General features: G+C 37.9%; 2 protein-coding genes across 3 annotated transcripts; one reads left to right on the forward strand and one right to left on the reverse strand.

Annotated features, from left to right (window-relative positions):
* Positions 1-4,534: 4,534 nt before the first annotated feature.
* On the reverse strand, positions 4,535-47,497 carry Jade3 (jade family PHD finger 3). Of its 2 annotated transcripts, XM_051141094.1 has the most exons (11): positions 47,415-47,497; positions 46,499-46,578; positions 36,834-36,991; positions 30,571-30,648; positions 27,890-28,080; positions 24,468-24,679; positions 18,285-18,452; positions 14,946-15,062; positions 11,652-12,122; positions 10,449-10,569; positions 4,535-7,751 (listed from the first exon to the last, which is right to left on the reverse strand). In XM_051141094.1, exons 1-11 carry the CDS (start codon positions 47,461-47,463, stop codon positions 6,841-6,843), a joined length of 2,556 nt encoding a protein of 851 aa, XP_050997051.1. In that variant the 5' UTR covers positions 47,464-47,497; the 3' UTR covers positions 4,535-6,840. The 2 variants fall into 2 exon arrangements, with proteins under 2 accessions (XP_050997051.1, XP_050997052.1); XM_051141095.1 differs by lacking the exon at positions 30,571-30,648.
* LOC127184743 (NADH dehydrogenase [ubiquinone] 1 alpha subcomplex subunit 7-like) lies at positions 37,854-38,221 on the forward strand. The gene has a single exon (XM_051141097.1). It carries the CDS (start codon positions 37,854-37,856, stop codon positions 38,193-38,195), a length of 342 nt encoding a protein of 113 aa, XP_050997054.1. The 3' UTR covers positions 38,196-38,221.
* Positions 47,498-72,089: the final 24,592 nt, after the last annotated feature.

Raw genomic sequence — 72,089 nt, forward strand, 5'->3', positions numbered from 1 at the left:
GTCTACAAAGTAAGTCTAGAACTGCTAAGGCTACACAGAGAAACCCTGTTTTGAAAAACCAAAATTAATTAATGGGGAAAAAAAGAAAAGCTAGGGTTTCACTATACATCTCAGGCTGCCTTTCAACTTGGTAATACTGCTTTGGCTTCCTGAGTGCTTTTACATTTGTGTGCCACTAGGCCCAACCTCTATCTCTTGGAGTTTTGTTTTGTTTTTCTGAGACAGGGTTTTGTCTGTGTAGCTCTGGCTGTCCTGGAACTTGCTCTGTAGACTAGGCTGGCCTCAAACTCAGAGATCTGCTTGCCTCTGCCTCCCAAGTGCTGGGATTAAAGGCTTGCCCCACTACTGTCTGGCTTATTCTCTTTTTTTAAAAACCTACTTGTGTTTTATATTTTAAGGTTTCTTATAGGCATCATAGAGTCATGTGTTTTAATTTCTGACCAGGTGTCTGGGTTCTCTAAGAACTCCTGCTCAGGTCACATGCTTTCTTAGAGGAGGTTTTGCTAACTAGAGGATCATTTCCTCACTATGAGTTAGTCCTCTCTTCTGTCTCATCTGGATAAACATTCAAGGATTTATTTTTACTTTCCTTTTTTTCTTCCAAGACAGGGTTTCTCTGTGTAGCATTGGCTGTTCTGGAGACTTGCTTTGTAGACCAGGCTGGCCTTGAACTCACAGCAGTCCATCTGCCTCTGCCTCCCAAGTTCTGGGATTGCAGGTGTACACCACCACACCTGGCTATTTTTACTTTCTAAGGACACTGTTTCAGACAGCAGGGGCATACAAACTTATGCCAACCTATGATTACTCAAGAATACTTGAGAAGTACTGAGGTCTACACTGGAAAAAGTTGGGAAGGCAGAAAAGAGAACTATATTTCTATAAAAGAAGATTTTACTGATAGAAAAAAAAAGTCACATGTTTTGCATTTCAATAAAGTGTTTCAGTTAAGAGGAAAAGTAAGAGCTGATGTGTGGCCCAATGATAGAAAACACTTTCCTAGTATGCACAGGGCCCTAAATCCAGTCTCTAGTGCTGTAAAACCAAAGTGACCAACTTCAGGGTATTCCAGTCCTGATAGGTCTGTTGGGGCGTGAAGAGCACCTCTCTGAAAGGCTGAGAGCACTTTCTCTATGCCCAGTGTATTGATTTCCTACTTCTGTTCTAATAATCTGTCACAAATTCCATGACTATTTTTTAAAAGATTTATTTATTTAATGTATATGATAATGCACACCAGAAGAGGGCGTCAGATCACATTACAGATGGCTGTGAGCCACCATGTGGTTGCTGGGAATTGAACTCCGGACCTCTGGAAGAGCAGACAGTGTTCTTAATCTTTGAGCCATCTCTCCAGCCCTCCATGGCTATTTTTATTCTTTAGAAGTCTAAAATCACGGTGTAGGGGAAGGCTGAGTTCCTCCTAGAAACTTGTAATGAGAATGTGTTATCTGGCCCTTTGTACTTTCTGGAGATCATTGGATCATGGCTGTCCCATTGTCACATACCCTGCTATGAAGTTTCATCTTCCTGCTTTCCTGCTTTGTGTAAAGTACTCCATTGTAGTATTGGATGAGCCTGCCCAAGAATACAAGATAATCTCTCTAGTTCAAGGATCTTAACTTCAATTACATTGGGAAGGCCTCTTTAACCATGCAAGTAACACAGTGGGTTCTAGAAATTAGGATGTAAGCATATCTGGAGAGCCATGGCTTAGTCATCTATAGCCGGTTAGAAGATTGACTAGGTAGGCAGAATATAAGACCTTCAAGTTCTAGATCTACTGTGGTGTTTACCCTGACCAGATTTGTGTGAACCATTCTGTTCTTTGGATATAAGCTTGTTTGCTTTTGTGTAAGTTGTCTAATTTTTAACATATTTGTGAGTGTTTTATCCACATTCATGTATCTGTACTATGTGCATGCTTGGTACCCATGGAAGCCAGAAGTGTGTTGGAGGCCCCCTGCAACTTGAGCCTTGCATGGTTGTGAGCCACTGTGTGTGCACTGGGAACTGAACCTGGGTTCTCTGCAAGAGCAACAAGTGCTCTTAAGCACTGAACCATCTCTTCAGCCCCTAAGATGATTACTTTAGATTTATAGGTTCTATCAAAGATGGCAAGGATCAAGTGGCATCAGATCCACGGCTAATCCTCAACAAAGGTTGCTTCCTTCAGGTAGAAAATGAGTAGGGATGCCCTGGACACAGGAACTGAGCATGATTGTATTGGCTTCCATCTTGATGTATACATTCGTAGCTGTAGGGCCCTGAACAAGTTTTAACCATTTGGCCTGTTTTCACATGTGTCAAATGGAGCCATCTTGCTGTAGTTGTGGATAGGCCTGGACATAGCAACGTTTTATTATTTGAAGGCTTAACTGGTCCCAAGTGTGTTTCCTGGTTTGTCCTTGGTTGTTCTGTAAGGAACCTGAGTAACTGTCTTCAAAGTAACCTTTATTTATTCTTTGCCCATAGTTCTTAGTCCATTTGAGTTTTTTTGAGGGAATCACTGGGACAAATTGGCTGAGATGAAGGCAGGCCTGTTCCTCATTGCTCCACCATTACTACTGAGTTAGCAAGTGTAACTGAAAAGGCCTAGTGACCACTGCATTGGCACAGCCAACAGCAGTCTTTCAAACAACTCATTGGTTTTACCCCTCCAGACACTGCTTTAACTAGAATTTGTTTTCTAAAGTTGAAGAGCAAAAACTCAGATTAAAAGAAAAAAATTCAAGGATCACAGTACATAGGCCAGGCTTATCAAAACAGGAAGAAGCACTCAATGCCCAATGTCACCCCCATTTAGCACCCAGAATAGGGACTGTCCAGCCCCAACTTATTTATTTTTAGGGCTGAAGGCATTACTTCAGTGTGATTTTAATTTTCTAAATGTCAAGTTTTTAAGAATTTAAGGTAAGAAATAACTAGAGTAACCCATTATTTCCACATGTGCTTCTGGAAAGCAGCTCCATTACAGCTCAACACTTCCCAAAACAATTCAGCAAAAGGCTGTTGGTTCTGCAGATGTTCTCTCAGCTCCAGCTTCTGGCTGTGATGAGCACTGCTTGAGGCTGGCTGCTCAGGGTTCCTCTTTCCTCTTAAGCTACTTGCCACTTAACTTATCCTAACTGAAATGAAAGGGGATTGGAGCAGTAGTGAAAAAGCCTGGAGGTCAGGCTTCGGAAAACGTTTACACCTCCATCAACCTCAACATGATGATGAATTTATTCAGAAGAGTAAGGTGGAGGAACTCACCAGTGACTGTCCTTGCCAGTCTCCTTGCGAAGACAGTCTTTAGAACAAATCTCTTCCACTCTGTGACATAAACTCAACCAAACTCCCAGAAGCCTCCTTTAACAGTGCCAAACCAAATGTTACAAAGTTGGCTACATAGATGGATAGCCCCAGGGTGGGATTTATTAACTAAACATTCTTTTAAAACAATTATCACATAATTTCTGATTTCCACAGAAGAGTCAAACCAAGAATATCAAATGTTATATAATAAATTGTCTTTGAAATAATACATCAAAGCTAACAGGCACCAAATATACTTTTGCTAGTGTATACTTTTCTTTGGTTCTTAGAGGCAGAGGCTTTGGAGCTCAGTGGGAGAGTGCTTATCTAGTATGCTCAAAGCCCTGGTTTCCATCATCAGCACTGCAAAACTGGGGGAAAAAAAACCAACAAGCAAGCATACTGTGGATTTTGATCTTGGGGGGGGGAGGGGTGGTGGTGGTGGAGCCTGGGATTGCATCAGCTGGCTTGCTCTCTACATTCAAACACTCCTTTGACACAAATGTTCATCTCCCACTGAAAATGTACACATAATTATAAACCCAGCAGACTTTGTTGGCTGTAATAGGATATATTTGTAGTTTAAAGTCTTCATAATGAATTACCAGAACAGTTATCTATTAACAAGCAAGTGAGGTAGGTAGAGGCAGAAACAATCACTTTTTTAAATCTATTTTTCACTACTGATTTACTCAACGACCTTTGACAACTTGAAAATGTTTACCACAAAGTCATGCCATGAGACCATATAACCCTGATTACAAGACAGACTCTCAGAGAGCTGGGTAGAATGAGTATTATAAACAATACTGTTGTGTAACCTGTCCTTTTAGACGGGATTCATGTCCCTGGCTATTTTAAATGATGACTCTACAGTCTTTATATTACTGGCCTAATGAAATCATGGTTTCTGGCAAAGTACAAAAGGGTTTTCTTTGACTCGTGGTATTGACCTGAATTGTGAATATGTGCTTTTTCTTTTTTTATTTCCATTTGCATATTTTTTTATTAATTTATTCTTGTTACATCTCAATGTTTATCCCATCCCTTGTATCCTCCCATTCCTCCCCCCCCATGACTGTTCCTGAGGGGGATTACTTCCCCCTATATATTCTCATAGGGTATCAAGTCTCTTCTTGGTAGCCTGCTGTCCTTCCTCTGAGTGCCACCAGGTCTCCCCCTCCAGGGGACATGGTCAAATGTGAGGCACCATAGTACGTGAGAAAGTCATAATATGTGCTTTTTCGTTGAGACAGGATCCTGTTATGTAGCCTGGGCTATCCTAGAAGTTATCTTCCTGCCTCAGCCTCCAATGCTGGGATTCTAAGAGTGTGTCACCATACCCAGATGATTTGTGGTTCTAAACATTCAATTTTTTTGTCTCCAGCCTCCCTTTAGTTTGCTTTCATGGGTATGATTTTTAAACATTCAGTAAATTCATTAATTAAAAAATCAGTATGCCAAACAGAAAATAACCACACTGACAGTAGTTAACAGTTTTTATAATTTAATGAAAAAGTATTGATAAAAAGGTGACATTTGAAAAAAGATTGAATTCATCTTCAAAACTTGAATTATATAAGATGGAAAACATTAACAAAGTTAAGAGGTAATACTTCAAAGAACAAGATGTAGCAGATGCATTTTGTGGCATTTGGAATGTATACAACTGAAGGCTCATTTTTTTGCTCGGGAAAATTCTGTAAAAAAAAGAAGAAATTACCATTTTATCTCCCTGACTCAAATGATATTTCAGGCAATACTCTCTCAGTGGCATTACATATAGAATTTGGCTAAAGCACTGTTTCTGTGTTTGCCCCTCCACACACTCAGAATTCAAAGGCATGAAAGGCCACAGGCAACCCATTGGCCTTTAAGGTAAGGAAATTACAACTCAGCTCCATTATACTCTCATTATCACAAAAGTGTCAAATTGATGTGAGCCCCATGAGTATTCAAATAAGCACTGAAGCTGAGGATACGAAGAGAGGAAGTTCTCTTCCTAATTTTTCAACTAAGACACAGGACACCTACTACATGTCATGGTATGTTCACACATGTTCATAGGCACAAAATAAACATTTTGAAGATGCAGCCAGAGAGGCAAAATACAGAGGTTTTCAAAGAAGGAGAAAACAAGATCCCAAAGAAGCCTTTAACAAGACTCTAAGAATGAAAGTGGGGGACAAGCAAACTGCTTAGTTTCCTAGCTCCATAGCATTGGCACCTACTGCAGCTGGCTTCTTTTACCAGCACGAAACTTCAGAAATCGAAAATGGACTCTTATTTGAAAATTCTCTCTATATGTTCCCAAACTAGAAGAAAGAGAATATTATTTTAAGGCTAAGAAGAAAAGGGAGCTGAGAATTACAGTCTGCCTCACATTTTTACAAACTGCTACTTTCCCCTTTTTCTTAAATGGGAAGCCGACTTGTTTCTTCCTCTGCTTCAAAATTCTCTTCCTCTAGAAATGAATCAAGGCCGATTATTTGGTAATGTGGTATAAGCAAGTTCTGAAAAATGGCTCCAACTTTTATGCTTGGGAAATTGCCTTGGATTCAAAATTCATACAAAGCTAAATTATATCCATGTGTTAAACACATGCTTTCAAATTTCTGACAATAAAAATCTGTTTCAAAATTAAAGCAGGTAAGAATACTTAAGCCTCTGTGCATTACACTATATTTTAATTATACCTCAATAAAAATTTTATAAACATTAAAGCAGGTGTACAAAAACTGTCAGCCAAACTTTAGTCAAACTTATTTGAAAACAACACAAAAAACCCTGACCTGGTACAAATATCCCAGAAAAGGTCACACTTTGGGAAAGGCTCTGGATGTCTTCACAAATGCCTTGAGAAGCAGAGCATTTTCCTTGGAAGTAGTACTTTTGTACTTTGTAAACACTATCCACAAGTTAGCTTGTTAGCTGGATAAGAGAGTTGTGAGTGTGTCCCCCAACAAGCAGGTCTAGGAACAGGCACTGGACACTTAGGAGAACTGACTTTGTTAGGTATGATACTGTGAAAGAAACTCAACCCTGCATGAAGCAAGGAAGACAACAGTAAGTGACAGTATCTAGGAATGCTACTCTCCTGCTCTCTCCCTTGAAGAGGTTTTACAGATGCCAGTGGAATTAGAAACTTTCTACAGACATGAGCTTTAAGGAGACACATGTTATAGTTTCAAAAGGTAAGTAGTTTTAGTGTCTGTCATGTTCTCTTGCAAATACATCAACAATGCAAGGATTCTTAATACATGATTAATCAGTGTGTTAATGTAACCGGAAAGCTGCCCTGAAGTATTCACTGAGCAAATACTCTGGGCAAAACTGTTCCCAGCAGCCTCTGACAAAGCAACCTCAGACAATCTGCAACTCTTGCAATGTGCTTATAAAAACTAGACCTGAAACCTTTTCAAAAATTCAAACCATCATTTCCCTGCAATTCTTCCTAACATACACTAGAATCCTTTTGGTGTTTAGATTTCCCCAGTATAGAGGGAAAAAGGCAAAGGCTGGGTTACCCTTAGGCGTTTCTGATCACCTTTGCATTGAGCTGTGGGAATGAGGATGTGTCCTGCTTTTCCCATGGGACTCCCGAGCAGAGTCATGGGGAGGATTCTCTCTATCAGAACTCTCTCTCTTTACCCTTACTGTTTCTTTATTCCCCTCCCCTTCTGCTTCTGAATCACTGGGTTCCAAATCAGGGCAATACCCATCGGTTTCCTGATATGAGGTTCTTCCTGTGGACCGCCTGAGAAACTGTCTACCCCACAACTGCTCCTTAGCGCTCACACTCTTAGCTGGCTTAACACAATACGGGAGGTCCTCAGTGGGCTTCACCCATGTATTGGTGGCCTCCTTAAAGGACCTGCTGAAATGTTCTATACCAGATTTTCTAACATTGCCCTGACTGGGCAAGTGAGAGCTGAGCATGGACTCCTGGCCACACAACACCTCATCTGAATTCTCTCTCTGGGTGACGTTCCCAGACCAGTTGCCCTCCAGGCCATTGGAACTGGCAAGCCTAGAGTTAGGCTGACTCTTCCCATTACCAACAGAGGCCTGTCCATGTAGGGCAGCCTGAAGGGCCAGAGGTTTCCCTAATGATTGCCCGTGATAGAACTCTGCAGACAGAGCTCTCCGAGCAGGACTAGAACTCCTGGCTTCACTTCGAGAATGGCTTCGGCTAGCCGGCAGACAATTACTCTTGCTTTCTAGTGGATATCTTGGATATCTTTTCATATCCATATCCAGTGGCTCCTCAGGCATCTGTGGGCTCCTTTTGCTGTGACCAGGCGAGCTGCTGCCAGAAGAGGAGGGTTGGTGCTCAGTTTCAGTGGAGCTGTCTCTACCATCTTCTGAGGCTGATTTAGGCATTTTTATCTTTAAGGTAACTTGTGGTGGTTGGTAAAACAATGAGTTTTCTAGGGCATCAGTCAAAGAAGCTCCTGAGATCAAAAAGAAAGATTTGTTTAACAACTGATTTAATTAGTAGCATATATATGTATCACAAAGTGAGTTCACAAACCTATTGTTCCAAATGTCTAATGAACACCTGTCTTTGATGAGCACGGATACCATGGTGAGCAGCTACAGTGAGCTGCAGTAGAGGATGAACCCAGAGTACCACAGAAGATACTATTCATGCCTCCCAAGAGTTTCATCTTTGCTTTCCTAACCTACAAAACAATAGCAACAACTAGTGTGCTCTGTCTTATATCCCTATTGCCACATCTTTCATTTCTTTGTGTACGTGTGGGTGCAATTGTACATGTGTACATGTGTGTGGAGGCCACAGGCTGAGGCTGGTTGTTTTCTTTACTCATTCTCTACTTACTATTTGAGACAAGGCTTTTTTACTGAATCCTGAGCTTAACAATTGGCTACACTTAGCAAACTTCTGGGGTCCTCCTGTCTCCACCTAACCAGTTCTGGAATCACAACACAAGGGTGTGCACCACACAGGCTTTTTATTTGAGTGTTAGAGATTGAACTTCACTAACAGAGCCCTTCCCCTAGACTTTTTCTTGCATTTCATTCCTATAAACAATGTCACTTGCAGTGGTTTGGAATGCTTTCTTTGTGTGTTTATGATTGGGCAAGGTGTGCCCCAAACACAGACATTTCTGGTCTTATTCTCCTAGCCTTTCTGGGCATCCCCAAACAAGTCAAATAGAAAACCTCAGAAATACAGTGCAGGTTTTGGTGGGGCAAAGGTAAATAAATATTGAACCTGGCACTGGAAGCGGTGAGTGGTTACTGAATATTTATGCCCTTAATCTATATGATAGCATGATTAGAAATGACCATTGTGGGGATGTGGGATAATTTAAAAAATATTAATGGACCAATGTATGGGCACAATGTGTGTGGAGGCAGATGACAATTTTATGGAATCAGTTCTTTCCTTCCATCTTTACATGAGTTCTAAGGATCAAACTCAGGTCACCAGGCTTTCAAAGCAAGTGTTTATACCTGCTAAGCCATCTTGCTGGCCCTGGGCAAGGTTTGATAGTGGTAGAGGCCAGCAGGAAAGAATCATAACATATAGGATTATTCAGGGAAGTAGTAATTATCTGGATCTTGGCCTTTGCCCATTATCATCTTACAATACATAACCTTATAAAAATGAGATATAAAGAGGATGGCTTGCAGGTGTCCTAAAGGGTGGCATGCATTCCCTGAGGGTCCGTTTTGAATAACTACAGCTACCATCTCTGCTAGGGCTTGCCATCTGTTGTTGCTATAAGCCCAATCTTGTCAGCTCACAGGGGACACCTCCCTATTATCCTTTGTTTCTTATTGTTTTGGAGGTCATGTTACACACTAACCTCATGGCTGAGTAGCTACAGTCGCAAATACCCCAAAAGCTTTTGATGTCTACCTGACATCTTGTTTCTATACATGTAACTTAGTTTATGATTGGCTTTTAGCAGGAGCAGATTCTATACATTTTGCCCAGTAACCCTTAGTGCTCAGATTCTTCCACCTTTTTGTCTATAAAGAGAAACACAGGGAGGCGTCATTGTATATGACTGTCAAGATTCTAGTCAAGCTTCCACTTTGGGTACTGCAATTATCATCACCCATCTCTGTCACCAAGGGGATAGTGTAGGGATTCTCTCTTTTTCCTGCCTCCTCTGCCAGAAATGTTAAAATATATATTTATTATAATTTATTCACATTACCCCTCTTGTTGACTGCTCTATCCTCTAGTTTAGTTCTTAGTCCCTAGTACAGTGGTTTTCAACCTTCCTGATGCTAAGATCCTTTAATACAGGTTCCCCATGTTATCATAACCCTCCCACCAAAAAGAAGTATTTTCGTTACTTCATAACTATAATTTTGCTACCATTATGAACCATAATGCAAATAGCTGTGTTTTCCAATGTTCTTAGGTGATCCCTGTGAAAGGGTTGGTTGACCCCCAAGGGGCTGCAACCCACAGGCTGAGAACCACTGCTCAAGAAGGTTCTCAATAAATATTAGTGAATTAATGAAAAGATTAGAAATATATTTTTTAACTTCTGGTTGAGAATGACTTTTAAGAGAATCTGTTATGAGTAACTCTGGAATTAAATGGTTTCTGGGAGCTGGGAGCTGGTGCTAGCTTCTTGTTTTTTTTTGTTGTTGTTTGTTTGTTTGTTTGTTTTAGTTTTTCGAGACAGGGTTTCTCTGTGTAGCCTTGGCTGTCCTGGACTCACTTTATAGACCAGGCTGGCCTCGAACTCACACAATCCACTGCCTTTGCCTCCCCAGTGCTGGGATTAAAGGCGTGCGCCACCACCACCCGGCTAGCTTCTTGATTTTAAGTGAATTTGATAATTACAAAATACTTTCATGGCTGTAATTAATGGCATCAAATTTTGTCTGGGGTCTAGATTACGTACCTCAGACTTACAACTCCTCTAACCCTACCCTGGAATTTCTTTTCTATCCTTATTTATTGGGAACGAAGCATGTTTCTTCTCAGGAATTTCTTACCATGCAAGTTGACAGTAAAATATGCCGCATTATCAGGATTAGATGGAAGAAAATGAAACAATTTTTAAGTGGTATAACAGATATACAATTAAATTGTAAAAGCAGTATACATGTAACCAAATCTTCTATATTTGCTCAGACAACTTTAACAAACAGGTTACCTTCTTCTGCCATTTCCTCATTGATAAGCCGGACTTGCAAAGCAAAGATCTGTTCCTGTACTTTGGTGTGTGACAGTTTCAGCTTCTCTCGCCTGCTTATCATATAGCAAAGATTTCGGACCTGCAAGAAAATCCCCAGCAAATAAAAATTTTTGTCACATTAAGCAAATTCACAGTTCAAATTGTTCAGCTACATTGAAGACGACTGGGTTCTGGTGGCTGTGAGGAATGAAGACAAGACCCAAGGCCACAGACCATGACCAAACCAAAGGAATTACTACAGCAGGACAATCATGAGGACATGGTTCCTATGTAAATCTGTTATAAGAGCAAGTGTTCCAAGGTTCTTTCTGAAACTCACTCTCTAGTCTACACTGTAACAGAATCAATATTTATGTACACATTTCTAGGTGAGAAGATAATGGTATCATACTGTAGCTTTCCCTTTCTATCCCAGAGTAGAAACGACAGCACTTGGCATCTGTACCATCAGGTCTGGCTCATTTCTAGAATTATACAATTATGAAATTCCCTAAGGTAAACACAGCACAGCACCTAACTTTTCAATTCTTGTAGCACTTAATTTACCTGATGAATATATCACGAGTTAAATTACCCAGTGAGGTGGCTATCACCCAGAGATGATTTTAACCCCTGGGGGCAATCTGGTAGAGTTGAAAACAATTTTGGTTGTCTGAGCCAAGTTTATAAGCAGTGATACTGGCATCTAATGGGTTGAGATTAGAGATCACTGATGCTGCTAAATAGCCTATCCTGCCACTTATAATAAAAGGTAATAAAAGTCCATAACAAATAACTAGGGAGCGCAAAATGTCAAGATGTCAATAGTGCTGAGTTTGAGAAACCCTGAGACAGTGCAGTTCTGGACAAAATTTATTCTTTAGGCTCCAGTCTCAAGAATATGTTAATAAAATATAGCTGTGCCATTTTAGACTCAACAGCGAATTAAAAAGTGAATCAACTGAGAATAATAGACTCAAAGTTGAAGTTCATAGAGCATAATGCCTGAAGCCTCTCCAATCAGTTGTCAAATTTTAAACAGAACCCAACATCTGGGTCACAGTGAACTCAGACGATAAGGAAGGACACAGAAGCTCACACTATAAACAGAGTGGTCATTTTAAAACTGGAAGTGATATCTGCTATCTTTATGCAGACATTAGTTAGAATTGGTCATCTTACCCTCTCTAGGTCCTGCCGCAGGTGCATAAACATTCTCATGCGAGTGTGAATGTTTTCTTCTTTTGGTTGTACCAAGCCATTTTCTTCTTCCTCTTTTGGAGGAATTAATGGCTTATTGAAGTTGCTTTTGCGCTTGAGTTTCCAGTAGTTATAGATGAAGTCAACAGTTAACACAGATAACTCCAGCTCTTTGGCAACATCTTCTACCTGGACCAAAGTGTAAAATTCTTCCTCTAGCTCACGAAGCTTCTGTGCCCGTAGGCTGGTTTTTTCACTTTTTGCCTGGCTCTGCTCAGCAGCTCTGGGGTGGTGGTGTTCAGCCTCCCCAAGTTTTGGCTTGTTTTGGCTATGCTTCAGGCAAAACGACTTGAACTTCACCTCATCCCCTTCATCTAGTATGGTCTTCATTTCCAGACCGTGCTCAAAGGCACAGGTGACATGGAATGCAGTGATACAGCTTTTCACAGAGCACTGAAAGACAAAGAATGTGTCAATGCAGCAGACAGGAAAAGGACTGAGAGCTCTATATCTATGAGCTTATAAAAAGAAAGGAAAGATAGGGGGAAGGCTTGAACATGACAAATATTTAACAACAACAAAAAAAGATGAAACAAAAAGAAAAACAGAAAAGTATCTTACAAGTAAAAAAAATTTTTTTAAATTACCCAGGAAACTTGCGCATATAATAGAAAACAAACAAACAAAAACAACAAACCAGGCAAAAATATGAAATTCCCATTTTGAGGTTTCAATTCAAGCAGCAAACATTCACTTGACTTTTTTGAGGAGTCTCTGATTTATGTAAACTTAGATGCTTTCTTCTCTGTGTTCTCTACATCAATACATGCTTTTAACATAGTACTTTTCACATACTACTTACTAATAACTGAAAAATTCCTGGCCATAAAGCTTAAAACAGAAGCTATGTCAACTACCTATGCACCAGTATGTCATTAATTCAGGCAACACCATAAACTACTGAAAAAGCAGTTGCTCAGAACAAATAAAAGACAAGACATGGCTAATATTGTTGGTAGCACATCCATGGCTCTAAAAGGTCACAGGAACTTCAATACCTTAACACTTAAGAACATAATACCTAATACTTAAGTTCCTAAAATTGTTCTTATACAGCTGAGTTATCCATTAGACTAGACAACCAGTCATGAAAGGCTATTTGAATTTAAATTAATTGAAATGAGGCCAAAATGTTGTTCCCTATAACACTTGTTGTGTTGCATGTCTGATGCTCTGGGTTTCATCCCCTAAATTATGAAAAAAGTTATTTAAAATTATATACAATGAGGACCAATGGCTCAGCAAGTAAGGAGGCCTGTCATCAAAACTGATGACAAATTCAATCCCTAGGACCCACATGGTAAAAGAGAGCCAAATCTTACAAGGTGTCTTCTAATCTCCACACATGTGTCTCCCCTCAAAAAACACATGTTATTTTAAAAATGACATACAATGAAACATTTAACTCAGTCACATTAGCCACATTAAAAAAACTAGATAATACATAAACATACACAAAACACACACACACACATGAACATTTCCATCACTGTAGTCAATTTTACTGGAGAATATGGTCACAGATATTTTAAAATTAAGTTTGTACTATTCTGCCACCCACTGATAGATTTAACACATTTATTAAGCATTACTATGGGCCACACACTAACTATTCATAGAGAGACAAATAGGAAGAATTTAGCCAGCTGGGTGCTGTGGCACACAGACAACTGTAATTTCAGCATTTAGAGAGACAGAGGCAGAGGCAGGTGGATCTCTGAGAGTTCCAGGCCAGTCTGGTCTATAAAACAAGTCTGAGACAGCCCAGGCTACACAAAGAAACCCTGTGTCAAAAACAAAACAAAACAACAACAAAACCACACTTAAACAAATTCAACAGCATTAAAAAAAATTCAGGAATAGGGCATAATTCTAAGATCATCTAATCCAGCCTTGCATTTATTAAATAAACTTCTTCTCAAGCACCCACTGCTGAGATATCTCACATTCATAATCGGTCAATAAAATGCACCACATGCTTGCCTACAAGCCAATTTATTTAGGGGCATTTTCTCAATTGACTTATTTTTAAAATGACTCCAGCTTGTGTCAAGTTGATATAAAATTAGCCAGCATAGCCAGTATTTATCAGGGGGACACTTCCCTTTATAAACAATAAAATGAGCCAACATAAATTTTAAAGCAAGATAAAGGTTCATATTTGTCAGATGAAAAGTCTGCAACCTGTTATGCTAAGCAGTAGTGAACTAAATGAGACATCCCTAAGTTATGTCATTACAGAGATCCCTTTTACTTAAGGTCTGCAGGCAAATCTAATTTCAACCAGTCTGCAGCTTAAATGCAGTACATCTATGGAATGAAAGGTCAGTCCTTCCTTTCCACTTATAAGCGGAGCTACTTATTATGTTGGGAACAGAAAGTGAAATGACATTGTACCTCAGATATCTCAGAAAATATTACCTGTACTACCACATGTAACATAGATGGCTATGAAAATGATTTTTAAAACTAGTCACCAGACTGTATTTATTCAAATGTACCTTTCCACACCCAAATAATTTTTTTGCAGAGGCATCTATCTAATCGTCTGGATCTTAAAGTCATTGTCAGTTAATGGATGAAATTCATAGCTTATTCCTACTCAGAATTAAGTTACTCGGCTTCAGAATCCAGTTACTATATGAGCTCTGACACTAAAAAATGAAGGTTCAATACCACTATGAATATATTATTTAGAGAAGGGGTCTCACTATGTTGTTTAGGTTGGCCTTGAACTTCTGAGCTGAAAAGATTCTCTTTTGCCTCAATTTCCTGAATAGGTGGGCCTAAGGTGTGTATCACTATTTCTGGCAACCAATATGAATGTTGAAAAGAATAGGTCAAGGATTGGAGAGATGGCTTAGTGGTTAAGAACATTTACTGCTCTTTCAGAGGATCCAAGTTCAACGCTCAGCATCTATGCTGGGTGGCTCACAACCACCTGTAGCTTCAGCTCCAGGGGATTAATACCCTTTTCTGGTCTCTGGGGGAACCCACACACATACACATAAATAAAAATAAATCTTTGGAAAAACAGTCCAAATAGTCCAGAAGCAACATCTGAAAAGATTTCCACAGTGGTATGTGGAATGGCACCACTCTGCACAGAGTAGAGAGCCTCTTAAGTGATTTCTGGATTAACAGGACACTCTTACTGGCACCGTGAGTCAGATCAACTTAGTTTTAGCTCAGTTCACCACTTCTCAGTGGACTTACCTGAATACAAGCTCCTGTTTTCAATTTGCAAAGGTTGCAAACTAAGGCCCACCGGCTAGGTGGGATATGGGAGATTTTCGTGATAGGTTCCATTCTCTCAGGACAAGCAATGCTAACCTACAAATAAAAACATCATCATAAGGCAGAAGCATCAAGACATCTCAGAAACACTTTTCACAAACTATAAATGATGTTATATGAAGCTGAGAACATTAAAACAATGAGGTAAACCGTATCTTCCAAGGTTAGTATGGAACTAAGAATACACAATAGATGTTTCTTTCCACTGATCAGTCCTTCAATCATTTCTAGTAATGTAAACAATTCATATATGTGATGAGAGTACAAGAGTGTAGACTACGTAGGCATGGTTATCTTAAAGAATCAAGATGTATCCGTCTTTACTTAGAAGAAAGCTACTAAAGAAAGGAAATGAAGCTCAGAAATTCTAGAATCTGTCTTAAGTCTGAGATGATATCACATGCCTTACTATTTCATTTAACCAATAAGACAGGTAGTGACAGATCTTTATATTTTGTTTACACAGCAGCGTAATATTGTTGGAAAGTAGCAGCAAATTTATGTAATGAAGAGACTGTAGCATGTAATTAGAAAGGATGAGGATGATACCACTTCTAAACCCCAATCTTTAAGACTATGTAACTATTATCATCTTACCCTACTCTCTCAGCCAAAGTAGCTTCAAAGTGAAATTAAGTCTTTGGGAATGCTGAAAGGAAAGGGATACTTTAAAAAAGATGGAAAAAATTTCCATATGGAAACAAAGGGTCATGTAACTACTGGTAAAAAAAATTGCTCTAGTTTTTTAAAAACAACTTTATACATGCTTTTTTTTTTGGTTTTATTTTGAGACAAGGTCTCTCTGTGTAGCCCTGGCTGTCCTGGACTCACTTTGTAGACCAGGCTGGCCTTGAACTCACAGCGATCTGCCTGCCTCTGCCCCTCAAGTGCTGGGATTAAAGGCATGCGCCGCCACACCCGGCTATACATGTCTTTTAAAGAAATAAACTTTATAAAATTTTCATTTTATTTTACATGTATAAGTGTTTTTCCTGTGTGTATGTCTGTTAACCATATGCATGCAGTGTTCACAAAGGCCAGAAGAAGGCATTGGATTCTTTGGAACTGGAGTTACAGAAAGTTGTGAGCTACCATGTGGTTGCTGGGATTTGAACCTAGGTCTTTTGGAAGAGCAGCCAGTGCTCAACCCCTGGATGATCTCTCCAGGACCATAAAGAAAAAGGCTTTAAAAAGTAAGTAACTATCAAACAAAGATGATTCTTCTAGTACACGTTCTGTCTAGATCAGGAAAGAGAGATCTTTAATAATTAAAAGTGTTTCAGAAATCAAGAATAAAAAAAATAGAAATCAAGAATTAGAAGACCTAAGAGAAAGTTAATTAACTGTGAAGTTTTATGTTTTCTTTTTGAGATAGGGTCTCTGTAGCCCAGGATGGCCCTTAACTCATGAACTTCTTATTCTAACCTTCTGAATGTTGGGATTATAGGTGATTGGTTTTATTCTTATGTGTGTAGTGCTGGGGATCAAGCCCAGGGCTTGCACATCCCTAGTGAATACTCTCTGAGACATGGTCTCACTATAGCTTAGGCTAGCTTTGAGATTGCTATGCAGCCCATGTTGGCTTGAACTTTTGATGATACTGCTTTTCCATCCAAAGATGCAAGATTACAGGCTTTATGATAATAGGCCTGGCTTCAACCCTTTTTCATTTTCATTTTTTGGTACTAGAGAGTTGCACTGTTCATGTTAGGCAAATACTCTACCACTTACTATACCCTACCCCATACTGTTGTTCTTGTTTGCTTGTTTACAGGGTCTGGTTATGTAGGCTGGCTATGTAAGATGGCTTCAAGATCTCAATCCTCTTGCCTCAGCCTCCCAAGTATAGAGATTATAGGAATGTACTACCATGCTCAGTTTAGAAGTCATATTATAATTAAGTTAGTGAATAACTACCTGCAACTAAAGGATAGGGTAGATAACAAGGAATAGAATTTTGAATAAAAGTATTAGGTATATGTTGAGTTTAAGTCCCCAAAAGAGCTTTATTAGTAAAGGACAACTAGGTGTGGTAGCCTTTAATACCAGAATTTGGGAGGCAGAGGTAGGTGGATTTTGTGAGTTTCAGGGCAACTAGTCAGTAATATAGTCCCTGTCTTTATTTTTTTAAAGATTTATTTATTTATTACATATACAGTGTACAGTGTTCTGCCTACATGTATGCCTACACACCAGAAGAGGACACCAGATCTCATAAACTAGATGGTTTATGAGCTACTATGTGGTTGCTGGGAATTGAACTCAGGACCTCTGGACTTAACTGCTCTTAACTGCTGAGACATCTCTCTAGCCCAGAGTCCCTGTCTTTAAAAAAGTAAACAAACAAACAAACAAAAAACAAAGTAAAGGACAACCACTACAGTGGGCAAGAGTGATTGCTCATTTTATTTGTAACAGCCTAAAATTAGAGACCCAAAGCAGAATGGATAGTCTATACATATAATGGTAAACTACTAAGCAACGTAAATTGATGAACTACTGATACATACTACAACATGGAGTGCTAGCCAGACAGAAAAGAATACTTACTATACGAATTCCATTTATAATGAAGCTTAAAAACAGACAAATCTTATCTAGAGTGATAAAATTAAAATGGTTGTTACTCTCAGGAAATAGGGAAAGAAAGGAATCTGAGGCAGCCAGATGCTATTTGTATGTTTCTGTGATATTTCATGTCTTATTCTGATTTGTGACTACAGGTAGTTTAAGGTAACTTTTACTTTAAAAATGTTGTCTCTCAGACCCTTGTCTTTTTAAAAAGCAATCTACTTAAAAAATAGTAAATAGTTTTAAAATATTTATTTTGAAACTATGCATATACATGTGTATGCATACGTGTATATGTGTACAGGTGCCTCTGGAGGCCAGACGCCATCGTTCCCTGGGAAGTAGTTACAGGCAGTTAGCTGTGAACTGCTTGACATGGTGCTGGGAACAGAACTTGGATCCTCTGTAAGAGCAGTATGTGCTCCTAACAGCTAAGCCACCTCCAGCCACACACCTAGAACTTTTATGCCTCTTCTCTCATAAAAATTTATCAAATACCACTATCACCCACAAATACATAAGTCTGGGCTAAAATGCAGTTTTGTCCAAGAAGACCTGAGGCAGCATAGAAATCTCAGAAATACAGTTGAAAAGGAAGCATTTCCAAGACCAGTCTGAGTCTGTCTAAACATCATGGGAAGAAGGGCACCCTGGAGTAAATGGGCACAAATTTGGATAGTTACTTACTTCCGGAATCCACAGGGCACAGCTGACATGAGCCCACTGAGTCCCTGTCCTGGTGGTCTTCATGGCTCCACGTTTCTTAGGACATAAAATGCACTGTGGATTGATGCCCAGCACACAGGAGCGACATAGCCAGCTGCCTTCTGGAATCTTGAGGATGCCATAGCAAGCCTGTAGGGAGGCATGAGGAAAAGAAGGAAGAATGATCAGTATCTTTCTATTAGCATTAACACGGTGCATTGATACAGTTATCAGAATACTCTCTATTTTGGGGAGAAGGACAAATGTAGCTGAACAAGTTCATATCCAGGATTTAGTAATTTTTAAACTCTCTTTAAAAAAACAAGCTTGTAGCGGAATCTGAACCAAGATTAGCATGCCTACCTATGAGAACTTTAAGGAAGATAGAAAAAGACTAGGTAGTGATTCACCCCATGGTTGGCTCAAGAATTAACTGAGAGTTGGATTATAGTTATTTTTCTTTTTATAATTTTCATTAAAATAATTTTCCCATTCTCCAAACTTCAATGTTTATGTAACAGGTCAGCTAAGCAATAATGGAATAACTTCAACATGTCATGTACTGCTATGATCAAGAAAAAAAATCTGTTGGAAAATAGTAAAACTTATCAAATACAAATAAACTAATGCTTATAAAGCCTAATAGTACATGGTACATAAAAACATTCAGCAAGTTATAGAAATTATTTGCTTTGATTGAATAAAAAGGATATTTGTGAACTGAATCACAATAATACATGATGAATTCTGGGAGCCTTTTAAATTCTTTATGGAATGATATTGGAAAATAAAAGAATAATTCACAGATATAGAAGATTACTTAAAAATTTTTCTAGATGCCTTCATCTTCAATTTTGTCCATTTCTCCTTTGTTTATTGCTCTACTCTATTTCAGAAGGTACATGGGTGCCTCTAGGTTCCTCACATGGCTAAATATACCCTATATCATCAACTGATTCAACCTAGCAGTTCCAAAATTTCTGTGGGTTCCAAGGTGAGATCCATTAAGAGTTATCATTATCCATTTCTAATCTCTTCCTTTCCATTCCATACCATGCTTCCTTTTCCATATTCCAGACCAAATTCCTGGACTTTTATCACCCACTTTATCTTTATCCACTGGCCCCATGTTTGCATTTACTTCTTACACTGAGGCCCAGACGCTGAGCATTCTTTCAGTCCCCATCCTCACGACTACTGCTCCATCCAACTTCTTGTCACACTATTCTAGAATTTCTTCTTCTTTTTTTTTTTTTACACTCATTCTTCACATTTTTAACCCTTCCTTTTTATTTAGTTATCAGATTCTTCTCAGTTAAAATCAAGCACAGCAGCAAATCCTCTTGGGATTTTTCCTATTATCTCATTTGACCACCATCATCTACACTAGGTGATGGTTACTGCTTAAGGCCTGTTTTATAATGCTAACAAAATGAGAATGTTATTTACATATTAAGGAGTCCTAAGAAGAAAAGGAAAAAACATACAATAGAGACTATATGCAGCTGACAAAGCCTAAAGTGTTTCTGACCCTTTAATGAAAAGGTTTGCTGGCCTTGCTCTGAAGTTTTCACCTACTTATACCTTACTATTTCTTCTGACTTCCCATCACAGTTAAACACATGGCGTCCAATTTGTATAAGCAGGTCTCTCAGTTTTCTACATAACTATCTACTCTAGTTCTCATGTCCATGTGTCTTGCTAGGCAGTTTCCCTAGTCTATAAGATCATCTTCTCTTTGTACAGTTAAGATTTTCTTACTTTCCATACCTGGATTAAACTCTAGCCCACATTCCCAAACTCCACTCAGGCTACGCTGGCTTCTTTTATCTGCCCTACTGTCTGACCCCCACCCTGTACTTCACATGATTTTCCTCATCAACTACACAGTCAGCATCTACTTTTCTCATTTGCTCTTCTGCTTCATAATCTTAGTGAGTGAGAACGGAAGGTCACTAGGAATAACTCTCACCACTGATTTAGCTCAAATGCCCCTTCCCCATGCTTTGAGTAGGTGTGTTGTGAGAACAAATTAATAATTTGGCTCAAAAACTTAAGGTAGACTTCCAACTAGACTGGCTCCCATATGAGCAGGGCATCATTTTATAAAGTTCCTATCTTTGAGACTCTTTTTCTTTGAGGCCCAGAATGTTGCCAGAGAATGACAAAAAACTCCTCCCAAAATTAGAGCCTGTTTGGGGCCAGTGCTTGGTTCTAAGAATGTTCTTGGTCATTCTATGAAGCACAAAACAATTTACAGTGAGCCTCTTTATAGAAATAATTGTCACAAAATAGATAAAAGGCTATATATCATAGTGATTCTCAACTTTGTATAGATCACAAATGATGAAGGTTGTGAATTCTGCTGAGAAAATAGCATGTGTGCTAATATGTTTTAAGCATAATTTCAGGATGTTAGACTCAGTGTCAACAATATTCATGTCAGACATAAAAATCCTAACAGTATGTACCATTAGCAAGTTTAATCTAATATCAGTCTAAGTATTCAACTTCTATACTAAGAAGTAGACATGGATATATATACAAAAAGACTTGGAATAGTTTTAACTTTCACACACTTTAAAAAAATTAAGTTGTATGATGTTAAAATCTAAAGTCTGTTGATATAAACTTCTAAAGTATGAATGTATTGTTGTCACTGAAGAACAAACAATAAACATGATGTGGTGAAGTAAAGAAGGTAAATTATGTTTAATCAATCTAGATGCCAATATGCCATGATTCTTTTAGAGAGTAAACCAATACTCTAAAATTATCATTTAAATGACTTTATAGTCAACAGGGGGAGCTCTAACCAAAGTAGTTATTTATGATAGAAATGACACCCACTTTATAAGAATCTCAGCATTTTATTCGTATGTTTCCTGTTTTTTGAGACAGATATATTTATTTCCATCCCAGATTGGCCCACCAAACTCATGAGTTTCCTGCCTCAAGTATACTGCCATAACCATCTTGGTATCTCCTTTTATGAAATTTCATGTTGTAATAAATACCCAGCATCCACATATATCAGTTTATAGTCTGCAAGGCTATTGTTAATGTGTGAGATGGCCATCACTTATAGTGACTTGGTATATTTCTGAAACAAATGCCATAATTTGGGGGTGGATTATTATGTTACAGCTAATTTTGTTAGCCAAAGAACCTGAAAATAATTCACTAATATTTTGTCCTAATTGTAAAAGACAAACATAGAAAATATATACAGATGACCTCTGTCTTATTTTCTTCAAGCGTACTACAGATTCTATCATTATCTGAAAATCCTTTAATAAGAAATATTTAGTTCAGAAATGTTCAGATCTTAGAAAAGTTTTATATATATAGTATATTATATAAGCCCAGTAGGACTTACTGCATTATACCATAATATAATGTGTTAGTATTTTTCTATGAGTATTTGTATAAAATATGTAAAAACATATAAATAGCCTCATATTAGCTAAATTCTGATATTGTTCTCAAATCAGTTCTGGTTCAGAATTTCAGATAAAAGTGAAATCTTCAGCAATTTCTAATTTTAGAATTAACTTTATGAGAGGACCCATGGCTCTGTATTATCAGATAGTTTAAATTCATAGTCAAGTCATAGAGATTTTTGTTTCTACTGAAAATATAATAGCAATGTGAATAACTGATACAATGAAGATAAATTCCAAACTATTTTAGAGATACAACTAAGTGAAGAAAAAGGCTAAGTCAGTGTGGTGGTCTGAATAGTAACAGGCCCCATAGGTTCATATATTTGAATATTTAGTCACCAGAGAGTGGCAGTATTTGAAAGGACAGAAGGATTAGGAGGTGTGGCCTTGTTGAAAGAAGTGTGTCACTGGAGGGGGAGGGTGGACTTTGAGGTTTCAAAAGCCCATGCCAAGCCCAGAGTCTCGTTCTCTCTGCCTATGGATCAGGATACAGCTCTTAGCTACTGTTCCAGTGCCTGCCTACATGCCACCATGTTCCCTGCCATGATGATAATGGGAATAAACTTTTAAAACCGCAGATAATTAATGCTTTCTTTCCATTAAGAGTTGCCTTTGTCATAGTGTCTCTTCATAACAATAGAACAGTGACAATGATAACTGATGACAAAAAACAATCTTATTTCTTCCTACAATACACAAGGTTAAGGTGAAGTAGCCCTGAGAAGTTTTAAGTCCTGGTTGTTTTCTATCTCCTATGTTATGCAGGCTCATTAGTGTAGTCATTTTGGTCAAAATGATCTTTCTAGAATACAAATATCCTTTTAGGGACCTTTCCCATGTGTGCCTTTTTTCCTTCCGTACCCCCAGCTTCCTGACTCTTGCTACTCTACTCCTCCATTCTTAAAGTACTCATAGATGCTTCCAATATACTTTGTTCACTCTTGACTATTTGATTTGCCATGAACATATTATATTGTCTTTTGACTGAACAGACCTTTCTGGTTTAACTGACATCTGTTTTTAGTCATTAAAATTCAACATAAGTGCCACTTGCTGGAAGTTGTTTTTGATCTTTATGTCTTCCATGCACTATTACCACAGTAGCATGGATTTAGAATCTATATAAGAACCTGGACACTACAGTAAATTGACAGTTTCTTTTTAGTCATTACACTATGGTTTTCTGGGGGTGAGCCAGAAAGGATATCTGGCTCTTCATCACTATGTCATCATAATGCAGCACAGTCCTAGCTCAATGATGATGCTTAGTGTGTAAACAATATTTGTTAGATAAATTAATAATAATATGAATAAAATAAGCATGTTCAGAAGAGTAAAAATTCAGGTAGGAGAAATCAAGAACTGGAATGAACTATAGCTTGGAAGATATGTATACTTTGATAACTTAAGGTAGAAGACAAGATTGTGTATAGGTATGCTAATGTGTACATGGGTGCTTGTATGTGTGTGGAGGCCAGAGGTCAATGCTGACTATCTTCCTCAATCGCTCTCCACCTTGTTTATCGAATCAGGGTCTCTCAATGGATTTGAAGCTCAATTCAGCTAGGCTAGCTGGCCAGCAAGTACCAGGGAACCTACTGTCTTCTGCCTCTGCAGAGCTGGGATTACAGATGTGGCCCTGCATTCAGTTCTCTACATGTGTTTTGGCAACTCAGGTCCCTCATGCTTTGGCAGCAAGTACTTCACAATTTAAGAAGAGATTTTTAAATTCATTGATGGCTATAAAATGGAAATAGGATAATGCTAGCAATATTCATCACTGTACCACATGTGACCTTGCTTTACCAGAGCATAGAGCCCAGGATTTGGATAAAAGTTGAAATAAGTGCTGATATCACTAACATTATCATTATTAATAAGACAGTGTGATAGAAAGAAATGTCAAATAACTAACAACCTTTCCTTACATTGTTTGTAAAACTAAGGCATTAAGACAGTCCTTTAGAGTCCTAGAATCCTGTGGTTTCTAAAAGTAGGGTTGAACTAGGTTTCTGGGAATAGTATATAGGGAGGGCCTTGGGTACTAAAATAAGAAATCTTGCTTTCTATATATAAGTTTCTGATCATGGGTCAGTGATGATATCCTAGAGATTCTAAGGCAGAGAAAAATCTTCCATGCAAAGCAGAGTCTCCTAGGCAAGAAGCATAGGGACTTCTTTGATTAAATCAAATGAATAATCCCAATGGTCTATACATGAAGTGAAACAATAAAAACCTAGGTTTAGCCTCTCAGGGATGGGTAAAGCAGCTTAGGGATCATAAGAAGTAGTGTTTCTAGAGAAAGTTCTAAACAACAGCCATCTAATTTTTTCTAGACAAGGTTTCTCTGCATAACAGAGCCTTGGTTGTCCTGGACTCACTCTATAGACCAGGCTGACCTTGCACTCACAGCGATCCACCTGCCTCTGTCTCCCGAGTGCTGGGATTAAAGGCATGCACCACCACACCACCAGAGTCTAATTTTTATTTTCACCTTTAAATGTAAGACATTGGTGATATGGGTGTTATAAATAATAATTACTGAACTCCAAAAATTCTGATTGTTGGTTCATCATATAAGGGCCCTTGAGCAAAGCCTGATGATCTGAGTTTAGTGTCCTGAATCTTAACACTAGAAGAACCAATGCCTAAAAGTTGTCCTTTGACTTTGACATTAATGTTGACCTTGTATGAAGGGATGCTCTCCATTTGTACTAACCTGATGCACACAGACGTTACACTTATCACAGAATACCATATCATTCCCTTCTTCACTGTCTGGAGACCGGCAGACATCACAGATCACATCTTCATCATATTCTATTCCTAGACCTTCCACTGTCACAATAGCATGGTTCATATTTTCATGGCAATGGCGTTCCAGAACTTCTATTGTCTTTTCCATAAGATTTTCATCAATTGGCCCATAACCTGCACAGAAATAAAAACAATCAGCCAACATATCAGTCAGCTGTCATTCCCAAATCATCTAATGCAGGCAGAATGCTAAAGGATAAAGCCATCTTTTCTCTGATCTAAAGCAACCAGATTTCAAGGAATCTTTTAAGTAGAGAAATTCTAACATCAATAATAACAGTCTTTGATACATTAATGGAGAAATATATTTTCTTAAAATATTATAAACCCTTTCATTTCCCCTTAAATTCTAGTCAGGGGGCTAGTGAGATGGCTCAGTGTATTGATAAAAGCACTTGGATTCAAATTCCAACTTTGTCTCATATTAGCTATATAAACTTTGTTATTTTACTGTTCTTATATCTGTAAAATAAGAATAGTACCAAATTTATTACCTTGTAAGGATAGGATGTTTGCTCATTGTTTAGTATAATACCCAGTATGTACTCAACACACACACTTAAAATTCTTTAATTTGGATAAAAATGCTTAATTTAATAATATTTTTAAAAGCTTATTTTAAGCTCTCTAAACTGGGTGAGTACAATATCATTCATCCTAAGGAAAAACTCTACACAAGGATACCCTCCTAAAAGACTATTCTAAGGGGCTAGATAGATGGTTTTGAGTACTTGTTATTCCAGAGGACTCAGGATCAAGTCCCACACCTACATGGTGACACACAACAATTCACAACTCCAGTTCTAAGGATTCTGGCCGTTGCAGACACCAGGCATGTATGTAGTACATACACAATGACTCATTTTGTGTGTCAACTTGACACAAGCTAAATTCATTAGAGAGGAAGCAAGCTAGTAAGCAGTACTTCTCCATGGCATCTGCATCAGCTCCTGCGTCCAGGATCCTGCCCTCCCTTCCTTCATTAATGAACAGCAATGTGGAAGTATAAGCCAAATAAATCCTTTCCTCCCAACTTACTCTTTGGTTGTGGTGTTTCATCACAGCAATAGAAACCCTAACTAACATATAGGCTAAACTCTCATACACATAAAATAAAATGAGCTGGTCTATAAAAATTTAAAAACTAAAGTTCAAATAAACAAAAACACTCTTTGTTTATTTTTGAGATAAGATATGTCTCCTTTCCCCTTTTTTCCTCTAAACCTTCTCCTATAACCCTTCCTATTCTTCAGATTCATGGCCTCTTTTTTCCACTAACTGTTGCTTCGTGCATATATATGTACACATACTCACACATGCACATGCGTGCGCAGGTACTCCTAAATAAAACTTAAATCAGTCTGTATAATGTACTTTATATGTATGTTTTCAGGGCTAACCATTTAGTATTGGATGACTAATCACTGTGCTCTTCCCTGGGGAAGTCTATTTCTCTTGCTCTCAGCATTCCTTAGTTGCCTGCAGTTCTTTCTATAGGGTTGAGCTTGGCAAAATAACCCTAAGGGTGCAGTAGTGGTATGCATATCTTGGAGGTAACCAATAGCTCTATAACTGAACTTACAATTCAACAACAGGAAACTATAAATGGTACAAGAAACCTAGCTAATCACTCAGTGCAAGCAAAGTCATGTATATTGAAGGAGAACCTACAACTATTACTTTACTAAACCACACAATCCCTTAACTATATCCTAAACATTTGTCCTTATACCCACAGATAAATGTAGTCTTCATTAAGGAAACTTGTCTTTGAAACAGAGACCACTACAGAAAAACCACAATCAATCAAAACGCAGAGTTGTGGAGCCCAGTTTCAATAGATAAATCTACAAAAAAAAGCATCCATCTGAGGCTCAGGGAACATTGCAGAAGAGGGAGCATAATGATTCTAAGAGCAAGAAGACCAGGGAGTTTGTTTTCAGATTGTGTCTCCAGTAATGTCAGAAGCTACACCCATAAAATCTCACCAACGTGACTGCCTGAACATGAGTTGAAAAAGGATGACAAAAACAGACAACCTAAAGTAGACAGGGAAAAATACCCACAAGGCCTCACCCCTAGATACACAAAACACCTCTTCTAAGATTAAATAAAATGTGGTGTCCTGGATGGGATCCTAGACCATACAAGATCAGTAGAGAAAAAAATGGAAAGCCCAATAAAGTCTGGAACATCAGTTAATGGTGACAGTACCTGTGCTGGTTTCTTCATCTTGACAAAGAAATACATTACTAGCAGGGAAACAATATATCTGAGGTATACATTTGTATTTTCTGTACTGAATGTCCTTTTTTCTGTAAATCAAACTACTCCACAATAAGAAGTAAAATCCTCATCCAAAGATGTAAACATTAATGTAGAATATTAATCTTATAGGGCAGTTTTTTTTAATCAAAGGAAGCATTGTGATGACTGTGTTATCTATGAATATCTATGCAAAACCACACACTTAGGCACTTGATTAGGTCATCATACTTCTGCCTTTGTTCTTTTATTCTCTATAATTTACACTTCTTCTTAGAGGACAAATAAAGAGATAATAAAACACACTAAGTTTTAAAGAGGGAAAACTAAGATTTAGTTGTTGCCAGAAAAAACTGCCTTCACCATGCCAAAGAGGATTTAATATAATTTTAACTTTTAAATATATATATTCTTATACTAGCTTTAACATAGAAAACTCACTGAAGGCAGCTTAGAACTACTTTGGAGATACTTTCCCATAGGTCTAACCATTTTAATTCCGGGTAACAAAATTAAAAACCTTCTATTAAAGGACAATGATCAGAGTAACTTGTCACTTGTAGTGGGTGCTGTTAAATGCTGTAGATAGACCTTTTCTTCAACACTTGGAAGACTTATCTCTGCCTCTGGCTCAGCTTATTAATAAGAATGCTTTTCAGGACTGACCCAAGAACGGGTTTCAGTATCCTTTCAACCAGAAGTTTAATCAATCATCGCCACACTAACAGCATTATGAAGCAACTTCATGAAACTTTGTGCCATCTGTGTCTGTACTCTTACAATGAATTAAGGAAAGGTTTTTAAGTTGTATTACTCTATTTTAATATAGATTAAAATTAACACAAATAACCGTTATATTTTATACACGTAAATATATTTTATGTATTTGAATATATATAATATTATTTTATATACCTTGATAAAAACTAGTAACTGAAATTTCAGGTAGGTAAGAAAGGAAAGCAAGATGAAAGCCAAGTTTTACAGGGTTCTAACAACTTAATAAAAGAAGTCCCTGGTGAAGTCAAAGCACAACTTCCTTGTAAGAAAACAGCGTACCCATTTCTCCAAGGTCTTCATTGAGTTCCTGAAGCCAGAAGATGTCCATGTCATCTAGGTCATAGCGGCATGTTGTTGCGGCCAGCTCCTTGGTATTGACATAGCCAGGCTCTCCAGACTCTGGGTTGGAGCAACGAATATATTTCCGGGGCCGGACAAACAGAACCTCCTTTACCTTTTCAGATATAATCCTAGAAAAGCAATAGAAAACATTGGCAACAATCAACGAATGACAGATTTCAGGTGCTGACAGGATAAGCCAAACAAATCTGGCTATACTGGGGAGCATGTCCTGTTTTGCACTCTGGTATGACAGATGCCTTTCTAGAAGCAAATGGTTCTGCAAATTCAGCTTCACTATCTGCTGTGAACTTATTGACTGAAAATGGTAATGCTTCATTCATCTCCACAGATCTGAGACCCTACTACCATTTATTCTCTTAAAAATTGTTAATATATGTGTATTCTTGGCCTAATAGTCACCAAGTGTATTTATTAGAGAAAAATCGGGTAATGAGTGTTGTCTGCACAAAGGTGTCAGTAAACACACACCTCAGCAAAACCCATGATTTTCTGCCATGGATAGAATACTAGTGGTAGTGCAGAGCAAAGGTTCTAGACTTACACAGCCTGTTTTTTTCTGCCATTCATTTGCGAAATGGTCCTGAAAAACTACTTAATTTATATAAAGTTCAGTTTCATTATGAAAAAGTATGGACGGCAATAATGAAGTATTAAAGTAATACCAAACTGGTATGGTTATACTTACATGAAATAAAGTTTTGGTATGGTATATAATAAAATCAGGTTTTAGTAACATTTGTGATTGTTATATTTCTTATTATTTTCATTATGCTAATGATTTAAAGCCAAGAGATCATAGAGTTGCACAAACTTAAGGCCTTCCCAATCATATATGAGAGCAGCCATAGGTCTGAGCCAGGGCAACTTGATAGAATGAAAGTTTCCTACTGTTGCTTCAACTTTTGTAGTGAGCTTGAGCAAATCCATAGCCCTCCTGATACCCAAGAACCCAAGGCAAGAAAACTAATCAAAGGAAGAAACAGAAAATTTTCATGCCCACAACTTATTCTATAATTGATGGTTTAAATACCAGATGAGGCATCAGAAAATATAACCAGGAGGAAATCTGGATTATTATTTCCTGGCAATTTTAAAGAACGGGGTAGGTTATCTAAAAGAAAGAAAGAAACAGACACACTTACATTATCATAAAATAATGAAAACCATTCTTCTGGAAGGATTTGAGAGCTAATTTAATTCCAGGGGTAATAAGTATATCAATACATGTTATATGAATATATATAGTCAATCATGTAATGTAGAGAGTAGATATTTTCTTCTAAGCATTCTTCCCAAAGCCCATGATTCCAAATAATTTATTTTGAATAAAGTTAATAACTATATATATTTATACATCTAAATTTTTCTATCATAAGGAGATTCAGAGCCAAAAGCAGTAAATATTTGAGGAAAATGCAGAAACCTTAAGCATTAATTGAAGCTAAAATTTTGGGAACTGTATTCAGAGGTCTGCTTATAGATGAAAAGGACAAAACACATACTCTCCAGAGACTTCAAAATCAAATATACCATGCTTCTTCCGGTGCATAGCCTTACAAGGCAGTTATAGAATATTTGATTTTTTTCAAGATATGTCTTTTCTTAAAAAAAAAAAAAAACCACGACTTTATAGCTAACAATTCATCTCAAATGCTTTAAATTGTACAAGGAAAAGGTAGATTATAAATTTTCTTGAATAAAGCTCATGTTTGTAAAGCTTTTGGAAGAACACAAAGGAGAATATATTTGTAATATCAGGGTAGGCAAATATATTTTAAATGAGCACAAATGTCATCAAACACAAAAGGAAAAGACTGAAAAAACACACATAGTAAAACTTTGGTTATTAAAAGAGAGAAAAAAGGCAGTTCATGAGGCAGATGATATTTGCAATTAAAGATAGACAACAAAGGATTTATATTTATAATGTATATTAAAGTCTAACAAACCAATTTGGAAAAGACAAGCAATCCAATTAAAAATTACGCAAAAGATTTAAGCAGATACTTCACAAATAAGGCTACCTTGTGGCAAATAAATAATTAAGAGTCTCTAAATTTTATTGGTTATTACAGATACTGAAGTTGTAATCACTGTTATCTATTAGAATGGCTAATATTTAAAAGACTGACCCCCAAACTGGTCTACAAAGGTCTATCTAAGTGATGGTAAGAAACTGAAACAAATAGCCTTGTTACTACATTGCTGGCTTGGACAAGAATTGATATAAGCCACTTTGGTAGCAGATATTATAGTTGTAAAGTATGTATAGGATATGAACAGATACATGTCCTTTGGCCTAGCAAATCTACTTCTAGGTCTATATTTAATAAAAAATGTACAGACATTAAATACGAGTAAAAAGGTTCAGTTTCTGCAATGGCTGGAAACAATCTAAATGTCTACTGAGGGAAAATGGATAAACTGGCATATTAACACAATGAAATATGATGCATGAGTGAAAAATTAATGAACTACTACATGCAAGAGCATGGATGGATTTCACAAGCATAATGATGATGAACAAAAAAGTCTCAAATGAATACATACTATAGGATTCTATTTATATGAAGTTCAAAAACTGGCAAAACTGTTACCTACGGTGAGGGAGGTCAGTTACTGGCAAGGAGCAGAAGAAAGGCTTCTGGGGTGTTGGTAATGTTCTATTTCTTGATCTGAGTGGCAGTTAAATGAATATGTTTAATTCATGAAAATTCATTCAGCTACACAATTATGCATTCTATATTTTCTGGGTGTACATCATATTTCAATGCAATGTTTATCACAACGATAATTAGAATGGTGATATCATCTCAGTCATCATTCCATTCAGTAAAAAGTCTGAATCTGAAGGCTGAAACAGTAAAACCAAATGTAAGAAAACACATGGGTAAAAGGTCAAATTAATACAAATTTATAAGGAGAGGTTACTGAATTTATGATAGAGGAGATCTGTGAAATGTTAGTTTGGGATTTTATTTTATTTTGGATTTTTGAGACAGGGTCTCACTATGTAGCACTGGCTTTCCTGGAATTTGGTATGTAGATCAGGCTTGTCTTCAACTCACAAAAATCTGCCTGTGCTTCCTGAGTACTGGGATTGAAGGCATGTGCTACCATGCCTGGGCAATTTTCCTTATTTATTGAAACAGGTTCTTGCTATGTTTTCTGCTTCAGCTTCCCAGGTGCTGAGTTATAGGTATGTTAGCATCCCTAGCTTAGGACTTTTAAAACACAGCTTCATTTAATTTCACACGCACGTACGCACGCACACATCTGGCTATCAAAAAACATTTAAGAGTGTCTTTTGCTTCACGTGCATGCATGTATGTATGTGTGAGCATGCACATGTATATGACTACTATAGCTTTAGTACGGTGGTTCTCAACCTTCCTAATGCTGAGATCCCTTAATGCAGTTCCTCATGTTATGGTGACCCCCAACCATAAAATTACGTAGTTGCTACATCGTAACAGTAATTTTGCTGTTATGAATCATAAATATTTGATATGTGACCTCCAAACAGGTCGTGACCCACAGGTTGAGAACCACTGTTTTAGAGGGAAAACCTACGATAGTCCATCTGTGATTTATTTTTTTTTCTTTGCCAACCATTATGGACTACATAGAGAGATTATGAATGGCATCAGATCACTGACCAAATCAACAAACATTCACAAACCCAGATGCCTAAGTAATTTTGTCTGGACAAGTTAAGTATACATTTCAATATAGATATTTTAGTACAACTGAATGCTGCTGTAACTTTCTAAGATGACTGGCTTTTGGTAAAGGACCCATAACCATAGCTCTACCGAAAGGTCTATTCACTTGTTCTTCAGACCTATATGTCAGAGTGGCTGGAACACTACTAACTCTGGCCTAAGAGGACACTGCTGTGTCACTGAGGATTCACTGAAAATAAAACTACTACTATTATTCTTGTCTGACCTAAAGCCTCCCAAAGTATAGTGACAGTGACAGTGATAGTGACAGTGACCTCTCAGGGACTTTTCAATTGATCTAGATATTTGAAAGTTAGAGATTATGCTAATAAGTGCCTAAAATTATTTGTGAACAAAAGAAACTATATAAACATCATAGTATTAAAGATTTTTTTAACGATTTGAAATGATATCTTAAAATTAACTAAATAATAGTATGTAATAAAATTGTCTTAAAAAAAAAAAAAGATATGGTCTCAACTCTGTAAACTCACCATGAAGCCCAGACTATCTTTGAACTCATGTTGATCCTTCTGTCTCTGCTTTCCAAGTGTTGGATTTATAAGAGGGAACCACAACCCCTGACTTCATAAATTTATATTTGGTATAGTCTCCCCAAACGCCCCTTGTTAATCTTGTTACTTTGTGATGACCTCTTCTTCCAAAGGCTCTGTAACTTAGTGGATGAGAAAGTTACCACTTGTATGACATAATGGCATTTTCCTAATCCCACATATTCTTTTACAATGGGACTCTGGTCTTCAAGTTCTGAAGATTATTTCTCCTCCCTTTTGGTAGGAGGTGGCTTATGATGGCTTTGACCAGCAGAAGTAATGTTATGAGCACCGGAAGGCTGGGTCATAAAAAGGAATGCAGCCTCCACCTGGCTGTCAGGAAGAATGGGTGCATGTCAGAGTTTTGTATCTTATACCTAGAGCTTATAAGGAATATGACTGTGCTGAGATTGTCAGACTACAAGAATCAAGCCACAGCCGGGTATGGTGGTACATGTCTGTAATCTCAGCATTTGGAAGGCAGAGGCAGGTGGATTGATGTGAGTTCGAGGCCAGCCTAGTCTACAAAGGGAGTCCAGGACATCCAAGGCTACGTGGAGAAACCCTGTCTCGAAAAACCAAAAGAAAGAAGAAGGAAAAAAAGACTCAAGCCACATGTAATTCTCATGTCATGCTAGTCTAAGGACACAAATACATTCATTAAAAGGCCTTTAAAGGTTTCTAATCCTGAACCTCAGCAACTGTGTAACCTTCAAACTTCAAGTCTAGGTGCTCTGAGCTGCTAAGTTTCGGGACAATTTACACTCAGCACTGAAACAAGTAGTTAGAGGTCCACAGGACCCAGATATCCAAATACTGCAATGGAGTTAAAAGGCAGGATTTGTGCATGTAGCCATGCATCATGAAGGGGCATTTTCCTTTCAACTTAATACATAAAATCTGCATGTATTTTGAAAGTAGTCAACATGATCTCCTGCACACGGAAATGACATATGGGTTATAGGACAATAAGCAGTAAAAGATGATACCAAGGATGATGTTCTCAAAAAAACGTATTTCGTAGAATATTTACTATTGAAGCAATCCCTCCCTCCTTTTCCCTCCCTCCCTTCCCCCCTCTCTCTCCTCCCTTCCTCCCCTCCTCCCTGTGCGTGTTTTGGCACTGAGGATCAAATCCAAATCTTAAGCTAGTATTCTACCACTGTGCTACTTTCTCAGCCTCCTTAAAGTACTGTTGATGAATTGTTTCTTATTAAAACCTATATATTTAGGGTATTATAAAATCTAGGACCTTATTTAAACCTTTAGATTTGTCTGGCTTCCCTAGAAAACTACTAAGGTTGGTCTTCAGAGTTGGGATATAAGACACTGTCTTGTTATTGCCAAGAAGTCACAGTTTACCACTTGTCCTGTATGACAGGGATATTCTGCGACTTATGGGGTATGGCTGGAAGTCCTGGCTCCCACTAGGCCTTCACTGGATGGCTTGACTGACACCACCACAGAGGGAAGAAAGAATCCTCATTATTATCAGGTAAAAATGAAAATATTGTTTCTCCATTAAATCTTTTGACCCTGGGTGAGTTGAATCACCACTGCAAGGGTTAAGATAAAGTCTAGGCTCCTGTGCTGAAGAAGATAGAGTGATAGCCCAAAGTATTTTCATGGTGTTTGACTGGAGATGAACAAACACCTGAAAGATCTCTGCCTTAATTAGGCTGTCCCTTTGTCAGTCATGAGGAAGAATAGGCTTTTCTCAGATTTTTAAAAAATAATTGCTGGCTGGTGCTTCTTGGCTGCCAACTTCTCCAGTATCAAGTCTGGGGAAAAAAAGAAAATTCAAGGAACACACAGCTGTGTTGTTCCAGAGGTATGTATCAAGAATGTTACATTGCCAGGCGTGTTGGCGTACGCCTTTAATCCCAGCACTTGGGAGGCAGAGGCTGGTGGATAGCTGTGAGTTCGAGGTCAGCCTGGACTACAAAGTGAGTCCAGGACAGCCAGGGCTATACAGAGAAACCTCATCTTGGGGAAAAAAAAAAAAAGAATGTTAGATCTTCTGTCACCTTCTTTTGATCTATTAAAGACACGTTTGTGTTTTACAAGCTGCTCAGGACTTTTAGTTGTACTTAACGGGAAGGAAGTCATAGGGAGAAATTTATCTACTCAATCTTTGTGAAAGTGAAAGCCTAGCCAAGACTGTTGAATTTAAATATAGCAGCAACAGAGAGAAACATGCGAATATATACATACACATAAATTTGACAACTTAGATTAAACAAACTAATCCCTTAAAGAACTCAAGTACTAAATGTCATCCAGTATGAACTAGGTAACTATGAAAGGTTAAATTTATATATAAAATACCAAAAGAACAAAAGAGCAGTCTTTAGATTTAGATTATTTCATTGGAGAATTCTATCAAACATTTAAATAAGAATTGGGGTTGGAGAGATGGCTCAGCAGTTAAGAGTGTGTAACTGCTCTTTGAGAGAACCAGAGTTTGGTTATTAGCATCCACTGGGAAGCTCACTATCACATGTTATTCCCAGCTATAAGAGACCTGACGCCTCTGGCCTCCATAGGCACCTACATGCATGTACACATACTTACACTCCTCTCTCCCTCATGTAATTAAAACTAATAAAAATAAATGTAAAAAGAATTAATACTAATTTTATATAATCTCATCTGGAAAAGGGCAGAATACTCCCTAATTTTTAAAATTTTATTTTTCTTTCTTTTTAATGTCATTCTGTTAAAAATAAGTTCTTCTCTCATCATATATTATATATCCCAACCACAGTTTCCCCTCCCTCCTCTCCTCGATGTCCCTCCTCTCCACCTCCCCCTAATCCACTCCTCTTTTTCCTTCAGAAAAGGTATAAACCAAACATGACATATCATATTACAATAAGGCAATAAGGGAGAAAGTACTGGAGAGACAATTGGAATTGGAGGGCATCTCTGGGATGAGCTAGGAACCTAGTACAATAGAGACTCCCAGAAATATATGAGGGCAACCCTAGCTGAGACTCCTAGGAATGAGGGATTTAGAGCCTGAACTGGCCACCTCTTACATCCAGGCAAGACTTCCAGTGGAGGGATTGGGACACCAATCCAGAAAAAACCTTTGACCTAGAAGATGTGCTGTTATAAAGGTGGTGAGGAAATTGTGGGTGTGGCCAATGAATGAGTGGTCCAGCTTGAAACCCATGCCATGAGAGGGTGTTTACCCCCTGACACTGTCTGGAGTGCTAGGATCTAGACACTGGATAACCCAGAGACTTAGGATAGAATCAAACATGACCAGGGAAAACATCCATAAAATGTTTCTTAATGATATTCTGCTATACTCATAGACAGGAGCCTAGCATAATCATCATCAAAGAGACTTCACTCAGGAACTGATGGAAACAGATGCAGAGACCCACAACTAAACATTACGCAGAGCTTGGGGAATCTTGAAGAAGAACGGGAGGAAGAGGGGACAAGGAATCCACAAGAAAATCCACAGAACCAACTAACCTGGGCTCAGAGACTGAATAGCCAGCCAGGGAGCTTGCATGGGCCTGATATAGGCCCTCTGCATATGTGTTACAGTTATGTAGCTTAGTCTTATATGACTCCTAACAATGGGAGCAGGGCCTGTCTCTGACTCTGTTGTTTGCCTTTGGGACCCTTTCCTCCTACTGGGTTGCCTCATCTAGCCCTAATAGGAGAAGAGGTGCCTAGTCTTACTGCAACTTGATATGCCATGGCTGGTTGATATCCATGGGAGGGCTCCCTTTTTCTGAAGAGAAATGGAGGAGCAAATGTTGAGAGGGGGCACAATGGGGAGAGGGACTTGGAGGAGAGGAGGGAGGGAAAACTGCAGCCAGGTTGTAAAGAAAATAAATAAAAGGAATAAATGACAACAAAGGCATGAACATATGACTTTTTGTTTCATTACTGGTATTCTTCTGTTTAGGAGGTGGGAGATGGCATTAATGATAAGCAAATGAAGGTTGGAATGTGTTTTAAAAGGGTTTAGTAAATTTCCTTAATAGAATATGGGCTGCTTGGGCCTGTATCCCTAGAAGTGATTCAATAAGCACTTATAGAGCATAAATAGGATGCAGAAAAATTAAGGATGCTTATCTCTACTCTTTAAGAACTAACATATACTGGGCATGGTAACATATGCTTGTGACCCTAGTACTCAGGGGGCTGAGGCAGAAAGATTGGTTTGAGATTATTCTGGGCTATATAGTGAGTTAAAGGCCTGCCTAAGCTATATAGTGAGACTCTATCTCAAAAAAGGGAACTAATTCAGTAGTAGAAATAAATGTACAATGAGATCTATACTTTGTCATAATAACCAAAAGGTTCTACCAGCCCTTTACCTGACGCTGTGTCTTCTATTTATTCATTCTTACATTCATTCAAATTTATACTGACCATCGTACTTCATGTCAGATTTGTGTAAAGCACTGGGAACACCAAACCAGTAGGACAAAATTGTGAGTTAGGTTAACTCTGTATGTTAGAAATAAACAGCCACTCCTAAGTCTCCCCAACAAGTACATAGAAAACCAAGAGAGCTCTTTCCCTAAGTCAAAGTTGTAAACATGCCAATACCTGAGAGAAGGTGTTGGAACAGAATCTGGATTGGCTGGTACTTGGACTCCTTTTTCCCATTCTTCTTTCCATGTGTCAGTAAAGAGGTAATAGCTGTCAGGATTAACATGTTGAGAGTCTGGAATTTTCATGGCACTGATGAGGTCCTTTCGGAATACCTGGGAAGATACATTGCATATACTTTAAAATCCTCTTTTTAAAAAAGATTATCCCCTCTCATTATCTATTTCCAATATGAGAAATATTGCCTGATTCCTAAATGGGTGGGTCAATTTCTGTTTGGGAAGATTTGACATACTAAAAGGGAAGCCAGCTCTTCTGGATTTAATAAAGGGTAGATAGTCCTTCCAGCATTACTCTTATTACTGTGGCTGCTGCTACCACCACCACCACCACCACTATTGTTGAATATAGGTTACTCTAAATAAGTTCTTTCTTTTTAAATAAAAGAAACAATCCTAAACTCTCTTAAAGTAACAAATATATGCTGATACCTTACAATTATTTAGGCATTTTCTTCATTTAAAGTTTTAGTTAGAAATAATTATACACTTACAGAAACATTATAAAAATGGTACAACATTTTTATATATCTTTCAGTAGTTTCACACACTATTAATATCTTAAATGACCTGGGTAAATTGTTCTACTTTTTGTTAGTTTTGTTTTGAGACAGGGTCTCATTTCACATCCCTGGCTGATCTGGAACTTGCTATGTAGACCATGCTGTTCTCAAACTAACAGACCCTCTTGCCTCTGGCTTTCAGTGCTGGGACTAAAGGCATGTGCCACCACACCTGGCCTCAGAATAAATTTATCTAAACAAGAAATGTTTTGATTTAGTTTTGAAACAAGATCTCTCTGTAGATCAGGTTGATGTAGAACTCGCAGGAATCTTCCTGCTTCAGCCTCATAAATGGTGGAATTACAAGCCCAAGTTGCTATACTGGTTCCTAAAGCAAGAAATTAACATCATGATATACTACTGCTTAATATATAGATTTCGGGAACAGAAGAAACATGACATCCGTGACTCGCATAATTCAGAAGCTGCAGAATTGGGCTTCTGGGCAAGACTTGCAGGCGAAGCTGCAGCTGCGCTACCAGGAGATCGCCAAGCGGACCCAGCCACCTCCTAAGCTTCCTGTGGGCCCCAGTCACAAGCTGTCCAACAATTACTACTGTACTCGTGATGGCCGCCAGGAAGTTGTGCTTCCTTCAATCATTATGTCTTCACAAAAGGCTTTGGTGTCAGGCAAGACAGCTGAGAGCTCTGCTGTTGAAGCCACTGAGAAAAAGGCAGTGACACCTGCTCCTCCCTTAAAGAGGTGGGAGCTGTCAAAGGACCAGCCATACCTGTGACCCTGCCCTAGGCTACCTTGCATTGTCCCTAGGGCCACACGACTGCTTTTCCTCCTTGGATTCCCTCTGGGGAGAGTATGTATGTGTGTGTATCATCCAAATTTCACCAATTTTCCTTAGTGTCTTTATGCTCTGGAGTTCAACCCAGGATACTATATAGCTTCTTGATATCTTTTAATCTGTGACAACTTCTTAGTCTCTCCTCATCTCTCATGACTGACACTTGAAAAGTGTTTGTGAGGTATTCTGGAGTATGTCCTGCCAACTGAGATTTGCCTGGTGTGTTCTCACCGGTTTGAAGACATACATGTTTGGGCTTTAGGGTTTCTTTTAGTAAGAATATCACAAAAATTATGCTATGTTCTTATTCTTTAGAATTTCTATTTCCTAGTTTGTTTTTATTTACTTAATCTGTCTGATACTTTGTTTGAATTTTTTATAAAGCAGTGTTTAAGACTGGTCTCAAGACTGGCCCAGGTTGGTCTCAAAACTGTGGCAATTCTCCTGCCTCAACCTCCTAAGTGCCAGTGTTACAGACATGAACCACCATGCACAGCCTTTCAACTGTGTCATATTTTATAATTACATGTATCATGCTATATTTGCCATGTTTCTTTTGCAGATGTGCATTTTTAACTCACATGCACACATGAGTGCATGCATATGCACATAGAGATACATTACATTTTGGAAAGTTGATAGTTTTATTCTAGTTTTTTTATACTCAGAACTTTATCTTAGCTGGCTTATCAATGAATTACTCAAGGGTAAGAAGGATAAGTATTCTGTGGTAGGCAAGAGACTCCTAGTGAAGGCCTAAACTCCATCTCTTTCAGAAGGACATAGCTGTAGGGAAGTTCAAATGTCAGAGTTAGGGTGATGATTAATGTACATAAGTACAGTTTAGAGTCATGTAAATTAGCCAGGAAACATGATTCTAATGTTTATGGCAGCCAACTTTGCAATTATGCCTTGTCACCAAAAGAACAAAGATGTAACACAAATTCTTAACATGGCAGTGAGTTTGGTAATGTATGTCCAGTTAACATCTAAGCAATGAGGAATCACATTTTTTTTGAGACAGGGTTTCTCTGTGTTATCTTGGCTGTCCTGGACTGGCTTTGTAGACCAGGCTAGGAATCACACTTTTACATGAAAGCATATATAGCATACATTGATTTGTCTATGCTTTACAATGTCAAGTATGAAAAGTCATTCCACTTACAAGTCTAAGATAAATGTGCCTACATTTCTTGAGGATCAAGGAATGAGATGCTATTAAATGAGTTTGGTCTTTAATGCTTACCAAGTCTCTTAAAGGGGAAATGTTCAATTCCTGTGTAATATTAAAGTAAATGTATTATGACCCAATAAAGCAATGAATTCTCAGGGGCTGCAGTCATGTTTAAACTGATATCATTTTTACAACGTATAGGGCCAAACTATCACATAATCAAATGATGCCATTTAAATGAGAAAGAGCTTGCCCCACTTCCTACTTTGTAGGGATAACAGAAAATGTCTGTTGCTTTCACTTGGGAAAGATTTTTCAGGGCACAACATGGAAGAAGTCTATATTAAACACAAACGTGGTCAGGTGGCAACAAAATGATCTTACTAAGAATCTTGGCCAATTAAAATTAATTGGGTGATACACTGGGAGAAAGCTAAGGCCACAAGCAAGAAAAATTGGTGGTTTATTACATAATGCTTCATACAAACAGATAAGAGAGCACAGACATATCCATCTACCATGTTTGGCACAGAGCTCAGTATTCTGAGTGATTAGCAGGAGAGAATGAATTATCATTTTGCTGAATACTGCAATTCATTTCTTTTGTAAATTATTAGAGTGCCTTTAATGAGTAGTGGTTAAGTAGCAGCGGCAGTTTATAATACCTAAAATCTTTGGTGAAAGATAGTACTGTGATAAATCCTACCGTAGATCTAGTAAAGACAACTAAAGCTAAGTATTTGACAATAGCTATAAATATGTCATTATCTTCCAAGTGATGTTCTTTTAGAAAAAGATGTGTTTACTTTTATGCACATGAGTGTTTGCTCCATAGACACCACATGTCTGGTACCCACAGAGGAGAAAAGGGCATCAGATCCCTTGAAACTCTGAGTTTCAAGGGATTGTGAGCTGCTACGTGCATGCTAGGAACTGAACCCAGCTCCCCTACAAGTAGTTACATCCTAATTTCCAGAATTCAGAGGTATATATGTTTAGAGAAAGAGGGTTTTCAGCTTTATTACGTTAAAGATCTGAAGAAGAAATGATTATGGAATGTCTGGGTGGACTTTAAATCTGGTACTAAGCGTCCTTACTTAAAGTCAGAGAAAATATTATTTATGTATTTATTCATTTTATATCCTGATCATAGCCCCTCCCTCCTCTTTCCCCTATACCCTTCCCTACTCCTCAGAAAAGGGGAGCCCCCTAGCATACCCCAGGATATCAAGTCACATCAGGACTGAGTGCATCCTATTCCCCTGTGGCCTGGCAAGGCAGCCCCACGAGGGGAAAATGAACTAACAGCAGGAAACAGACTCCATGTCAGAGACAGGCCCTGCTCCCCTTACTAGGTGACCCACATGAAGCTGCCCTTCGGCCACATCTCTGTAGGGCTTAGGTTCAGTCTATGCATGGTCCTTGATTGGTGCTTCAGTGGCAGAGAAGATTTTTAAGAAGAGGAGTAAGAGGAAGTGACTGAGTGATGCACTGATTAAACAAACAAATGCAACCAAAAACAAAAAGAAAAATAGAATCTCCCATAAAATCTCTAAGGGTTCAGACTGGCTGATTTTGGACTTCTGGCCACCAGAACAGAAAATAAATCCCTATTATTTTAAAAGCCACCTACTTTGTGGTAATTTATTACCCCCGACCTAGAAAGCTAATACATATATTTACCAAACAGAAGAGTAACCTAAAAGACTATACAAGGAGATATAAAAGCAGAGGTTAATGATATCTGGTCCCTGTCCTTGGCTCCAGAAATACTGAACCTCCAGGGATCAAGTACTCTGTAAAGTCTCGAAAGCTCAAATTGCAGACTAATCAGCCAACTTATACCTATTTCTCTTAATCAAGTCCAAGGTATAAATCTAACAGCTAATACAGTTTTCCCTTCCCTTTTATAGTAATATGAAAAGTAGAAGGAAGGAACACTAACAGGAGAGAAAATAATTACTTTGTACACTCATTTAAAAAAAAAATCAAACAGCATGGACCTTTAGGCCTTTATGATAGAACACATGCAATCTCAGCACTGAGTGTCTGAAGACAACCAGGGTTACATATCTAGTTTGAGCCTAGCCTGAGCTACATAGTGATAGCCTTTCTCAACCCTTATCCCTCAAAATATCATAAAATACAAACTGAAAGCCAAACAAAAACAAAAACAAGAGCATGGGCACTTTTGGGAGAGTAACTAACTTAGGGAAAAAATCTATGCAAAAACATACCCTTAAAGCTCTGTATATAATTTTCAGAAACTATACAAAACCTCTAAATTGCATGTGAGAATTAGACAACTCTACGAAAACCTCTTTAACAAATAAACTGGGGAAAGTATGCATAGAAATCTTACTGATACAATATTAAAAGTACCTATTAATGTAGCTAGTTGAACCCTAAAGAAAAAGATAATTCATATTGTACTTCAATGACTAACTCCCAGAAAAAACAAACCTAAGATTTGATGCCCCTTCCCAAAGCCCTACAACCAAGTGAAAGCTTCCGCTGATAGTAAGAGTGGCTAACAACTGGGAATTCTGCCAGAGACTTGATCTCTGAAGACAAGCACAAGAAGACCCCAAGACTAAAGCCCAGAGATCAGATGAGAAGGCCAATAAAAATCTGAAATATATAGTGCTTAGAGTGATAAATTCAAATGCCCATATATACTTCTAGTAGCAAAAAATGCTTATGTCACTTTAGAAAATAGCTGGGGAGCTCTTCAAATGGTTAAACAGTTACTCTATGACTCAAGAATTTATGAAACTGAAGAAAAACATATGTCTAGTCATAACAGCTAAAAAGTAGAAACAATAGAAATATCCATCAATTGATGAATGGATAAACAAAGGTGTGATATGTATATACAATGTAATATAATTTGATTATAAAAATGAATGTGGTACTGATAATGTATTAAATACCCTAGCCCTAACCCTGAGAAAATTATTCCAAATAAATGAAACTGGACATAAAAACACGTTATATGATCCTCCTTACAAGAAATATCCAGAATAGGCAAAGCCAGAGATGGAAAGTAGATCAGTGGTTTTCAAGGGCTGGGAAAAAGGAAACTGGGGTGCTAACGGCTATAGATTAAGGGATTTCTTATAAGAGTAATGAAAATACTTTAAATTTAGACTGTGGTAAAGGATACCTAATTGTGGATATACTAGTACCTATTTAATAATAAACTTCAAATTGATAAACTTTGTTATGAGGATTACATTTCAAAAAACATATTTAAAAACTTGAGAATGAGTAGCTATATCTCATGCAGTCCAGGTTGGTCGCTAACTCACTGTGCAGCAAGAGGATAACCATGAACAACTGATTCTCCTGCCTTTACCTCCTGAGGGCTGGGATTGAACCCAGGATTTTGTTCATGCTAGGTAAGTGCTCTATCAACTGAGCTATTAATTCGTGTCTTGTTTTTTTTGAAGGGTAACTAATGTGGTATTAAAGGATAACAACCAAGAGGCCTTAATATCTACTCTTAGCTAACATTAGTTAAGAGTCTTCCTGGACAAGTTGGTGTCAGTATAGACTGGGAAGGCAGTTTGAGCTGTTATCACTCTATATCAGTAATATGGTACCTTTCACTACTACCACTCCTCCTATTAGTTGAGGCATTAAATAAGGTATTACCATCCCTATCAAGTAGTAACAGAACTCTGTGTTTCCTAGATAAATAGCAGAACTGAAAAGGGGAGCCCAAACATCCTGCCACTGGTAGGAACAGCACTTTTACTCCCACTAGGCTAATTATAGCAGAGGTTTGCTAAAACAAAAGATTTAAATAGACTCAGTGGCTCATAATATAATACCAAAGGAAGTCCAGAATACAATAGAAAAATTGTTGTCATATTAACAAATGGGAATGAGAAAAGACAATTAATAGGCACGAAGATGACAAGAATGTTAGATTACTAAACAAGAATTGTCAGGCATTCATGATAATTATGCTTCAATGCAAAATTGAAAACAACAAAATTTCAGCAAAGAAATAAAGGATAAGAAAATAGAAATCTCAGAATGGAATAATACAATAACTAAAATAACAAACTCTTAGGTTAAGTTCAACTAAAGAATGGAATAAACAAAAGAAAGAACCAGGGCTGGGGATAAGGCTTGGTGATCCAATGTCTGTGTAGCACTCATTACTACCACTGCTTTAAGACTAAGACACACACACACACACACACACACAAACTAGGGAATGGCAGAAATTACAGGACCTCAGGGTGCACATGAAGAAAATGAGCTCTTAAAAAATCTGTGGAAAAGTAACAAAAGTAACACATATGCAATCATTTAATAAAAGAAAAGAAGAAATTAGTTAGAGCTTAACAAATATTGAAAAAATAATGGCAACAATTTCCCCAAACTTGGCAGAAGATATAAATCTCAGATTCAGGGTCTCACACAGCAAGAAGCAAAAAGAAATCCATAGAGCTGGAGACAGGACTCCCTGGTTACATGCATTTGCTGCTCTTGCAGAGTACTCAGGGTTTGTTCCCAGCACTGGTGGTACAAAACATTATCTCTGATACATTATTTTTACATTTTCATGGCACAACCAACTACCAAAATAAACTATATCTTAGGCTATAAAACAATCCTCATCAAATATAAAATAAGTGAAGTCATATAGTCTTTTCTGACAAAAAAGAGGACTTTAGAAATCAACACAGACACACCAAGTAAAATAAAAACTTAAAAAGAAAATTAAATATAAAAATTAATAGGATATGGCTAAAATGATATCTAAAAGGAAACTTATAGCACTAAAAGTTATATATTGAAGAAAAAAAGGACTTGGAAATGTAGCTCAGTGGTAGACTCAAGGTTTGACCTTCAACACCACAAGCAAATTGAAGAAAAATATCTATTTCATTAATAATTGAAACAAGGGCACAGTTGTAGAGCACTTGCCTAGTAGCTAAGTACCCATGTTATAAAAAACCTATAATAAAATAAACCTGAAGAAAACACTATAAATAAGAATTGAAATTGATGGAATTGTAAAGAAGGAAAATAGAAATGATTTTATTGATATAATGAAACAATTTCAAAAACACAAAAAATTACGTAATTACGTAAGATAACTTAAAGTATAAAGTAGGGTGGGAATGTAAATCAAAACTACAGTGTCTGCGTAGAATGTGTGCGGCCCTAGGTTCAATACCTAACACTTTCAAAAGAAAGCCCTAAAGTATAAAGTAAATATATAGAAGCTTACATGTATGTATTTAAGATAGGGAGAAGACACAAACCTGTACAAAATATTGTCACAAATATATTGTTAACAAACTCCTTCAGGCAGTGAATCCTTGCCTAACATCATCCCTCATTTTAGCATGCCAGTGTGAGTGAATACAACAAGAAAAAGGAAGAAAAATGTAATGTTATACTGGAGAAACCTCATGTTAACCAAATGATAATCCCCTTGATACAATGTGACAAGAAGGGCTCTTCATCCTGTTATAGTAATCTTCCAAACCTTAATTATAGTCTAATCATAAGACAAATACCAGACAAACCCACACTGGAGAATAGTCTACTGAACACTCAACAGTGTTCTTAAAATGTTTTCTTAAGATTTATTTTTATAGTATATGTATATGACTGTTTTGTCTGTGTGCATGTGTGTAATATATATGTATCCAGTACTTGAGGAAGCCAGAAGTTATTAAATGTCCTGGAAGTGGAATTACAGTTGGTTCTGAGGTACCATGTGCATGCTGAGAATCAAGCCTAAATCCTCTGGAAGAAATGCCAGTGTTCTTAACTGCTGAGCTATCTTTCCAGTCCCTTTCACTCCTGTTTTCGTACATTAAATTTCCTAAGTTTTTTTTTCTGTATGGCAAACATTTATAAAAAATACTGTGACATTCTACCAAGCTCACAGAGATCTCTGACCATGTGATCTCTGAGAAAGGGAGAAATGCTCTCTGGTGGATACACTTAAAAAGTAATCCCGATCAATTATTCCATTTCTGTTAGAATGAGTGGAACCTACAGCTTGCTTCTAAAGTATGGCAAATGTTTTAGATGATAAAGCTGTACAGGTTTTTTGTTTTTAGAAACACTGATGTCACATTGTCATATAAAAATTTCATCTTAGCATATGGGAGAGAAAGATTATCTTTGTTGCCCCTGAGAAAGTAGCCCTGTTGTGAGAGAAGGCCCGATGGCAGGAACTGACTGATATCAAAAGACTGCAGGAAAACAAGGATCTTGAGTCTTTCAACTTCAAGGAAAGAAATTTTGTCCATAACTTGAAAGTAAATTCTTCTCTAATCCCCAGTGAGAACATCCCAGTGAGCATAATGCTTGTAGCCCTGAATCTAGTCATACAGTATAAATTCCTGACCCACAGAAACTGAGATAATAAATGTATCCTGTTTTAAGCCACTGATCTTGTGATTATTTGCAATACTGAAACAAATGAGTAGTGCATTCTCTTTTTCCTTTCTACCTAAAGGATTTTACTTATATTGAAAATGAAGATGCACAGGGTCAATTTCTGACAATGTTAACTTCTACTGAGGAAAGTCTGTATAACCCACTAAATCCAAGTATAATCCTGGTAGTTTGATGCTCTTGGGGTAGCAACAGAGAAGTCATTTTTTTTCCCTGGGCTAGTTTTGTTTCAAAAGCTGTCAGGGCTCAGTCCTTCCCTTCTCCACCCATAACCTCTTTACCTATACCTTTCTTGAACTATCTCCCATCATCTAATGTAACCCCTTTTCAACATTAGGCTATAAGATCTTGAGATCTTTCACAGATAATCTGGCACTCTTTAATTTCCTGGCTAGTGAAAGACTACTGTAAATCCAGGGACTTATTTTTCAAATGAAATCAGTATAAAAATTACCATTCTCATGAAGGAGAAAAGAAAAAACTCTTTCTTGGGAAATAAGCACAATCATCAAAAAATTAGCCTATCCCCTGGTATATATTTTACTTTGAACATTTTCAAATTCTGGATATTGTAAGTATGTTGGCAGAAGATAGATATTAACTTTTAAGTGTAAAATTGAAGATCTGATCTCACCTCAGCAGACTTCTTGTGTTCATTAGGATTATTTGACTTCTTCCTATACATTGAGCTAGAAGTAAAGGAAGTGGAAGGACCTGCAAAAGATAATTAGAAAAAATACTGAAACAGATTAGTCACTCTTTTAACTACATGCCAACTAACTAGATATGAAAGATATGATAAAAGACCACAGATATTTCATACTACTGAAGAAAGTATTCAACTGTACCCAAGAGAGAGTCTCAATGAAGTTTAACATTTATTAGTGACAAGCCAGATTATAAAAGCTTTAATAATGGCTGTGAAGATTCAACTTGGTGTAATCAGACCTCCTAATATTTTGGAATAACTTAACTCATGTTCTGCTTGGAGAAAAAGATATACCAAAAAAAACAAGAAAAGAAAAAGAAAGGAAGGAAGGAAGGAAAAAGGGAGAGAGGGAGAGACCGAGGGAAGGAAAAAGGGAGGGAGGAAGAGAGGGGGGGAGGGAGGGAGAGAGAAGCAAGCCACCCTAGAAAAATTAGAGTGGGGAACAAATAATCTGTCAGCACTTCCCTAAATACTATTGTTAAGGCTTTAAATGAACGAATGATTGACCCACAACCACACATTTAGTACCTTAATTATAATCAAAGTCAGGATCTATAGTTTCTTTCTTTCTAGAGAAATTCTGTTAAAGCATTGGTAGATGTAGTTTTTATTATAAGCAAATTTAAAGTAAATAGCAAAGTGCTATGTGATACATAAAACCAATTCTTTGGTTTAATTTATACAATTCTAATGAAATTTAAAAAGTAAAAAATGGATCCTGACCTTTCCTTCTCAGAAACATTATAACTTTGGAAGAAGCATGAAATAGCTTATTCTCAATTCAAAAATGAGACCCTCACGGGGCACAGATTAAACAAGGCTAGTAGGTAGTTCTACTCACAATCATCTGAACTCTCACTGCTGCTGAGGAGTCTAAGACGTTTCATCATGGTGCATCCTGGGAAAGAGAATAACACTGAGTGAAATTATCAATATATACTTGTCCTAGAGGTCAATTAATATTGTCCTACACTGAAAGGCTGGCATCAAAGAACTGCTATAGATTAAAAACAGCCTGAATCATAATAACAAGACCATATCAACAAACCAAAATAAAATAACAAAAGCAAACATCAGTGGTTTGGACTAATGTTATGCTGCGCCAAACCTTGAATATAGTTTTGTTGTAGGGTTTAATAGTATTCTTTTCCCATTACTCTAATTTATATGAGAGTATATGATAGAAACCATTCACTTTTCTAAAGTTTGCCTGTTGCTGCTACTCCAGGGTCTAGGGAACATTGTTCTTTGTTTCTATTTTGTTTGCTTTTGTTATTTTGATGATTAGTCTTGATTTAAGTATAACTGACTTGTAATAAAATAGATATTTTTAGGAAAAATTACAATTTTAGTTGGCATAAATACTGTCACTGCTCTCCACTTCTCAAGATAAGGCTGGACTTCATTGGCAATGTTCAACTCTTCACTAAGATGGGGTATTAACTCAAATCCTACTGAAAGGTTCTGTACTTAGACTTATATAACTAGAATTTGATTATGTTTAAACAATGGGAAAATTCTCTCACCAAATCAAGCAGAAGTTACCCATCATCCCTTTGCATTCTCTGGCCTTTTACAGATAATTGTTAAACTTCAAGAAGTAACTATCTATTCTTGACAGTGCCAATTTTATTAGAATTCCCTGTGCCATAGGATGCTGGCTTTTACTGCTCAGAGGCATTGTAGTGTGATTTATGTATAACATAAATAGAGTATTTAACACTTCTTTATAGTTGATCTATAAATTAATATGCCTTTAAAAACCAGCAACTTACACTCTTACTTTTATATTTTAAACTCTTTATTATCTTAAAGACAAAGTTGTTTAATTCATAATTGGCTTAAACACCCATTCAGAAACATAAAAAAAGGAAGTACTATATATGTGTAATTAGTAGCGGCACTCTTTGCCAACTTATTAGATGGAAAAATTAAAATAAAGGAGATAGCTGGGTACAGTAGTGCACACCTTTAATCCCAGCACTCAGGAGGCAGAGGCAGGTGGATTTCTGTGAGTTCAAGGTCAGCCTGGTCTACAAAGTAAGTCCAGGACAGCCAAGGCTACACAGAGAAACTCTGTCATGAAAAACCAAACTTCTAAAACTCAGGAAGTAAAACAAGTAAATTGACCTTAATTTACTCCCTGTCTCTCCAGTACAGACCTGATGCCAGACTGGTACAGCTAACATAGGGCTTCTTTTTCCCCAAATGCCAGTTAGAAGTCATTCTTTCTGGGACGAGCAGGACCATTAGCACTGTCTATTCTGCCACCAGCTACCTGTTATTGAGGCTAAGTCCCAGGTGAGCATGGCTGAGGTGGTTTAGGGTGGACTCCTTTCTTCTACCTAGCACTCAATCATTAGATGGAGACAATGTGTTGCGTGTGGTGTCACTAAAAATACTGAGTCGTTGCTTGTCTTGGTCTCAGTTTGAGGAGGTGGATATTTTACAGAAAAGGCAAGCCCAAGAGACCCAGAGACTCAGAAGGACAACATTGCTCCAGTCAATGTATTAGAGCTTTAACTCAGATTATTCTCTGCTAGGGAGAAAGGCAAGCTGTAGAATAGAGGGCTCCAATTCTTCCCCAGTGGAGATGACTTAGTTTTCAAGTGAGTATGACAAGTACAAGACTAGGCTGTTTAATATAGCAAAGCAAACAAGAGGGGAAGAGCCTTTTGGAGTCAGAAGAAATCTCTCTATATAATGCTGGCATTACATCTATGGCCTTGTACATGCTGTGCAAGTACTATACCACTGAGATATCAATACCTACCACTTCAAAGGCATGCTAATTTGATCTGGTTGTTTTTTGTAGCAATTTATGCCCCTAGATGTTATTGAAAACAGTAGAACCAGGGAGCTTGAGATGGCTTGGTGGCTAAGAACATTTGCTGATTTTGGAGAGAACCTAGGTTCCATTGCCAGCATCTTCAGGACAACTCACAACCATCTATAACTTCACTTAAAGGGCTATGATACCTTCTTTTGATCTCTGTGGGCACCAGGCATGCACATGCTATACATATCAATAGATCTAAAATAAAAATGCAAAATTTTTAAAAGCAGCAGAACAATTAGCCATCAATTAGTGGAATTAAAAAATGGAATGTGACATATACCTTTAATCCCAGCACTCTGAAGGTAGAGGCTGATCTCTAGGATATTTAGATGGCAGCCTGGTCTACATAATAGTTCCCAAACCAACCAAGGCTACTTGGAGAGAACACTGTCTCAAACAACAATCACAAGACAGACAAACAAAAAACCCAAAACAACAAAATGGAATGTGGTTAGGGAGAAAAAGAAACAACTAAAGGAACTCTTGTCAAAACCACCATCACCCCAGCATGACTACAGACATATCTAAAACTATAGCTCCGAGGAACAATATTAGAAGCTTCACACTTCAAAATAGGGGCTAGGGGTTAGTAAACAAACTTCAATAAAATAATTCATTTACTCACTAAAGAAGCAAACAAGAAAATAACAAAGCTGGGGGTGGAGTGTACCCCTGTTGTATTATTGAAAACATCCAATTTCCAACAAAACTGGTAAAACATTAAAAAATAACCAAATAATATAAAAAAATAATAAAAAAGCAAGCAACAGAAACAGCCCAAGAAAGAAACCAGATGTTGGGTTTAGTAGGCCTATACTTCATATTAGCTATGCAAATACATTCAAAGAACTATAGAAAACTATGATTACTTCAGGAAATGAAGTATGATGACAATGCTTTGACAAACAGAATTTCAATAAAGAAATCAAGTATGAAACAGGAACAACGGAAAAAATTTCTAGTGTTGAAAAGTTTAATAGCTGGAAATGTGAAGAGCTTCAAGAGTAGATTTAAACTGACCGAAGATTCAGTGAGCTGGAAATAGTTCCATAGATGATATATAAGCTGAAGAATGGAGAGAAAAAGAAATAAAATTTGAAAAGCATTTCAGAGTAATGTGAGGTACTTATTTTGTGCATTAACATATATGTAATGGGACTACCAAGAGAAAAACAGGAGAAGAACACCCTCTCTGCCACAAACTTACTGAAAAACACTAATTTCACATGCAGGAAATTGAAAATCTCCAAGTAGGATAAATACAAAAAGAGCCACAAATATAAACGTTATAGTACAATTGATGAAAGTTAAAAATAAGGAGAAAATCTTGAAAGAAGTCGGGGGGGGGGGAGGAACTCATGAAAACCCCCAAAAGGATTAGTCAGAATAACAATTGACTTCTCATCAGAAAACGATGGGATAGCAAGTTTATGGTGCTCTGTGGTAATGGTTGCACGTATCTGTGAAGATATTAAAACCACTGAATCAAACTTAAGCAGGTGAACTATATGGTATATAAATTTTATCACAAGAATGCTGTTATAGAACAAAACAAAAATCCACATCAAAAACAACAATGTTACATCTTTAACCTCAGCACTCAGGAGGCAGAAGCAGGAGGATCTCTGTAAGTTCAAGGCCAGCTGGTCTATACAGTGAGTTCCAGGCCAGGTTAGGCTACATAGTGAGGCCATATGTTAACCAGATCAAATAAAACAAAAATCAATATTTAACTTAAAACCACAACGAGTGTAGAAATTTAAATGGAAAAAGTAGCATATTTTATAACTTTTCCTTAAGTGCACAAGTTTACGTGTGTGTGTGTGTGTGTTATGGCCAAGCATTTATAATCCTAACTATTTTTCAGGAGTGATAGTGTATGCCTGTCATCTTAGCTACTTGGGAAGATGAGTCATGAGGGTCCCAAATCCCAGGCCATCCTAAACTACATAGTAACACATTGCCTTAAAAGAATAAGCAAAAATTAAAAACAGAAATACATTTCTAGCTATTTAATAATAGGAACATTCCTAAAATACCTAGTTGTTATTTTTCTAGTGTTACAGTAACAAATTACCATTAAGTTGGTGCCCTAAAACTACACATATTTTTTGTTGTTGTTGTTTCTGTGGGGCAGAAATGTAGTCTGGTTTCACTGGGCTAAAATTAAAATGCCAGCAGGGCTGCATCTCTTTCTGGGGGTCCTTTAGAGAAAGTATTTCCTTGACAAGCCCAGTTTCTAGAGAACCATATTCTCCCTGTGGATCCTGGCCATCTTTTAAAGCAAACAATGCTATGTCACTCTGATAGTAATAACTTCTATAATCAGATCTAGATCTCTTTTCTACTTTCAAAGACTCCTAAAATTACATTCAGCCCAACCAAATAATCCAAGTTAATGTCCTTACTTTAAAAATCATTGCTTAGCGACCTTAATTTTCTTTTGCTATGTAACCTAACATATTCATGTTCTTTTAGACTGATATTATTTTTACCTTATTTTAAAAACACTTCCATAAAAATATGCTCAATCTATTTTGACAAAAGTATACAAATAGTATTGGAACAGTACGAGGGTGAGAACCTCAACCAAAGTCTAACTTGTTATACAAAATTTAACTCAAGATGAATCATACACCAGAGTAAAATGCATGAAATCTTTAAATTTGCATACTAATAAAATGGATATGCTTAATTTTTACACGAAGAATGGAATTTCAGGTGACTGATACATCAGACAGAGAATCTTCAACATTTTCAAACCTGATTTAAAAAAAATTATTTGTGTGTGTACCTGAGAAAGAGAGAACATGTGTGCATGTGTGTGTGTGTGTGTGTGTATGCGTGCGTGCGTGCGTGCTCATGCACACCCAAGACCAGAGGTGTTGGATCCTCTGGAGCTGAAACTACAGGCAGTTGTTAGCCAAAGGGTTGCTGGAAGTACTCTCAACACTGCTAAGCCACCTCTCTCCATCCCCACTGCTATTTTGATATTCTCTTTGTCTCTGTCTCTCTCCCTCCCTCTTTTTTTTATTTTTAGTTTTAGTTTTGAAACAGGGTTCCTCTAACAACCCTGGCTGTCGTGGAATCCACTTTGTAGACCAGGCTGGCCATGAACTCACAGAGATTCGCCTGCTTCTGCCTCCCAAATGCTGGCACTAAAGACATGCACTATCACACCAGGACAGTATTTTGGTTTTCTGTCTGTGCTGAGACTGTCACTTCATGCAAAGACAAAGTAAACAATGGCAGAAGTATGTTTAGAACCATTTCAGAAATTGAAAAATCTATCCTAATACCAAGCCAAAACTCATGTAACATTTTTATGTGAAATTAAAGCCAATAACTCAAATAGCATTTTTAAAAGACAGGGCCTCACTATGTAACCCTAACTGGCCTAGAACTTTCTAGGTTGACTAGGATGACATACCCCACAAGAGAGGGCCTACCACTGTCACTATTACTTATACATAGCAGTAGCCTAGCATAATTGCCTTCTAAGAGGCTTCATCCAGCAGCTGATGGAAACAGATGCAAAGACCCAAGGTCAAGCAACGGGCTGAGCTCAGGGAGTGCTGCGGAAGAATGGGAGGAAGGATAGAGGGAGATAGAGGGATCAAAGACACCACAAGAAGACCTACAAAGTAATTGAACCTGGGCCGTGGGGGCTCACAGAGACTGAACCACCAACCAAAGAGCATGCACGGACTTAACCTAGACCCCCTACACATATGTAGCAGATGTGTAGCTTGGTCATCATGTGGGTTCCCTAACAATAGGAGTTGGGGCTTTCTTGGACTCTGTGACCTGCTTCTGGGTAACGTTCCCCTGGCTAGGCTGTCTTGTCACTTCCTGGAGGGAGAGGATATGCTTAGTCTTGCTGTGACTTGAAATATCTGGTGGATTGGTACCCTTTAGGGGCCTCCTCTTCTTTGGGAGGAAGGAGAGGGGAGAATGAGAAAAGGGGTGTGAAGGTGGGTCAGGGAGGAGATGAGTGAGTGGGCTGGGATCGGGATGTAAAGTGAAAGAGAAAAGAGGAACTCAGAATGATCCACCTGGAATACTGGGATTAAAGTAATATGCTACCACATCTGGCATTAAGTAGCAATTTAAAAAAAAGATTTATCTATTATTTTCATGTGTCTGTGTCTACTTGAGTTTATGTGTATCACATGCATACAAGTGACTGTAGATATCAGAAAAGGGTGTTGGATCTCTCGGAACAGGAGTTACAAGCAGTTCTGAAATGCCATGCGGGTGAAGAGAACTGAGCCCAGGTCCTCTGAAAGAGTGCTCCTGTTGAGCCATTTCTCCAGTCCTATATAACAGCAGTTTCACAGATTCTAATACAATATTATCCACATACACACTAATTTGATACACTACATCCCAAAGAATGATAGAAATACAGTGAAAAGTTTTTGCTTGCTATTGTTTCTATAAGAGCAGGAAACTTTGTTCAATAACAGCACTGCAATATATAACATCTAAAGCAAGCTTCAGGTAGAGCTAACTGACACTGCATGGTATGACAGCAAAAGTAATGTAAAATGTACATGCCCTGTATTCAGAACCAAGGCAGCTGTGAAATCATGTGATGTAACATAGGAGATATATATTTAAAATATTTTTAAAAGTCTTCAAACTCAACAGTAAGGACCTGTTACTGTACAAAGTGTCCAGAACAGCCAAGGCTACACAGAGAAATCCTGTCTCGAAAAACCAAAAGAAAAAATGTTTAATACCATTATCTATTAGGGAAATATAAATTAAAACTACTAAGATGTCTTCATACATTTATTAGAATGGCTGAAATTTTTTAAAAGTGAAAATATTAAATGCTAGAGAACATGTGGAGAAACTACAATTCATCTTTTACTAATAAGACTTCAAAAACAGTACAGCTACTCTACAAAGCAATTTGGTCCATTTTATTTTTGAAAAATTGAACTTCAACTACCAGAAAATTCAGCAATAACACTCCTGGGCATTTATCCCAGAGAAATTAGAACTTATTCACACAAATATTTATGGCAGTTTTATTTATAAGAGCTCAAAACTGGAAACAATTGAGATGTTTTTCAATAAATAAATGAATAAAAGTATCTGTGGCACATTCATACTATAGAATACTACTTGGTAATTCAAAGTAACAAATCACTGACACATGTAATAAGAAAAGCAAGTGAAACACAGATTTGCTATCATAGTGTGCTAGCATAATCACAACACTCAAAAGGCAAGAGAAGAGAATCATGAGTTTGAGGCCAGTCTGTGCTATCTAGTAAAATCCCGTCTCAAAAAACCAAGAGCTAAGGTAAAATTTTCAAAGCACTTGTCTATAATGCACAAGGCCCTGGATTTAATCCTAGCACTGCAAAAACAAACAAACCTCCACAAAATTCTTGGTAATATTTTATATCCAATAAAAGAAGTCAAAACACATATGACCACCTATTGCATGACATGATCTCTTTTATAAGAACTATCTAAATTAGATAAATCTATCCAGGCAAGAAGTAGATTGGGGTTAAGGACAAGGACTAACCCTAAATGGTACAAAGCTCTTTTGTGCGGAGATAGAAGAGTTATAAAATGTGTATAATTTTGATAGTTTCACTATTCTATTCCCTGTGGAGTTGTACACTTAAAATAGATGAATTGTTTGGCATGTAAGTTATTCCTCAATAAAGCTAAGATAACTTAAAATTACCATAACACTTCATCAATGAAAACTGTTTTTACTGTGTCAAGAATAGCAACAGAAAAATGTAATCTATTGAATACAGTCTTCAAATGACTGACTCATGATGGAACAGAAGGCAACACATTCTTATTCCCTAAATCTTTAGCTTTAGAAAATACACGAAGCTCAAAATGATTTTTTATTGATTTCTATTAAATTCTACTATGAGATGCTTTTCTTCTTAAATTTTACCCACATACACCCCTAATATATTTATACTAATATCCACCACCTGACTTAAAGTAATCATCAAAATGATTATTAGGAAACGTCACTTTTATCCAGGTATTAGTAAAAATACCAAGCACATATTAATTCTGTGCCAAGACAGGGCAGGTATTTCCCTAACCACAAGAAAGGGGACAATGAAAAACAAGCAAGACAAAAGAAGGTCAATTTTTCCTAGACTTTCAGAAAAGAGAAACAAGTTTAGAGAGGAGTATGAAGATAAATAGTATAGGCCTAAAATTACTTAGGAATATTGACTCACTATTCAAAGCTCATGTAGATATGCTAAATTACTCACAGGCCAAGAACCTTCACAGTTACTGCAGCTCTTGGTTAAGAAACCCATTTAGTTAAAAAAAAAAAAAACTCATTTTATCAGCAGCAGCAGAGCTGTCCCTACCCCTTACCTGCTGCAGCACTTGGGAGAGCAAACCCTGAGGGTGAGAGTATGCTTCTTGTCTGCTATGTGATGGCATCATTGAGGAAAAGAACTCCTACCCTCCCTCTGCCCTTGCCACCAGTGTCCCCAACAGGATCATGGGAACAAGAGAGCAGTCCCTGCACCTCACCTGGGCAGTAGGGTAGAGCTGGCCCTGGTAGTGGAGATTACTGGTGAGTCGGCCCCAAGGGCCTAAGAGTGGGCAAGCTAGTAGAATGACCCGCTCAGATACCTCTCAGACCCAGAGGAGGATGTTGAGTTTGCTGAAACTGGAGTTACAAATGGTTGTGAGCCACCATATGGATCCTTGGAACTCAACGCAGGTCCTCTGCAAGGACAAGTGCTCTTAACCACCAAAGCCATCTTTCCAGCTCCATGGTGCTTTACTGAATGGATGCAATTGTGCACATTCCTTTCCTGGACCAGTCTCTATGTGCCCATCATCTCTTTTTCTACCCTATACAGTGCCCAACACTTGTGACTCTGACACTAAATGAAGCAAATAATTTCTTTGGTAGTTGATTGGCTTTGAAAGTAATTTCAAAAAGTAGAGTTCCAAGAACATTCTGGGGGTGGGGAGAGTCAACAGGTTTAAAGGATGAAATTATGGAGTGCTAGGGAACAATTACTTTGCAGTCATACCTAAGGACTGATGACTCAAATACTGAACAGAAATTAACTAAAATCCCAGCTATACTCCATTCTGTGTCTTGATTGATTGCCAGAGGGTTAGAAAATACTGTCATAATAATAATAGGTATAGGCCTAATAATAAACATTATTAGTCAATATTGATAATTTAAAAGCAATCACATAGCTATTAATATATAATAATTTAAAATATCATGAATTCCCAGGCAACTGGTAGAATGCTCTTTGTTCATTTTATGCTTTCCCAGGTTTTACTTTCAGAATCCATCACTCAGACTTTGACAGCTGACAACATCACAACCACAAAAAAACAAGTTCAGAGTGTTCCACTATAGACAGTATTAATGATGATTGTATTTGCAGGTCTTATCTTAGAAGTAAAGCCAAGGTGCCTCACACATTCCCTCTCACAGGGCTCAGAGAAGAACTCAATAAAGATTTGGTGAAGGAACTTGGGTTGGGATTTGGGATTTGGGAAGCTTGGATGTTAGACCAAATGTTTAGTCCATTAGCAAACCATTTTATTATAGTGGCTTTGTTTCAGGTCTTAATCTAATAAGACAAACTCCCCTAACAAAATTTCCTGATTCATGGGCATAGATCTAATTATAACACTTGGTGTAACCCTTTCATTGCTCATAACCACTTTTTAAGTTTCAAATATGCCAAGTTCATAGCCAACAATGAATCCTCAAAGAATGAGTCAGTGTCACCTCCAGAGATTCCTTTCTCTGCTCTGGTTCTTTTTGTGGTGCATACCTGTGATCCTAGTGCTTGGAAGGCAGAGACAGAAGGACTGTGATTTTAAAGCAAATTTGGGTTAGACATCTAGACTACCCTGTACTATACAGCCATATCCTGTCTAAAAGAAAACAAACAGAAATACCCAGTTCTTCTTTTTAAGGGTGCCATGGAGAAGGTGTGACCACCTTCAGGTTCTGTGATGCACTAGAAAGATTCACAGAGTTCAATATAACTCACAGATATGATTGGTTTACTACAGGGAAGCAATACAAAGGCCCATCATCATAACGGGTAAATGTGAAGGCCAGGTGAGACCAGACACAAGCTTCCTACTATAGATACATGACACAATTTGCCCAGCAACATGTTATGACAACAAATGTTGCCTACTAGGGAAACTCACTGAAGATTCCGTGCCCACATTTTTACTGGGGGTAATCACAAACTTGCCTTCTGACTGGCATATACCAAAACTCCAGACTGCAAGAAAGAAAATAGGCATTCAGCATAAGCCACATGCCTGCATCAACAATTCAGGCACAACAAGCTACCTTTATGGCAGAATCCTCCTGAGAAGTCAAGTTCCCAGAAAAAGTCCAGGGCCAATCGTATAAACAGGCTCTTTCAAAATAAAGCCTACTGATAACACTTTTTTCTTCTTTTGTAAAGATGCCCATCATTAGCCTATATGTCCTTCTCAGACTTAAAGAGGTAAACAAAACTGTAACAGTACTCTGATCAGGAGACTAAAAGAACAAGAATGGAAAAACACTTAGAAGGGCTAATGAAGAGAAGATTGGTTTTTAAAGGTTCATTATTTAGTAGTATAAAAAGTTGAAGAATTAAGTTAGTTATCTTAGTGCTTGCTAAATTTAGATTACACAGATATGCACACAAACACGTATGCACTTCTCCTTATAAGATAGAAACTCCTCCTCCTTTAAGATAAACTTGCTATGTAGCACATAGGTGGTAGTGACTATCAGTGCCTCCTTCTTCTCCCCCTTGTCTTATGAGTGAAACAGTCTCACTATATAGAGTCCAAGCTAACTTCATACCCACAATCCTATCTCAGCCTCCTGAATGCTGGGGATTATAGGCATGTGCTATCATACCCACATAAGAAGTGAGTTCCATGTAAAACAAGCAGGATACAGCTGCTTACAAAGCTTTATCTATATTTAAAAAGACAAGGTGGCTGGATGTGGTGGTGCATGCACTACCTGTGTCAAATAACCAAATATAACGTAATGGATAAGAATCCTAGCACTCATCCTTACACAGTCTACATAGGGAGTTCCAGGAAACCCAGAGTTACACAGTGAGACCCTGTCAATCATCCCTCCACAAACACACACACAAAAGACAAATGCTGGAGAGATGGCTCTTGCAAAGCACCTGGACTCAGTTCCCAGCACCCACAGGGGCAGCTCAGAACTCCAGTTTTAGGGGACTAAATGCCCTCTTCTGGCTGCTGTGGGCACTGCATGCACATGGTACACACACACATACATTAAGTTTGTTATTAATTGAATAGAAAGCAGCAACTCTGCTTCATACATTTGTGAGCAATAAGACATGGAAAACTTTGGTGTCCCACATTCTGTAAATAGTTCAGTTGTATGCCTGCAAGTAATACATATATGAAATTGGTTATAGGATAAGGAAGTAGGATATTTAGGTGCCACAGTGAATAGAAAAAAACATAATTTAATGGAAGTTTGAACATGGAATAAAGGATGGCACCCAATGCCAGGGTGGGCTGGTACCCTTTAGGGGACACCCTTTCTTTGAGGAGAGGGGGGAATAGGAGGAGGGACATGAGGGTGGAACTGGGAGGAAAGGAGGGAGGGGGCTATGATCAGGCTGTTAAGTTATTAAACAAGTAAGTAAACAAATAAATTAAAATGGGGAAAAAGAATGGCATCCAAGAAAGTAGAATGAGTCTGAAACAGTATGTAGTGGGAGTTCTTTTGTTGACATAGTATTACAGACATCTGGAACATTCTGTCACAGATAAAACTGACAAGACAACAAGAGCAGGGTATTTCAACTGTGAGGAAAGGTGCAGGGTATGTGAATATGAAAAAGTTAGATTATTGGTAATGCAGAGGAGGGGAGACAGCAAGAAAACAGTTCAGAAGTGATATCTGTGATGGACTACTTGAGACTTATTTCACCTAGTTCTGAAATCTGAAGCAGGCAAACAAGTATCTGTAGTTGAAAACATGACAAAAACCGAACTAACAGACAAGAAAAAAACCCCAAATTTATATTCCTTGTTCTATATACTGAATTATAGCCATTGCCTGGTGAGTTAACTAGTGGGAAAAATTCTCCAGGAGAGACCTATCCTCTCTGCCCCTAATGCTATTCAGACTGAGCCAGACCATATTACGCAGAAGCCATGGGGGGAAAGTGACTACTGTTGCATATTCTAATGATATAGGCTCCTCAAAATTGAAAAGATTTCCTGTAAGAATGTTTTTAATGTAACACTTGAAAAATCAAAGATACAAAAAAAAAAAAAGAAGAAGAAGAAGAAAAGAAAAATCAAAGATGCTTCACTCACACTGTAAGGACTCTGAGAAGACAGGTTTTGTCAGTGTCAACAGTATTTTGAAAAAGTACAGGGGTTGCAGATATAGCTCAGTAGTACAATGCATGTTTAGCACACTTTAGGTTTGGGTTCAATCTCCAGCATCAAAAATATAAAAAGCTGTAAAATAAAGTTTAATGGTTTCCAAATGGCTTATTTTCTGGGGATGTACTCAAGTTTATATACTTGATAAATGTGTTACCCAGGACTTTGTAAATAGACAGCATGACTTAATGACTATTAGTTGATTCTGGGATATTTTCATAGCTTCTTGTAAAAATACGGCAATATACACAATTTTTGGTGACCGTAATTCTTCCATGTTGAGAATACAATTCAAACCATCCAAACTTGCCATCTGATTCAACCTCTAGCTATTACACAGACCTTCCATACATTCGTATTCACTATGAAAGATATGAAGTTTTAAACACATCTTGAAGACATCACTATCAAAAGTACTATAGATTACTTAGCTACCCTTGCTTCAATTAATCAAATTGCTCAGTTTTTTTTATTCTTATTATGCTATTTATTTCACACAATAATCACATATATTATTTGATCTATAAATAAAAGACATAAAAAATTAAATTCATTCAAGTTTGTACCACTAACTTAGTGAAAAAAGCAGGACTCAAATATGGGCTTCTGCCACTCTATTTCATCCTTCAAATTTTAGTTAACTAGCCATTGTGAATGATAGTATAATTCTAACAATCTCATTCCCAGAAATTTACTGTAAAAAAAATGATAACTTAGGTGTATACAACACAAATACTTGCATGTGAATTTTTACAGTAGCTCTACTCATAATCACCAAAATACAAAAATAATCCATCTGTCCTTCCATGTTGAGTGACTAAACAAATTCTGATATATCTGTGCCATGAATACAAAGGAAGAAAATATTGATATAACAATTTGAATGATGTGAGCTCTCAAAAGCATTATGTTGAGTGAAAAAAAACAAGATTCACAAGACATTCAGTTCATATTAACAAAATGACAAAATTATAATGATGGAATACAAATTAATGGCATCCAGATATTAAAGTAGGAAGGTTCTGTGATTAATAAGCTAGTATAATTTTTTTTCTTGAGGAGCAAAGATTAAGAGACTGGCAAACCAATGGCCCAACTTGAGACTCGTCCCAAGGGAGAGAGCCAACCCATCACTATTAATGATACTCTGCTATGCTTGCAGACAGGAGCGTAGCATAACTGTCTTCTGAGAGGCTTCATCCAGAAGCTAATAGAAACAGATGCAGAGACTCACACACAGGCAAAAAATAGGCAGAGCTCAGGGAGTTTTGTGGAAGACCACTAGAAGACCTACAGAGTAAACTAACCTAGGCCCATGCGGACTTACAGAGACTGAACCACCAACCAAAGAACATGGGCTGGACCTAGACCACCTACACATATGGAGTAGATGTGCAGTATGGTGAACATGTGGGTCCCCTAAAAATGGGAGTAGGGCCTATCTCTGACTCTATTGCCTGCCTCTGGATCCCTTTCCCCTAGCTGGACTGCCTTGTCAGGACCCAGTGGGAGAGGATGTGCTTAGTCCTACGTTGACTTGTGGGGCCAGTGTGGGTTGGTAGCCCTTGGGGGCCTCCCCTTCTCTGAGAAGGAGGAGAGGGGGAAATGAGGGGAAGGGGCATGAGGGTAGGACTGAGAGGAGGGTGGGACAGGGAATCAGGCTGTAAAGTGATTAGATAAATAAATACATAGAGGTGGTTTTTTTTCTGGGATAAAGGAACTGTTCTGTACTAAGGTCTAGATGGTAGTTATATGAAAGTATACACGTTAAAATCCATAGGAATTCATATAACCTCCATATAGTTTTATACATTTTTAAATAATTTTCCATTTAGCTTTAGTTTTTCCTGGTTTTTTTTTTTTTTTTTTTTTTTTTTGAGACAAGGTTTCTCTGTGTAGCTCAAAATCACACGGATCCACCTGCCTCTGCCTCCCAAGTGCTGGGATTAAAGACATGCGCCACCACGCCTGGCACACACACACACATCACATACACACATATGTGTGTGTGTGTGTGTGTGTGTGTGTGTGTGTGTGTCATTATGTCAATAGGAGTGGAGGCCCTAGACCTACTGAAATTCGATATGCAACTTGATATCCATGGGAGGTCTCCACTGTTCTGAGAAGAAAGGGAGGATGGGAAGATGGGGGTGGGGGGGGTGGGGGGTGGGGGGGTGGAGGTGGGGTGAGAGGGATTGGAAGGAGAGGGAGGGGAAACTGCAATCTGGATATAAAGTAAAGCTTTAAAAAGTCATTATGTCAGCTGTTTGGTTAGTACTAATTACTGCACTTCCTACTCTCTATTTATTTACTGGAACAGTTGTACCTACCACTAACAAAATAATTTAATATTAAAACAAATTAGAATGTAGACATTTTGGAAATTGCAATATCCTTTCCTTCACAGAATTTTTATTACCCTTGGGGACCCTTTACTCTGCTTACCAGTACAGGTCTGTACTATACTCAAAATCTACTGCCTTAGTCATAGCACAGGATCCATCCAACCAATGTTTGCTAAACTGACTTGCTTTGGCGATGTGGTGGGAAAAAAATGACATAATCATGAACAAAATCTGTATCTAGATACACTAAATCTTGCTCTAATTTTTAATGAAACAATTACTAAGTTGTTAATGATATGCTCAATAATTACGAGGCATATATAGAATTTAGAAAGAAGACAGACAGGATACTGCCAGTGGTACAGAGGTTTTTAAAGCCTAAAATAGGCAGAATCTAAACCACAATCAATTACTCCAAGCTCATTAATCATAAAACCATAAAATTCAATGGGTTAAGAAAAAGATATAAAGAAAGAGATGTGTACTGACTTTCTAGGTATGATGTCCTGTCTTAAGAACTTACTGCAGGAATCACATTTCGGCTTAGACATGTAAAGCTTTCAGAGGCCATCATTCTTTTCTTAAAACAAAAAAAGCTTGCCACACTGAAAGGCTATCCGGACAGGAAGGGAAGTTACAGGACAAACAATCTATATCCAAAGAGACCAGGGACCTGCAGAGAGATACAGGTTTGAGCACATAAGCCTGTAGGAATTTTAAGCCAGAAATTCTATGATTAGCCACAGTGTAAAAGCTCCTGTGTTCCACAGAGTAGCTTCTACCCCTTCAAAAAGCTTTTTCACAGGAACCCCACCAGGTTCTCATGAAGACCAGGGAGAAATCATAGAAAAAAGCTCTCCGAGTAGAACTAGATGGCTGGTTGACTAAAACAGTCCACTATGAAACTTACCCAGACCACCTTCTCTAATCTTTAGTACAGAATAAACGGATAAATCCTCAGGAAGGACTTAGGACCCCAGCTTAAAGACATTAGTATATGCCCAATGCAGGGCAGGGAAAGAGAAAAAAAATGGCTACATATAAAGAATAAACAGAAAACCTTGCCAGGAACACATTCAAGACCCAGGTTCTAGTACCTGACAAGTCAGATCATCAGAGATCACACCTCTCTTCCCCAACCCACCACATCTGACATACCACCTACCTGGTAACAGTGAAATACAATCAGAAAAACTGTAAAAACCGACTTTTGGAAAGCAGCACAATGGACAACCCAAAGCCAAGAAGAATAAAATAATGAAGATACCATGGGGGTTAGAAAGATGACTCAGCAGTTAAAAGCACTTGCTGCTTTTAAAGAGGACCCAGGTTCAGTTCCCAGGACCCATATGGTAGCTCACAGCCATTTCTAACTCCAGTTTGAAGGAAATCAACCTCTACAAGCACCAGGCACACAAGATAGCACACAGACATACTCACAGGCAAAACACTAATTCACATAAAATAAACACAAAAAATGAAGATATCATTAGAGGAATAGAAAATCTCTGGTGCCCATACCATGTCCCCCTACCCTGTACACACCCAGGCCAACAAAAACATTGAACAGGCCATCTACTCACTAGATTAGCCACACTAAAAGCCTAGGAAAAGACACCAGAGCTATCTATTAAAAATTTATCAGAATCTCTTGCCCATGTGCAGTTTTAAGGATGTTTACAAGGTATATGAAGAGGTAAGAAAATACCCCAAGTTACAAGGCAAGCACTGGGTCCAAATCCAGTAGTACATATGTTGGGACTATCAAAAATAAAATTAAAAAGTCTAATGGATAAAGTAGATAATATGCATACATATTTTCAACAAAGAAATGGAATCTAGGAGAAAAAAAGCAAATGCTGGGTGTGGTGGTGCACACCTTTAATCCCAGCACTCAGGCGGATTGCTGTGAGTTCGAGGCCAGCCTGGTCTACAAAGTGAGTCCAGGACTGCCAGGGTTACACAGAGAAACCCTGTCTCGAAAAACCACATCAACAACAAAAAAGAAAAGCGTAAAGTCCAAATTGTGCTGTTCATATATGCACAGATATAGGGCTATCCACTAAAGCATTGGTAATCTATTAGACTCTCCTCCTAGCAGTCAACACAATCCCCTTCTTCCCCTCTTTGCTGGACTGCTGACTGGCTAAAGAAAATTCTTCAAGGAAGTTGGGAAACTAGAATCAACAACAGAAATAAACAACATTAAAAAGGGAATAAATGAAGGTTAAGTGTAACATTTTATTTATTTAAATATTTAAGAAGTCAATTTTCCATCTATCAGCTAAAGACCAATTTTATAAGCAAGCCTTCTAAAACAGCAGCCTCAAACAAGTTAGGTAAATTGCTTTCTACACAAAAGGATATATACTTTTAAAACAAGAAAAGAAAAAAGAAAAAAAATCTACAGCTTGATTAGTCCTGGTAAGAGGGGAACAAGTGGTCCTTTTCTTACTACGATTCTAAAGAAGAAAAATGTCAGAGTACTAATATTACACATTTCAAAATTCACTCCAAAGCTATGGTATTCAAGAACGTGTGTTAACATAGTATATCATGGGCTGGAGAGCTGACTCAGCAGTTAAGAGCATCATTCCCAGCAAACACATGGTGGCTCACAACCATCTATACTGGGATCTGATGCCCTCTTCTGGCATGCAGGTGTACATGCACGTAGAGCACTCATCTACACAAAATAAATAATTAAAAAAAAAAAAAACCCTAGTGTATCATGGCTGGGGATGAGGCTCAGTGCTAGTGTATTTGCCCAACATGCTTGAGCCATGGGATCCACCCTCAGTACTGTAAAAATGAAGGTGGTACAATTAATGGGGAAAATGGTTAAAACACATCGATTCATAGAGCAGAGAAGCTCAGAAATAGATGCACAGGTGCAAAGGCAATTTAATAGATAAAAGACTTTTCAATAAATGGTGCAATAAAAATCCTATATGCAGGAAAATGAACTTCAACACATACTTCACTGTTATGGCTTATTGGAATCCAAGTGCTACCAACTGCTTTGGAGGACAGTCTGTCCATTTCTGTCAAAAAGAGATCAGTAATCCCATTCTCATGTATTTATCCAAAAGGAGCTGAAAACTATGCTCACACAAAGACCTATAAAGCTAATATTTACCATAGCAGTTGTCCTCTAGCCTACACACATGTAATTCAAAGACGGAGGTGTAGCTCAGTGGTATAGTATGCATGTAGTACATGGAAGGACCTGGATAGGCTCAATCCCCAGCACCACAAGAAAAACTCAGAAGTATACCAGGACAAATCTCTAGGGGAAGAAAGTTACCTGGATTTTTTTTTAAAAATATGATCAAGTCACGTTGGGAGGCATGAGAATTCCCATCACTATTTATCAGTCTATCTTAAAAAACATATTTCATTTTTGAAATAGGAAAACACATCTTAACATTCAAAAGGTATATACGTAGAGCTTATGCAGTGAAAAGTGTCATTCTCAACCACTAGTCCAGATCACGCATGCCCCCCAACTGTCAGTGCTTCAATATCCCTACAGAGATATTTTGTGTCAATGGAAGTAAAAATTTTATTTTTGCCCTATGTTTTACATAAATGATAACACATGTTCTACTCTGTCTCTAAAATACAGTGTAATATTCTTTTGTATAACTAAGCCCTGACTGATAGTCAATATATCACTAATCTTCTGCTACTATAGATAATATTTCAGTTAACATACAAATATTTGTTGAATAAATAATTGGATAAAGTGCTAAGTCAAATATTATGATTATAAATATGGATGGCTTTTTTTCAAGTTTGTGATTTAAATATCAGGAATTCTAAATTTTTCATCCCACAAGTAAGTAAGAAAATTGATGATCCTACTATCACACAATTTTCAGGAGGAAGGCACACTTCTATGATGCACAAAATGAACATTTTACTCAGTTTCCCACATTCCAAGGAAAAGTACATTTTATATGATAATTTTCAGTCTTCAAGCTGTTTTAAAAGATGTATGTTTTGTAAAGAATGTTACCTTTGAAATGTTCCAGATCAAAGGTCAAAGTGTGATATCCCAAACTGGTGGATCGTGGACACTCACTTCACAGTATGATGCTGGATTCTTCACTGCAACCACAGGAATATTTTTAAAATTTGAATAAATAAAACATACTTAAATGAATCCTTTGCCCATATTACAACGGCCAAATAAAGATTTCTTCTCTTAGGTAAAAATTATATTAAAAGGGGAGAAGGGGCTTGAGGCAAAATTGCCAATGTTTCTTTCATTGCATGGTAGTATATTCCCAATTCTGTTTACTTAACTACAAAATGCAGTATACCAAGGATTTTGTGATAAAACTTGAATGGATGTTAAAGAAACACAGGGGTTCCTTTGATAAAAGCTGTGTAAGATCAGAGAACAGTTGACCCATTTGCAAGACTATCCACTTCCAAAACCGCACCGCCTCCCTATAGCTTTCCATTCATTACCAATTATTATGCATTATTGCTGTAGAGGCTCCCAAATTGTTCACAGCTCCTTATACCCAGTCTTTGAATGGTCTCCCACAATGACTCTGGACTTGGTCATAAGAGCACTCTTGCAATTAGCAATGCAAATGTGACAGGAGCAGAAGTACTTGTATCCTGGCTGGTACTCTTCCTTGCTCCTTCCTCTCTTTTTGAGACTCTGAGGCCACCATGCTAGTAAGTCCAGACTAGCCACCTATGAGTGAATGATCACGTAGAGTGGTGCGCTATCCAAGCTTAGGGCCTTCTTCCTAAACAACTAGTCTACCACCAGCTGTCTAGGCAAGGCCATCTTAAATCATCATGCCACTAACCTTATAAGCACTTTCTCTTACCCCTAAAAGCTAACTAGCAGAGGCTACTTAAAAGTATGTTTGTGACAAGGGGGAAGAGAACACTGATTCTCTCTTGTGGGGTTTATGTTGTATGGAAAAACTTATATAAACATATAAATTATATCACTATAATATTTGTTTTATGTGAGTGCTCTATCTGCATGTACACCTAAATGCCAGAAGAGGGCACCAGATCACACTAGAGATGGTTGTAAGCCACCATGTGGTTGCTGGGGATTGAACTCAAGACCTCTGCAGGAGCAGACAGTGCTCTTATCCACTGAGCTATCTCCCCAGCCCACATAAATACAATACTTATATTTTAAAAATATAAAGACTTCTACTACCTGAATGAAAATATAAAAAAATATAGTAGAAAAACCTGTTTCAGTCTTTAAGAGTCTCACAAATGTGCTGTCTACCATCACAGATGGCACACACACAAAATTTTTCAAAATAACAAATTTTCATTTAGTCACAGAAATATCTTAATTATGATATGTTTAAACCAAAGCCTCATACTCCACAGTTCCATTTATAATGCTAAATCCAAGTTTCCAGAAATTACTTTTCTTCTCAATTCCATTGTTTATCTATTTCACAGGGCTTAATGAAAGCTGGACAATTTCCCTTAATGCAGCCTAAAATGCAAGAGCTATGAACCTAATTAAACTTTCTACCAGCATTCATTCTGAAATGCCACCTTCTTTTAGCATCAACTTTTAGCAACTCTTCTTAGCAACATTCATAGAAGACAGTCATAGTCACTGACCTACATTTTGATGTAGGTTTCATACAGAAACATCACTTATATTAGAATGCAAGGTGGAACACTGAAGAAATGAATGGAAACCTTGAATAAATGATTTAAAGCATTTTTAGACACTACTGAAAACTTTTCTGAAGTGTGCATGTGCGGACATACACACACACACACACACCACGCAGTTTAGGAAACGTTTAATAAAATATCTTCAAGTAGCCTCTGCTTATTTTTGGAATAAAGCACAAGCTTCTTAATGAGGCTCCACAAAGCCTGTCAACTTTCTGCCTACCTTATCTCTTCCTTCCCAGATCCAGCCAAACCTCTCTGAATCCTTTATTCCTCTCTCCCACCTCAGTGCTATCACAACATCTGCTATTCCCTGTGCCTGGTAATCTCCTCTATCTTTTACCTTGTTTATTATTATTCATTATTGAGGCTCTAAGGGCACTCAGTCACTGGTCAGTTACAGAGGAATTGATTCTATCTCTTCCTTGCTGTGTGAACTTAGGCAAGTTGGCTCTGCTTCATTATTTCAATTCACACCTCTGAGAGATATCCTCTGCTCAGAGAGCTATTCAATGCTCAACGTAAAAGAAATGGTTACCAAATCACTGTTGCTATTATATTTATTATCCCATAAGATAATCTCCATAATCGCTCCTAGTACAAATAGTAATTAGGTATTTTTTAAAGAGATTTATTTATTTATTAAGTATACAGTGTTTTGCCTGCATGTACACCAGAAGAGGGCACCAGATCTCATTATAGATGGTTGTGAGCCACCATGTGGTTGCTGGGAATTGAACTCAGGACCTTTGGAAGAGCAAGCAGTGCTTTAACCTCTGAGCCATCTTCCGGCCCTGTAATGAGGTATTTATCTGTTGAAAAAAAAAATCAGAAATATCCCCTTGGATCCTACCTTAATACCTAACACTTTAAATGTTATTCCCCACATAATCTGTTTTTTTCTAAGGGGCAATAAAATGAATGTTTACAGGGAAATTATTACTTCAACTAAATTCTAACTACCATCCTCAGAGATACGATTTGGCAAGTGAGGAAACTGAGGCACGGAGAAATAAACTAGCCAAGATCAAGAGGAAGAGCTAGAAAATTGAGTCCAAGTTTTCCTGATTCCATTGCCTGTGGTGGATGTATGACATCAAAGGATCCCCTAACTCATGAACTTCGTCATGTAAGAGCAGAAAGCCTTAAAGACTGGTATGTACCAGTCACAACCAGTTAAGTGACTCCCAGATACCTACTCTTCAGATCCTTAATCAGGCTTCTGTTCCCATCAGCAGAACATTCCTCCTCCTAACTGTGAAAAGATTCCTTACATTCTTTCCACAGGACAGTAAACTCTTAAGGAGATGAGTGTCTTCTCACCTTTTATACTGCTAGCAAGCAGAAAGCACTTAGTTTGTTTGCTGAAAGAATTAAATGGAAACTATATTTATGGCCACAAAATTGAGGGTTTTCATGGTATTAACATTTGACATAGGAAAACACATAAGAACCGTGAAAGGGAGAGGGTATTTAAGAAATACTTTCATAGCACTCAAGGAAGCAGAGGCAGGCAGATCTCCATGAGTTCGAGGCCAGCCTGGTCACAAGTCCAGGATAGCCAGGGCCACACAGAGAAACCCTGTCTCAAAAAACCAAAAAGACTGGGCGTAGTGGCGCACACCTTTAATCCCATCACTTGGGAGGCAGAGGCAGGCGGATTGCTGTGAGTTTGAGGCCAGCCTGGTCTACAAAGTGAGTCCAAACAGCAAAGGCTACATAGAGAGACCCTGTCTCGAAAAAAAAAATCTTTTAGAATTAGTCATTATTTCTCTACAGGTAATTTTACCTCTGGGGCCCTGCCCCGCCACCTATTTTCTGCTATACCAGTGGTTGCATCTGAGACACTCTTCACAATAGGATGGCCTTGACAAGTACCACTCTCTCTCAGTGGTTATGCTCAAATGATTTGTAGGAAGAAACAGAAAGAGCAAATGAACAGAGACTGCTGATAACTGCTGGCCTTGGATTAAGGGAATACAATGAGTTTTTGTACCAATCTTGCAACATTTTTGAAACCTATAATATTTTATCAAAATTATGTTTTCAAAATCTAAAAAAGAATAATACCAGGAAGTTTCCCAGAAGATTTCAACACAGAGTGTCCAGTGTATAGGCCAAACATATATTACACTCTCTTGTTAGCTAGTTCAAAAACAGCATTCTAGCCAAACATAATAGCCCTTGCCTTATAATTCCAGTACTTGTGAGACTGAGGCAGGAGGATCATGAGTTAGAAGGCCAGAGTGGGCTACACAGTAAAACCCTATCTCAAAACAATAACCAAAAAACCCCACACTGGCTTAGGCTTCTTTGCCTATCAGCAAACATCAGAGGAAAATGACCTCTCTGGATAGTGGGACATAGCCATCCATGACTTCTGAGTTGTAGCAGAAAAAATATTTGTAGTTTGAAGGGTACTCATGATATCATAGATGTCTCCTACTGCCCAAAGTCCCAATATAATTTCCTTTTGCCAGATCCTTTTTCTTCAGGGCATATCAGAACCCCTCAGTACCCATGCCTTCATGTTCAGAAAAACAGCACTTTGAGTTCTTACCTTCCCAAAGACGTAGCACAGAGGCACTTTTGGTTGGAGAAGCCTTGCTTCTGTTGTCTATGGGAAGACCTACAGAGAAGACACAAAACAAGTCATGTAAGAGTCACCAAAAACAGAAAAGTTAAAGCAGTAGTTACCTGGGTCTGTAAGGATCGTTTGCTAGTACCCTCTTAATTCATTCATTACTTCTAACCACCTATCCTAGATTCTCCCCACCCTGCAGATCTTTATAAAGCTGAGGATGCTTTAGTTTTCTCAGTCATAGTAACTAGGACAATAAACTTGTGAATGAACCAAATGTGCGACTTTACAAGGGTATTACAGTAAGGGGCAGGTAGCTTAGTGGTAGACTATTTGTTTAGCATGTGCAAGGGTCTGGGTTCGATTTCCTTTTCTTCTTCTTTTTTTCCTTTGGTTTTCCAGACAGGGTTACTCTGTGTAGCCTTGGCTGTCCTGGACTTGCCCTGTAGACCAGGCTGACTTCGAACTCATGAAGATCCACCTGCCTTTGTCTCCCAAGTGCTGGGATTAAAGCTACCACGCCCAGCTTTCTGAGTTCCAATTTTCAACTCCAAAAATCATGGCTAGGATAGTGCCAAATGGGCATCACCCAACACCCACCTCTCATCTAGAAAAAGGAGACAAATAAAAATCACAGTAAATTATCCCAATAAGAAATTATCTTAAAATAAGTCAGCATATCAGTTCTATCTTCTTCAGCTCCTGTTTTTTTGTAAGTTCCATGAAGAGGTAGGTACATTATGTCCCATGATAATATTCAATCTCATTTTTAGCCTCCCTCTCTGCATCCCTGATCAACGTTTCTAAGGACTCTCTAATGCTATGTCTCCACAAACACCTGATTATGTCTCCTGATTCCCTCCCCACCCACAAAATATGTGATTAGTTTCAGCTAGACCTCAAAGTGAAAAAAAAAAAAAAAAAAACCAAGAGACAGCTTTGTATAGCTTAGAGGACAAACATTTGTTATGGTTGGTAGAACACAAGAGAGGGGGAAAGACAAGCATTATTAAAGGAGATGGCCATACTAAACCTACATCTTCAACACCCTTGTACTTTAGCTCTCACTGACTCATGTCTCGGGTATAACTGCCCCTGAAGCATCAGCTGTGATGGTCCTGGGGACCCTCCTCTACAGGCCAGAAGGAAGATCACAAGTGTCCTGAAAGCTGTTTCCAAGTCATTCCTGGCTCCTCCACCTCCAACTGCCTGTGACCAAGATTCAGCCACACTGCCATGGCCTGCTTCAGAAAAGATGAACCAAAGTGTGGACGCTGGAGTTAGAACACTGTTACCTGTATTATTCTGGAACTTGCTGACAAAAAAAAAAGGAGTAACTCTGAGGAACAGAAGTGTAAAGAAGAGCACAAGTGAAAGAAAGGTGGCAATGATGTTAACTGATGTTGAGAGCTTAAAGGAACTGGGACACTCCCCAACCTCTGCAAACCTTCAAGTGGGAGTTTATCCTCTAATAATTCAAGTATTTAAACTCAAAGCTCACCTTAAAAAAAAAAAAAAGAAAACGTTAGTTATGGAAGGAGAATGCTCTTAAGGTTAAACAAAAAAGAAAACTATTTTTATTTATCCAGAATCATCACGTAATGTGTAAGAACT

Source organism: Acomys russatus, chromosome X, assembly GCF_903995435.1.
Source record: "Acomys russatus chromosome X, mAcoRus1.1, whole genome shotgun sequence".
NCBI classification, from domain to species: domain Eukaryota; kingdom Metazoa; phylum Chordata; class Mammalia; order Rodentia; family Muridae; genus Acomys; species Acomys russatus.

Excerpts from the sequence above, each read along its gene's own strand:
- LOC127184743 (XM_051141097.1), top strand. The coding sequence starts at position 37,854 with ATGACATCCGTGACTCGCATAATTCAGAAGCTGCAGAATTGGGCTTCT.
- Jade3 (XM_051141094.1), bottom strand. The coding sequence starts at position 47,463 with ATGATGAAACGTCTTAGACTCCTCAGCAGCAGTGAGAGTTCAGATGAT. Across the intron at positions 18,453-24,467 it reads GTAACGTCTGTGTGCATCAG|GCTTGCTATGGCATCCTCAA; the intron begins GTTAGTACAAAT and ends GCCTCCCTACAG. Across the intron at positions 15,063-18,284 it reads GTGCCCTGTGGATTCCGGAA|GTTAGCATTGCTTGTCCTGA; the intron begins GTAAGTAACTAT and ends TTTTATTTGTAG.